General features: G+C 46.8%; 1 protein-coding gene across 4 annotated transcripts; it reads right to left on the bottom strand.

Annotated features, from left to right (window-relative positions):
• Positions 1-39,052: 39,052 nt before the first annotated feature.
• Positions 39,053-41,943, bottom strand: LOC125524547 (probable sucrose-phosphate synthase 4). Of its 4 annotated transcripts, none has more exons than XR_007290827.1 (4): positions 41,273-41,943; positions 41,045-41,134; positions 40,092-40,180; positions 39,053-39,285 (listed from the first exon to the last, which is right to left on the bottom strand). XR_007290827.1 is itself a non-coding variant. In XM_048689583.1 (3 exons), exons 1-2 carry the CDS (start codon positions 41,522-41,524, stop codon positions 41,078-41,080), a joined length of 309 nt encoding a protein of 102 aa, XP_048545540.1. In that variant the 5' UTR covers positions 41,525-41,943; the 3' UTR covers positions 39,053-40,180; positions 41,045-41,077. The 4 variants fall into 4 exon arrangements, 1 of the variants encoding a protein (XP_048545540.1); XR_007290825.1 differs by having other exon boundaries at positions 39,053-39,271; XR_007290826.1 differs by having other exon boundaries at positions 39,053-39,268.
• Positions 41,944-72,089: the final 30,146 nt, after the last annotated feature.

The following is a 72,089-nucleotide window of genomic DNA, read 5'->3' as shown; positions in this document are numbered from 1 at the left end:
TGGCAGGCTCAGGATAGATGGCTTCAGCAGAGGTATCCACATCAGGCAAGAAGATACGATGGTTGCGGGCTGAGGGCTGATACGAGATAGCAGAGTGAAGCTTGATCAGTCGCATGACCCAAGGGGCGTAGAACTTCAAACCAAACAGATCAGTGCCTGATGCAGCAAGTTGGCGTATGAAGAAGTCCTGTGCATTGAAGCATTTGCCATGAAGGATATAGAATATCAAAGTCTTCATTGCACCCTCAATCTTGGCATTTGGAGAGTGTCCTTTAATGGTCCAGAGAGTCCGCCTGATGATGTAATAGATGGTTCTTGGCAGATACTCAAGGTCTTCAACGAAGAACACTGTGGGATAAGCAGCATCTTGGGGCAATGGCTTCATCATGCTGAGCATCTGACTCATATCAGGTTCAGGCCTCTGAAAGATGCTCTCAATAGCTTCAGTATGCAGCTGACAGCCTTGCTCGAAGAGATCGCCAGGAGTGGGCAAGCCAGTGAGCTCAATGATGTCAAATGCATTGGCTTCATGATGAACATTGCCGATCATCCACTCCAGGACCCAAGTCTTCGGATCTCTGTTGTACCCACGGATGTGGAGTGTGGCATAGAATTGGAGCAGCAGCTCTTCATTCCAATGCTCTTGGTCAGTTATGAATGGCAGCAGTCCAACTTGCTTGAAGCAATCCAAAGCTTCTTCTAGGCAGGGCAGACCAGCTATAGCTTCAACATCAAGGCGCTTGTGTGGGAAGATGCGACCTTGGTTGTACAGTATGCATGAGTAATAGCTTCGCTGAGGATAGCTCCAGAACCGATCTGATGAAATCCTTTCCCTTGAGTAGGGGTTCTTGGAGCTATTGAAGAATGTATTGTCTGCCCTGAAGCCATTGATGTTGAAGGAGCCAGGTGCTGATGCAGGACCTGGGAACCTTGGCAATCTTGGGATTGGCTTCTGTACCTGAGGCCTGTGCTCAACATGATAGTCGAACTGGGGACCGGCAGTAGACTCAGGAACAGAAGTGTCAGGATCAGTGGCTTCGCTGTCTTCTGATGCTTTTGGTGGGGAGGGCTCCACATTAGCTTCATTGTTAGTTGTGGCAGCCTCATGATTTTCATCCTCCACTTGACGAGCTGGAGGGTCGGACACAAGCACGTTCTCCGTAAGAACTGCTTCTTGGTGAGACGGGGGGACTGGTGGTATTTCTTCGTCTTCGGCTGATGCAGCCGGAATGTCTTCAGCAGAGACTTGAGGCCTTGGACCTTTGCGAAGCCTGCGCAACGCGGGCGACGCATGTGGAGTTTGAGTGGGCTGGGCCTCATTGTCTTCTTCCTCTTGTGGGCGATCCGCCCATGAAGCATCCTGTGCAATTGGCGTCAGTGGACGACCAATGCTGATGAGTTCGCTGTGTTCAAACTGAGGAAGGACTGCATCATCTTCTACATTGTCATGTTGACCAATGTCTTCAGCAGTGATGGGATCAGCTGCTGGAGTGTCTTCAGCTTCATGAGCCTCTGTGGAAGCAGGCTCATGGACAGTCAGTTGGCGTTCAGCTTCAGGAGAGACCATAGAAATGGGTTCAACCATCAAGAGCTCTGTGGGAGCAGCCCGATCTTTCTTGGTCTTCCTCTTCTTCTTAGAGGGGGCAGATGCAGATGCTTCAGGATATTTTCTCTTCCTTGCTTCACCCTCAGCAGTCCTGGTCTTCTTGAGCTCTGAAGCGGTTGAGCGGCTCTTTGGCTTCGAGCCAGTCATTGCAGTTGGGAAGACAATCGGAACTTCGTCTTGCCTTGGGGCGTCGGGTTCAGCCGTAGTAGGCTTCTTCTTCTTCTTCGCGGCCATCCTGGGGTCGATGCCAGGACGCCCAAGTGCCTTGCGTTTTTCAGCCTCATTATAGGCTTGCACACATCTGTCAGCCAGAGTCTTCATGCGCTCACGCGAACCCTGAGCTTCTGCGCGTTTCTTCAGAAAGTTTTCCTTGAGCTCGTGCATCATGATCTTGAAGTTCTTCACTTCTTGCACGCCGAGCTTGGCCATATGCTTCTTGAACTGAGCTTTTTCATAGTCAATCTTCTGCTTCAGTTCAACAATGCGCTGGGCGATGGCTAGTTCTGAAGCAATGGCTCCTTGGAAGGCGACACTGAGGCCAATGGGTAGCTGCAGATCATCAAAGCTGATGTTTGGCGTGTCAAACCACTCGTCAATGAAGTTGTGGATGATGGTGACATCAAAGAGCGGCAGATCATTGAAGATTTCTGCTTCTTCTTTGCTCTTGATGAGTTGCTCAAGAGCGTCATCTGCAAGATCTTCGTCACTTGACAGATCAATGTCATCATTGCGCAGAATGGTAGCAACAGTGAGCTCTTGGCCAGTGTGAGGTAGAGGCATCTTGGCCTTCTGGGGCTTTGAGATGCGTGATAAGTCTTCAGACTGCACACTGTCTTCAGGAGGTGCAGTTGCCAGTGGCTTCGCCCTTGAAATTTTGGGTGAAGGGGCAGGCTTTGAAGCTTTAGGCTTCTTCATCTTCTTTGGCTTCAACACTGCAGGAGCTTCTTCTGATTCAGTGTCAGCTGGAGGCTCATTCACTGCAGTCCCTTGAACTAAGATGCGGGTGATGAGGCCTTCAAGGTTGGCGTAAGGACCGATGACATTGGGTTCTGCTTCTCATGTGCCATCTGCCCTTGGTGTTGAGGGACCAGGGTTGAAGTCTAACCCAAAATTCTTCTTGTTCTGCTTCGCTGAGTTTTGGGCAAACTGGAAGTTGTGCTTGAACAGATTGGCATCACGACACCAGAGTAGTGACGACGGATGTGCATCATCAGGCTGTGGCCCACGGACCATGCATGGATAGAAGTCTTGGGCAATGGCTTCATCTCTGGACCTGGGTAGAAGATTCTTGTATAGGATGTCTCCCCACGGTCTTTTGATGGCACTTTTCTCAGCGTACTCTTGGGTTATGAAGCAGTATTTGAACCATTGTTCTGCCCAATATCGTCGAATCCATTGGATTCAGGTCTTGTGCTGACTGCAATCCTCTTCAGGATCTGTCTTGTATATTTCTGCGAGTTCATCTGGCAGATCTCTGGATGTTCCGCCACGATGCTGTCTGCCCCCCTTCCTTGCTGCTTTCTTTGAAGCCATAAACTTTAACTTGAAAGGCTTCAAGACGTTCAAAGGCTTCAAAGGCTTTCTCTTGCTGGACCAACAGGAACTGGCTTCAGGAGAATTTATGTGATGCTGTAAGAATTCTGTAAATGAATGCAGACTATGAGAACCAAAGGATTCTCCCACGGACATGTACCTGTGACAGCATTAAGGTGCGACGGAAGGGGAAGAGGTCATATGCATTCTCAGAAGATTTTGAAGATAAATCAGTTTAGAAGACATTGACCTCATCGTGCGAAGACATTCACTCATAGATAAGAAGTTGGTTCCAGATTTGTACGAATCCACAGATCAGTACAAGTGAGGAATCTAACTACTTTGTGAAGCACAAGTGAATATACTAGGCATGTTATGAGATGCAGTATGAGGGAGATCTAACTTCTGTGAACAGAAACTACTAGTGGTAGAAAGGGATAAATCCATAGGATCAACAGTGCTGTAAAAGGGAGTTTTATTTATCACACCAAGAACTGCTAGACGAAGTGGGAGATGAGGCCGAGCAGTTCAATCTTCCGTGCCCTAAGTTGGCGATGGAGGACACCTACGGCGACGGCGGAGAGGACGATGTCCGCGATCAGCGTGAAGACGGCGTCGGAGAGGTTGCGGCAACGAAGCGCTTCGTCGCCGGCGTCGTCAAGGGCTAGCGGTGGCGCTAGGGTTTGTGCGAGGGTGGAAGAAGAGATAATGACCGTTGTGAGTGTGTATTTATAGGTACATGGGCGGCACTGCGCTATTACACAGGTGCCCCTGGCAATTCGCATCTGAGTAACACGTGGCCATCATGCGGAATTTTGGGGTTTGTTCCACGTCCCACGCACGCCTGGATTGTCGGGTGGTCGTTCCTACTTCTCCGGATTTCATGTGGATGAATGGGCATTGAAAACGGACTTAATGGCTGTCTCTGTGTCTTCTGCTGACAAGGGCGCAAAGAAGACATTCGACAGTTTCAATAGAATGCATATGACTTGGAGAGATAGAATTTGAGATAGAAAGCATAGAGAGGTTAGGGTCCGATCACATTCACTTAGTTCAAAAGATTCAACATGAAGACATAACTATAAGTGAATGCTTTAGAGGACAGAACAGTAGTATATATATATAATCAACACAGTGAAGATAATCATGAAGATATGTTGAGATCGAAGCCAAACCAAATGTGAAGACATTGCAAGGTAACGCCATGAGTGAAACACTTCAAAATAGAACATTTGGTGGTGGCGTTACCCACCGTATAGGAAGTATTAGACCCAGACACGGCGCACAATTATCGTGGCGCTCCGAAGTCAAATTCCACATCAATATATTCACACTTAGAATGTATGTCTTCATTGATTGAAGATATACGTTACTTCGTGTGTTGCACATCTAAGTCATCAATATGCATAAGTGTTAGGATGTGTGCCTGATCACAGGACATTTGAGGATTCCAAGATATTTAGCTCACACCGTAACTTGCAAAATCTCTTCTCATCCAAGGGCTTGGTGAAGATATCTGCCAATTGCTCTTCAGTGTTGACGTGTATGATATCAATATCTTCCTTCACAACATGATCTCTGAGAAAGTGATGACGAATTTCTATGTGCTTTGTCTTCGAGTGTTGAACTGGGTTGTTGGCAATCTTGATGGCGCTTTCGTTGTCGCAGTAAAGTGGCACTTGCTTCAGATGAATGCCATAGTCCTTGAGAGTTTGCTTCATCCACAGAAGCTGAGCGCAGCAAGATCCAGCAGCAATGTATTCAGATTCAGCAGTGGAGAGGGATACACAGTTCTGCTTCTTTGAAGACCAACATACAAGTGATCGTCCCAGAAAGTGTCATGTGCCTGATGTAGACTTCTGATCAACCTTGTCACCAGCATAATCAGCATCCGAGAATCCAACCAGATCAAACTCTGAGCCCTTTGGATAGCATAGTCCTAGAGTTGGGGTGTGAGCCAAATATCGAAGAATTCGCTTCACAGCTAAGTGATGCGACTCCTTTGGCGCCGCTTGAAATCAAGCACACATGCAAACACTAAGCATAATATCTGGCCTAGATGCACATAAATAAAGCAAAGAACCAATCATGGAGCGGTATACCTTTTGATCGAACTCTTTACCATTGTTGTCGGGAACCAGATGATGTTTGGCTGGCATTGGTGTTGTGAAGCCTTTGCAGTCTTGCATACCAAACTTCTTCAAGCACTCTTTGAGATACTTCTCTTGAGATATGAAGATGCCGTTGCGTTGTTGTCGTATTTGAAGACCGAGGAAGAACTTCAGCTCCCCCATCATAGACATCTGATATTGCTCTTGCATCATATATCCAAACTCTTCACTGTACTTCTGATTGGTGCAGCCGAAGATAATGTCATCCACATATATTTGGCGCACAAACAGTTCACCATCATATGTCTTTGTGAAGAGAGTGGGGTCTAAGGAACCATGTATGAAGCCTTTGCTCTTCAGGAAATATTTGAGTGTGTCATACCAGACCCGAGGGGCTTGTTTGAGGCCATACAGTGCCTTGTTGAGCTTATATACCATGTCAGGATGTTTTGGATCTTCAAACCCAGGCGGTTGTGCAACATACACTTCTTCTTCAATCTTGCCATTGAGAAAAGCACTCTTCACATCCATTTGATACAGAAGTATGTTATGATGATTTGCATAGGCCAGCAGTATGCGAATGGCTTCAAGTCTAGCCACAGGAGCAAATGTTTCATTGAAGTCAATGCCTTCCACTTGAGTATATCCTTGAGCAACGAGACGAGCTTTGTTTCTAACAACTTGACCATGCTCATCTTGCTTGTTGCGGTATATCCATTTGGTGCCTATTACATTGTGCTTCCGTGGATCAGGACGCTTAACCAGTTCCCATACATTATTCAGCTCAAACTGTTGAAGCTCTTCTTGCATAGCTTGAATCCATTCAGGTTCCATGAAGGCTTCTTCAACTTTCTTGGGTTCTGTAATTGAGACGAATGCGAAGTGCCCACAGAAATTTGCCAGCTGAGTTGCCCTTGAACGAGTGAGTGGACCGGGTGCATTGATGCTGTCAATTATTATTTCAATCTGCACTTCATTGGCAATGCGTGGATGTACAGGGCGAAGACTTTGCTCTTGTTGACAAGTGTTGTTGTCAGAAGGAATGTCTTCAGGCTGAGCATTGTCTTCATGTGGATCAGGTGCTGAGATGATAAGTTCTTCTTCAGGATGAGCTTTAGAAGGTATAATCTCTCTAGTTCCCATTAGCTTGATTGATTCACTAGATGGAACTTCATCTAGCACATTTGGCAGTTGCTCTCTTTGTGAACCATTGGTCTCATCGAACCGCACATCCACTATTTCAACCACTTTGTAATGAAAGAGATTGAAGACTCTGTAGGAGTGGGAATCCTTTCCATATCCAAGCATAAAACCCTCATGTGCTTTTGGTGCAAACTTTGAGGTGCGATGTGGGTCCTTGATCCAACACCTTGCGCCAAATACTCTGAAGTAACTGACATTTGGCTTCTTGCCAGTTAGGAGTTCATAAGATGTCTTGTTCATAAGCTTGTGAAGATAAACATGATTGATTGTATGGCATGCAGTGTCAATGGCTTCAAGCCAGAATTTTCTTGGAGTCTTGTATTCATCTAGCATCGTTCTGGCCATCTCAATAAGTGTTCTGTTCTTGCGTTCGACGACGCCATTCTGCTGTGGCGTGTACGGGGCTAATAATTCATGTGTGATGCCCAAGATATCAAGATATGTATCAAGTCCAGTGTTCTTGAATTCAGTGCTATTGTCACTTCTGATGTGCTTTATCTTGGCGCCGTAATTGTTCATAGCTCGATTGGCGAAGCGTCTGAAGACACCCTGCACTTCAGTCTTGTAAAGGATTATGTGCACCCAAGTATATCTGGAGTAATCATCAACAATGACAAAGCCATAGAGGCAAGCAGTAGTGGTAAAAGTTGAGTAGTGAGTGGGACCAAAAAGGTCCATGTGAAGCAGTTCGAAGGGTCGAGTAGTGGTCATGATTGTATTCGAGGGATGTTTGGCCCTCGTCATCTTCCCTGCTTCACAGGCACCGCATAAGTGATCTTTCTTGAACTTGACGCCCTTGATGCCTATGACATGCTTCTTCTTCGCAAGGGTGTGGAGGTTCCTCATGCCAGCATGCCCAAGCCTCCGATGCCAAAGCCAGCATTCTGAAGCTTTTGCTGAAGACATACTGCAAGTTGTGGCCCTGCTGAGAAATCTACCATGTACAAATCATCTTTTTCGGATACCCTTCAAACACTAGAGATTTGTCAGATTCCATTAGTACCAGGCAACGATATTTTCCAAATATTACGATCATGTTCAAATCGCAAAGCATTGAGACAGACATTAAGTTGAAGCCAAGGGATTCAACAAGCATGACTTTATCCATGTGTTGATCCCTTGAGATTGCAACTCTACCTAGACCCAATACCTTACTTTTACCAGTGTCAGCAAATGTGATGTGGCTCTTGTCGGATGGACGTAAGGTTGGGTCCATAAGAAGGCTTCTTTTGCCAGTCATGTGATTTGTACACCCACTGTCAATAATCCATTCTGAAGACGCTGGTGTCGTATCCTACAGTGCAGTTAGGGGGATAGGCTTCACGAAGAGAATTGTGAAGCAAAAACATTTGACGAGCCAGTGGGTTATGAAAGCTTAGATCCAGGTTAGGACTAATAGGGATAGTAGCATGCGATTCAGGAACGAAGTACATAGTAATGCCATTCGGGCATTTGATCTTGCGCCCTACAAGATGTTTAAGGTCCCCAGCAATAGCGTCAGAAGATTTTGGTTTTCTGCTGGAGACATTTCCCTGCAAAAGAGAGTTAAGCTTTCTTAGCCACCCACATCTTCAAGGGTGGCTTAGAAGCAATAAGTCTAAGTGCAGCATCTGAGAAATTTAGCTTTGGAGCCCTAGCAAACAGTCTAGCAGGCGGACAATAGTACTCATAAGAATAGGCAGAATAGTTCTTGGTCATATGAACATGGCGGTTTGATGAACCGCTCTCATATTCATATGCCTGAGTATGGTTTCCCTGCAAAACATTTGCGTTAGTGCGACTCGAGTGAGTCCTCTGTCTGTAAGAAGCCTTTGGACCGTATGAAGCCTTTGGTTTGAGGTTTGTCTTCTTCATGTGAGGTGTCATGAAGACATTCACAGGAAGATTTTCCAGACACCTTTTCAGAACCCAGATCTTCTTCATAGGCGGTCCATTCCTGCAGTTAGTACCAATGTACCTGGCAAACACTTCACCATTCTGATTCTTAAACAGTACATAGTTTGCATCAAAGGATTCATCAATGATAATGGGGTTAGCACAATTGAAGCTAGATAGATTGGATGGATCTGCTGAAGGTTCCTTTGCAGCAACCCACATGGTTTTGGGGTACTGCTCAGGTTTCCAGTAAGAGCCATCTGCATTCATTTTCCTTACGAACCCAACACCCTCTTTCCTAGGGTTTCAGTTCAGAATCTGCTTCTTGAGGACATCACATAATGTCTGATGCCCTTTAAGACTTTTGTACATCCCTGTTTCAAGCAATGTCTTCAACCTAGCATTCTCATCAGCAATAGCGGTGGTATCCTCAGCAGAGGGGTTAGTTACCACATCAACAGTTGAAGATATTGCAACAGCAGTAGCAGTGGAACATTCAGCAACAGAAGTAGCATTATCACGCTCAATGCATTTAAGACATGGTGGTTCAAATCCTTCCTGAGCGGAACTGATCTGTTTGGCGCGAAGTGACTCGTTTTCCTTTTGAAGATCTTCATGAGCTGCTCTCAATTTCTCAAGATCTTGCTTCCTTTGAAGATAATCATAGGAAAACTTTTCATGAGTTGTTGAGAGAGTATCATGACGACTTTCAAGTTCCTGATACTTAACGTGAAGATTTTTTATGTCTTCAATTAAGGATTCAGATCGAGTCATTTTAGCACCCAACAGATCATCGCTTCTGTCTAACAGTTTTTGAATATGTTCCATAGCTTTCTGTTGTTCAGTTGCAATTTTTGCAAGTGTTTTGTAGCTGGGTTTTGAACCACAATCAGAGTCATCGTCACTAGATGTTTGATAGTGAGTAGTGCGTGTGTTTACCTTGGCACCGCGTGCCATGAAGCAGTAGGTAGGAGCGGAGTAGTCCTTGTCATTTGCATCGGTGTCGGTGATGAAGTGATTGTCTTCAGTGTTGAAGATGGACTTGGCAACGTATGCTGTAGCCAGACTTGCAATGCCAGAATCAGACTCCTCCTCAGACTCCACATCTGCCTCCTCAGAAGCGGACTCCTCCTCTGAATCCATTTCCTTGCCAACAAATGCACGTGCCTTGCCAGATGAGCTCTTCTTGTGTGATGAAGACTTTGAGGAAGACTTGGAAGAAGACTTTGAGTATTTCTTCTTCTTCTTGTCGTCAGAGTCATATTCCTTGCTCTTCTTCTTCTTTCTGTTCTCATTGTCCCACTGTGGACACTCAGAGATGAAGTGTCCAGTTTTCTTGCACTTGTGGCATGTTTTCTTCTTGTAGTCATGAGCAGAAGCTTCATCATTCCTTGAGCTTGATCGTGAAGACTTTCTGAGGCCTTTCTTCTTGGTGAATTTTTGGAACTTCTTCACAAGCATTGCAAGTTCCCTTCCAATGTCTTCAGGATCATCAAAACTGCTGTCAGATTCTTCTTCAGATGAGGAAACAACTTTTGCCTTCAAGGCACGAGTTCGCCCATAGTTTGGACCGTAGATATCTCTTTTCTCAGAAAGCTGAAACTCATGTGTGTTGAGCCTCTCAAGTATGTCAGACGGATCGAGTGTCTTGAAATCAGGACGTTCTTGAATCATCAGGGCTAGGATGTCAAACGAACTATCAAGTGATCTCAGCAGCGTCTTGACGACTTCATGTTTGGTGATCTCAGTAGCGCCGAGGGCTTGAAGCTCATTTGTGATGTCAGTGAGTCGGTCAAATGTGTGTTGGACATTCTCATTGTCATTTCGCTTGAAACGGTTGAAGAGGTTGCGAAGGACACTGATTCTCTGATCTCTCTGGGTTGAGATGCCTTCATTGACCTTGGAGAGCCAGTCCCAGACCAGCTTGGATGTCTTCAAAGCACTCACACGGCCATACCGTCCTTTGGTCAGATGACCACAGATGATATTCTTGGCAGTAGAGTCCAGTTGAACGAATTTCTTGATATCAGCAGCAGTGACACCTTCTCCAGCCTTGGGAACGCCGTTCTCGACGACATACCATAGGTCGACATCAATGGCTTCAAGATGCATGCGCATCTTATTCTTCCAGTAGGGATATTCAGTTCCATCGAAGACGGGGCACGCAGCAGAGACTTTAATTATCCCTGCAGTCAACATAGCTAAAACTCCAGGTGGTTAAACTGAATCACACAGAACAAGGGAGCACCTAGCTCTGATACCAATTGAAAGTGCGTTATATCGACTAGAGGGGGGGGTGAATAGGCGATTTTTATGGAAGTCTTCAAAACGTGGAAGTTATGAAGACAAACAGTAGAGATATGCCTATTACTATGCAGCGGAAGGTAGACTATACTAGGCAAGCCATGGTCAAGTATTCAATAGAGTGAAAGCACAATGACAAATAGCTGCAGTGTAGTAAGGATCAGGTAGGAAGATATTATGAAGCCAAACAGAACATACATTCACATTGTGAAGACAAAAGATAGAGCAAACATGCAATGACTTCACAACGAGTGACAGTAAGTAAAGGGAAGTGAAGATGAAACCAGTGACTCGTTGAAGACAATGATTTGTTGGACTAGTTCCAGTTGCTGTGACAACTGTACGTCTGGTTGGAGCGGCTAGGTATTTAAACCTTAGGACACACAGTCCCGGACACCCAGTCCTGAACACACAGCTCAGGACACCCAGTCCTCATCGTATTCTCCTTGAGCTAAGGTCACACAGACCTCGCCCAATCACTCTGGTAAGTCTTCAAGGTAGACTCCCAAACCTTCATAGACTTCGTTCACCGGCAATCCACAATGTCTCTTGGATGCTCAGAACACGACGCCTAACCGGCTGGAGGATGCACAGTCCTCAAGTGTAATAAGTCTTCAGATCACTCAGACAAGAAGACTTAAGTGATGCCCAATTCTCTCTGGCTCTGGGTGGTTAGGGCTTTATCCTCGCAAGGAATTCTCTCTCAAAGGCTTCGAGGTGGGTTGCTCTCAAACGACAAAAGCCGTGCACTGAATCTGAGTAGCCAGCCGTTTATGGTTGTAGGGGGTGGGCTATTTATAGCCACTTGGCAACCCGACCTAATTTGTCCGAAATGACCCTGGGTCACTAAGGAACTGACACGTGTTCCAACGGGCAGATTTCAAACTCACACGACAACTTTACTTGGACTACAAGCAAAGCTGACTTATCCGACTCTGGACAAGATTAGCTCTCATAATCTTCACTCGAAGACATAGGTTTTTAATTAGGCATCACTTCAGTCATTCTGACTGGTTCTCTTGGACCCCACTTAACAGTACGATGGTTCCTATGACTCAACACAAATGAAAAAGAACTACGAAGGATCTTAGTCTTTGAGCTCCATAGGCTTCATGTGGTGTCTTCTCTTTTCATAGTCTTCAATGCGAATATCTTCATATACCACCTTTGTCTTCAATGTCTTCAAACATTTTTAGGGGTCATCTCTGGTAGGAAAACCGAATCAATGAGGGACTTCTACCTATGTTATCCTGCAATTCTCACAAACACATTAGTCCCTCAACTAGGTTTGTCGTCAATACTCCAAAACCAACAAGGGGTGGCACTAGATGCACTTACAAGTAGGGTCTACTGCTATAACTTCTCCTGATATAACATATCCAAGGAATCCAACTTCCTTCAACCAAAACTCACATTTACTGAACTTAGCGTATAACCGATGTTCCCTGAGCTTCTCGAGAACTAAACGCAAATGCTCCTTATGCTCTTCTTCATTCTTCGAGTATACCAAAATGTCGTCAATGAACACCACAACAAACTTATCCAAGAACTCCATAAACACCTTGTTCATCATACTCATGAAATAGGCAGGGGCGTTAGTCAATCCGAATGACATAACTGTGTACTCATACAGCCCGTACCTTGTGGTGAAAGCTGTCTTAGGTATATCCTGTTCTCGAATCTTCAGCTAGTGGAACCCTGATTGTCAGGGATATACCCCGCGGTATGACCTAGCCAGATATATGACCCGTCCGGACTTGGCGTTTCATTGGTAACCCGCCAGAGGATTGGCAACTCACGTGTCTGGCGGTTCACTGGTGTGACGACTCACGAGCTTGAAGACTCATTGGTGACCCGGCGGGTGTTTCACATGGACGACAAGGCCCAAGGCCGAGTAGGCCGGTTCGTATGATGATGGGCCGGTTTATGAGGAAGGCATAAGGAATATTATCCTACAAAGGAAGTAAGACTAGGACTCCACTTGTAGTAGAGTAATTCTAATCCTACTAGGACTAGTCATATAACCCGCCCCTTCAACATATATAAGGAGGGGCAGGGCTCCCCCAGGGGGACAAGCAAACAAGAAACAATCTTTAGGGCTAGACACAACTAAAGGAGAGCCGGCTTATGCGGCGACTCTCTCATGAGCATAATGAGATCTAGGCACAAACAACATGTAGGGCTATTACCGGATGATGTTTCCTAGGGTCCGAAGCTGTCTAAATCCTTGTCTTATGTTGCGTCTCTCGATTCCGCTCAACCCCTCTCAAGCTACTACAAAGATGCGTTGGCCTCACGACTAAGTCCTCACACTAGGACATCTGCCGTGACAATTCCACGACAGTTGGCGCCCACCGTGGGGCTTGCGCACGGTGGTGTTGAGTTCTTGGAGGGATCTTTCACAGGGATCGAGAAGTTTGCAATTTCCAGATGAAAAAGAGCCAGCCAGTTCATCAGAAGAAGATCAGAATTGTCATCAACTTTGGATCGGATAGTACGATATTTGAGTCCAAAGAGAAGTCAACCGCTATTGATATGGGCAAGCGGTCCAATCACAAGTCACTGAGAACGTCATTTCTCCGCTGGTGTTTTGGTTTCTCGTACACGTGAACTCGCTGAAAGACATAGGAGTACTTCTTAATCATGAGGCAATTTTTTTGGAACGTAGGCTCAAGAAGAGCCCGGCTTTGAATTAACAAAGCCATCAACCGGCCAGGAAAACAACTCCGGAATACAACCACACTCCAACTAAAAGGAAAGAAAACAAACGGCAAAGATACAAGGGCGCCTAGGAGCAACTCACAGAGGCATACAACAAGCTAGCTAACTAGAAGATGGACAAAGAATACAAAGCTAGAGATGCCAGGAACCCCAAACACGCCGAGAACCAAGGCAAAAAACGCTAAACAGCTTAGGAAAGAGCACCGACGATGGAGCATAAGCACGCCATTGCCAAACATCTGGGCTTGAAGTAGACACATCCATCCAGATCCATCGTCACAGAAGGCCCCTGCCTCCTCGCCTGGCTCGAGGCGCCGCACCAGTGAGCGATGGACATGCTCACCCTAGAACCTGCATGAATGGCATCGCAGGAAACCACAGGGGCGGAACCAGGCGTTCCCAGCCTGCCGACGACGACTTACCTGAAACAGAGCAACGCCAAATGCAAGAGTCCAGGTATGAAACAGGGGCGAGCTGTCGGAATGCACAAATGGGCAGCAGCAAGGGCCAAAACCAAATCTTCAGCTCGCTCGACGAGCAGAATAGCAGCCACCGGAGGAGGGGAACCCTATCCCCTCCCGTCCTGGAGAATCCACGGGCACCGGAGGAGCCCTGCAGCCCAACGAAGAGCACCAAACCAGCTTGACCACACACCAAGGGGGACACCGCCGCCACTGGAGACACGCCGCCGCCGCCGACACACTCCACCTATACCACAACGAAGCCCCTAACCCATCTTTGTTCCCAAAACAGCGCCTTCAAGAAGGTTACAGCGCCCTGGGCGTCGCCGCTGCCCAACAATGTTGAGGATTTCACCCGGGAGACAAAGGGGAAGGGGGTAGGGGGCAGGACTTGACCGGCGCCTCCAGGAAGGTGAGCGGCGCCCGCGAGCGTCGCCGCCGTCGCAGTCGACACGGCTGGCTAGGGGTTTTCCCCGGTCCTGCATCCCTGTCGCCCACTCCCACCCGCTGAAGACCGCAGTCCCATGACGGAACAGGGTGGATCTGAGGGGGAGGCGCTCGTTGGGGAAGAAGAGGAATGGAGGCGGTCAGATCTAACGCGGCAGGGGACGAATCCGCCGCCGCCGCGCGCCGGCCCGCATCCGCCGGGGCTCTCGCCGCCCACACGGCCGAGAAAACACCGACCCACGCCCACGCCACCGGGAGCCGAAGCCGGCGACGCCACACCTGCCGGGGCCGCCGCCCCGGACCCAAAGGCCCCCCGCGGGCGGCGAGGCGGCGAGGGCCCCGCCGCCGCCTTCATCAGCAGCGCGCCGAGCTTGCCCGGCAGTAGCTGCCTCAGGCGGCGGCGAGGGAAGGGCGAGGAGGGGAGGGGGACGGCGGGGCTAGGGTTTGCGCCCCTCGGGTCGCCCAAGCGGGGCGACGCGAGGGAGGGGGGGAGCCACTGGCCAGTCTCAATCGTGAGGCAATTGGAGGCCTAATCCGTTCTTTGCGTAAAGAAAAAAAAAGTGCTACTCCAGCCATCAGATCAAGACAAGAGAAAGACGACGGTAGTCTGGCAACGAACCAACGTCTTGGTGGCAGCTTTCGTCAAAGACTAGTACAGATTACAAGTCGGATCAGATTGAAAAAAAGGGAAAGTCATGACCCGGAGAAGGAAGAGATCGTGGGTGCGGACTCGGATGCCTCGCTCCGCCTGCGTTGCCCGCCTCGTCAGCTGGTGGATTCCTCTGTCGTGGCCTTATCACGCCGCCCTCCCTCGCCGGCGTCCACTCCGAGCCACCAGTGCGCGGTCCGAGCCGCGCTTCAAGCCTATCCTCCTTGCCTCACTGGAGTGCGTGCCGCCCCGCGGACTCTCGCTCCGTCTCAAGTGCCCGTTCTTGCTCAGCTGCCTCCACCACCAGGTCGAGCCAGCCCTGCTGCCACAAGCGGCCGTCGTTGTTTTCAGGCTGCGTCCCGATCAGCTTCGCGCCGAATTGCTGGCCGCGTCGTCGCATCCGCATCTGCTGTGGTGTCGCCTTAAACTGCCGGCCCGCCGTCTTCCTCGCTGGCGTCGCCGGAGCCGCCGCTGTGGGCCGTTTCCGTAGCCGCGCCCCTGCCGCAAGTCGCCGCGTCGAGCTACTGCAACTCCGACTCCGACTCTGCAGCCTCACCCTCCGTGGAGCCGTCGTGCCATTCCGAGCCGCCCACCTTCCGAGTCGCTATGCAGTGACTTCGCTGTTGAGCCGCCTGCTACCGCCACACCACGAGCCGGTTGTCCCGCCTCACTTCGCCGCAGCAACCTGCCGCTGCCGCGCCTCCCTGCGTCGCGGCCCCGAGACGGCGCTCCCGCCTGCAAGCCGGCTTGTTGCCTCTGCTAGCGTCCCGCGGTCTGCATCGCGCTGAGCGGCCTCGTTGAAGACGCCTTGAGTAGCCAGCAGCCGCCACCGCCCGCCGGCCACAGCCTTCGTTTGATTTTGGTTCGACTGCGGTTTCATCCCCCGCCCGCTAACGACGTAGCAGTCTGTTTTGCTGCAATCTGACAAAGTGGAGGGCTCTGCTGAACTTTATTGTATGTCTGAACAAGCATTGGTGTATTTGGGATCAATTGGATTGCTGGGAAAGTACTCTCGTGCAACAAAGAAAAGGCATAAGCTTGTGCTCCCCTGCGTGCATCAAGGGCTCATTAGTATCTGCCCTGGAAAGATTCTCTCAAGATGGTGCTTGTTTTGGACAAGGATGATTGTCTCTACAGGAATAAGATGCCTAGACCGTTATCCAAAATTGCAGGCCGTGGTAGTGGCATCAAGACCGGTATTGAGCCGCCTCCGCTGCTATTGAGCCGCTGCGGCCGCCCGGTGGCCTTTGCCGCTGCCATGGTAGGCCCGGAGCCGCTGAGTCACCGGCCTTGCCTCAAACCGACAGGACCGACAACAAGTTGGATTGAATGCCCTCAAAATCGCCTGCAAAAAAACCGGCCTCGTTGCCGAAGATGAGTTTGCTGGTCTTACACGGCTGCAACTGTAGAATACAAGTTTTGGAGAATCAGACGTACTCAAAGGCATTGGCAGAACAAGTTGCAAGCACAATCCAAGATCAGGTTTTTCAGTGTGGTGACTAGTACTGGTACTCCGTATTGGATTAATTTTCTTCGAAGAGCAGTCTGTGTAAATTGGATGAAGCACACATACGTGGAGACCAATTGCGCACTAAATGGCCGCACCCGCATGCGTCCAAAATAAATAAATCAGGTGCTATTGCTCCTATATATTTTCTTAGTACCCTTTAAATTACTCCAAGCATAGTTGCTCTGCTCTACGATTTCTATATGCAGGGTAACTATTTACTACAAAGGTGGCATTAAACCGTGGATACGGGCCACACCGGCTTACAAATGCCATGCCATCCCTCGCGACCGCGCCGGCTTAAAGCACCGTGGCCGTCTCTTATGACCGCGTCGGTTTACAACGAGGAGGACAACTTGCCTGTCCGCACTGGTTTACAATGCCGTGACCGACTCATCTCTCCGAGCCGTCTCTGATGCTGCGGTCGTTTTACTATCCGCCCTACGGTCCGGCCTATCCAAAGTGCCGGGTTGACTAACAGACTTTACGCACAGATCATCTGTCGTTCACAAACATCAGGTGATATCCATCTAAGTTTATCTATTAAACACTTATTGTTTTTTGTCAAAGAACAATTACTCTGCCCTATAATATTTTTACATAGGACAAGTTTTTATGCCATTATACCTCGGATACGGAGTGCATGCACTAGCATTCGTCCATGCCACGCTGCTTGACAAACATGCATACAAGCCGCCGTTCCCACGGTCTAGTCTGCATCAACTCGTCAGGACCGCACGAATTACCCAATAAAGCGCGCACAGGACACCGTCCCCCGCAGTCTGGTCTACATCAACATATGGCCGACTCGCCCGTCCGTGCCGGCTTACAACGCCGCGGCCGATTCATCTGTCTGCTTGCATGCCCGACTCGGCTTCACCATGGTGATCATCAACTCCGCGGTGGATATTTTCTATCCTAACATATCAGGTAAAATACATCCATAATATTTTTATATTATATATAGCTTTCTTTAAAATAGCAATTACCCTGGCTTCCAAGTTTTCCAATGCAGGACAAATTGTCTACTTCAAAAATGGATTATTATATCTCTGAGTTATTGGATAACTCATACCGGTTTATATCACGGTTAAATATGGTGAATCTCAAGCCAACTCCTCGAGTCGTCTTGAGACTCGGGGGCTACAATGACATGACTCGGCGAAATCGGCCAGTTTTAGTGAATTCAAGAACTCTGGGTCAATGGAGGGAAGATAACCCGGTCCCGGAGACTACCGACATATTGGTAAAAATTTAAAGGCCGTTAGAAAATTTCCGACTCACAATGATGCTTCGGTTTACAATCCGGCTCAAGGTAAACATGTCTCCCATAAAGCTTTGAAGCTCTAAATATCCGGTTTGAAATTCCGGTTTAAAAATAATTCATCTCTCGCAAGTTCGAGTTTTCAGAAAAAATTACAGGGACCAAAGAGAGTTTGTTGCACAACACAACTCAAACATAGGCACCCAGCGAGCACAGCTCAGAAATATATCACTTGGGGGCTTCCGGCTTATTGAGCTTAGCTATGATTACCCTTTGATCCGGCTCATAGCCACATTTACAGGTCATTTGGGGGTTTCCTGTTCAAACATAGGTCGTATTCGAACCAAAGATAACATAGCTGCCAGTACCCTCTTGATCGGCGCAATGCCAAACTCACTAGGGGGCTTCTTGATCGTATTTGAATCATAGCTTAACCCCTTTTGGGTCTGACTTGGATCGTATTCGAATCAGGGTCGTTAAAAACCTATCAAGGTCATTTGGGGGCTTCCTGTTCAAACATAGGTCGTATTCGAATCAAAGAGAACATAGCTGTCGGTACCCTCTTGATCGGCGCAACGCCAAAGCCACTGGGGGCTTCGTATTCGAATCCTAGCTTAACCCCTTTGATCTGGTTTACTGATCGTATTCGAATCATAAGCCTCAAATTCTTCTTTCTATTTTGCTTAAATTTTTTGAAAACAGTCTTTTTGGGTTTGTCTTCAGACTTTTTTTTTCATATCTGAAGCATATATGTGGTTTCGATTAACCCGGCTTGACTTTGGATGATAAGTCGCCATATATGACAATCATAAACATTTGGAAGTTTTTGGCTTCTAAAGATTGGGTTATCACCCTTACTGCACAGGTATCCTAAACCTGCAGTACGATTCAATATCACCGGAACCACTTTTCCAAAACCGGGTTATATTATTCAAATCTTTAATAGCCAACATGGCTGGATTTTTATTATGGTTATCAATAACCAATATTACGATTGAGGTTTTCAATGTCGCTTCAGCGCAATGGATATTATTTTATCAATGGATATAATTTATTTTACAATGGAAGGACTAGTCTCGAGTCGCTGCAGGCTTACGACCCGACACTTGGGGGCTACATTATTCAAATTGAGATTACATCAAATATGCAAGTCCCATGTCACCGCCAGCATGCACCATGGCACTTGGGGGCTAATGTAAAGTCATTTTTTGATCAACTTATTGAAGACCCGACTCATCCCATTGTAATGAGCTGGCCCTTGGGGGCAACCAATTGCTCCTGTCAAAAAATCAAGGTACACAAATCTTAAATCCATTATATTGAAAGGTCCACTACTGAGTTGGAAGAGTACAAAGCTCTTAACCTTGTGGACGTGGGTTCAAGCCCCGTGATGGGGGTTACATTATATGATGTTCTTTTCAAAGAAGTATATATAAATTCCCAGCTCAATATTATCTTACTAAGCCGGCCCTTGGGGGCTACACGTTGTTGTTCAAGTTTACATGATCATATCTATAGAGTCCCTGCTCATTACTGCATAATGACCCGACCCTTGGGGGCTACACTGGTTGAAGTTTTTATGAGCATAAGACAATTACAAGTCCCAGGTTGCTGCAAGCATGACAACCCGACACTTGGGGGCTACATATATGGAATATTCAGTTTTTACTAGTGATTGAGATGAACAACAAGGATTTCTTCAAAAGTGGTAATATTTATATTGAAGCAAGTCTTAAATCATCACTTTGCTCTGCTCAAGACTTGGGGCTACAAGTGATATGCATATAAAGGAGGAACATCTTCAAAATTCTCAGTTTTGAGCAAACTAGGAAGATCAATTGTGTGACCCGGCGTTGGCAACAATCATGACCCGGCGTCTATAACATTCATGACCTAGAATCATCGGTTTTTATAACCCGGCAATTTTGGAAATCATAGCTCGGCAACTTCTAGATTTTCAAGCCGGCTGAAAATCAGATGATTATTTCAAGACCAATATTTTTTAAGCGGCGCTTTGGAAGCCGACTCAAGTGGAGTATTCCTTACATTCACAAAGTTGAAACATATCTGCTAAGGGAGATTTGCTATGAGATCATGGACATGTATATATCAACAAGGAAGTGACAAGGACTTAATGATGATCAGGTGCCAGCTTACAAAATATTTAACCCGGAGCATAACATGTCAAATTGTTCTTGTGTTTTGTTTACATGATCAGTTTAACATGGATAAGTCCAAATTAAACTGGGGGCTAATGTCGGGGTTATACCCCGCGGTATGACCCGGCCGGATATATGACCCGGCCAGACTTGGCGTTTCATTGGTAACTCGCTAGAGGATTGGCGACTCACGTGTCTGGCGGTTCACTGGTGTGACTACTCACGAGCTTGAAGACTCATTGGTGACCCGGCAGGTGTTTCACACGGACGACAAGGCCCAAGGCCCAGTAGGCCGGTTCGTATGATGATGGGCCAGTTTATGAGGAAGGCATAAGGAATATTCTCCTACAAAGGAAGTAAGACTAGGACTCCACTTGTAATAGAGTAATCCTAATCCTACTAGGACTAGTCATATACCTCGCCCCTTCAACATATATAAGGAGGGGCAGGGCTCCCCAAGGGGGACAAGCAAACAAGAAACAATCTCTAGTGCTAGACACAACTAAAGGAGAGCCGGCTTATGCGGCGACTCTCTCATGAGCATAATGAGATCTAGCCACAAACAGCATGTAGGGCTATTACCAGATGATGTTTCCCGGGGTCCGAAGCTGTCTAAATCCTTGTCTTATGTTGCGTCTCTCGATTCCGCTCAACCCCTCTCAAGCTACTACAAAGATGCGTTGGCCTCACAACTAAGTCCTCACACTAGGACATCTGCCGTGACAATTCCACGACACTGATCGCAAATCGTTCTTGGAAAATACTTTAGCTCCTTGTAGCTAGTCAAACAAATCATTGATCATCGGCAACAGGTACTTGTTCTTGATCTTCACTTCATTCAATGCACGATAATCAACAACCATTCTCAGGGATTTATCCTTCTTCTCAACCAAGAGCACTGGGGCTCCCCATGGTGACGAACTTCGTCGAATGTAACCTTTCTCCAATAACTCGTTAATCTGTTTCTTAATCTCCTCCAGGTCATTTGCGGGCATCCGGTATGGTCTCCTAGATATTGGTCCGGTTCCTGGCAATAACTCTATCAAAAACTCAGTGTCTCGATCCGGGGGCATGCCTGGTAGTTCCTCTGGAAATACATCTGGGTAATACTTTACTACGGGCACTTCTTCTTGAACAACTCCCGTGAGGGAATTTACGTGAGTACTCTTAGGAGTATGCTTGTATACATACTTAATCCTTTTTCCCTCTGGTATGGTGAGTAGAATTGACCTATTTGCGCAATCAATGTTTCCTCCATACTTTGATAGCCAATCCATATCGAGTATCACATCCAATCCTTGTGATTCCAAAATTATTAGGTCTGAGGGGAAAACATGCCTACCTATGGTCAATGGCATCTGAAAACATCCACTGCTTGCCATATACTCCGCTCCGGGTGAGTTTACTAACATAGGTGTCCTAAGAACTTTGGTGGGCAACTTATACTTATCCACGAATCCCCTTGATATGTATGAATGCGATGCACTAGTATCAAAAGAACTATTGCAGTAAATGACTTAACCAAAAGCTTACCAATAACTGCATCTAGCTGCTCCTCAACCACCTCCACGTTCACGTGGTTCACTTGTCCCTTGTTGAAAGGGTTGGGCTTTTTTCCAGAGCTTCCATTGCCATTTCCATTCTTGAGTTCAGGGCACTTTGGCATAGTGTCCAATCTTCCCGCACTTGAAACAAGTAACGTGGCTTTGGTCCTTCTTGGCGGATGTGCTTGGGTTAGAGCGGTTCTGACTGCTTGCTCCACTCCCATTTCCATTCCTAGGGCCATTGTGGTTATGCGAACTTCCTCCATTGTGAGTGTGGCCTCCATGGTTATGGGTAAATCCTCCCGAGTGTTGGGGAACGTAGTAATTTCAAAAAAATTCCTATGCACACGCAAGATCATGGTGATGCACAACAACGAGAGGGGAGAGTGTTGTCCACGTACCCTCGTAGACCGAAAGCGGAAGCGTTAGCACAACGCGGTTGATGTAGTCGTACATCTTCCCGGTCCAACCGATCAAGTACCGAACGCACGTCACCTGCGAGTTCAACACATGTTCATCCCGATGACATCCCTCAAACTCTGATCCAGCCGAGTGTTGAGGGAGATTTTCGTCAGCACGATGGCGTGGTGACGATGATGATGTTGTACCGACGGAGGGCTTCGCCTAAGCACCGCTACAGTATTATCGAGGTGGACTATGGTGGAGGGGGGCACCGCACACGGCTAAAAGATCAAACGACCAATTGTTGTGTCTCTGGGGTGCCCCTGCCCCCATATATAAAGGAGCAAGGGGGGGTGCGGCCGGCCTAGAGAGAGGCGTGCTAGGAGGAGTCCTACTCCTACCGGGAGTAGGACTCCCCCCTTTCCGTGTTGGACTAGGAGAGAGAGGGGAAAGAGGTGGAGGAGAAGAAGGAAGGGGGCACCGACCCCTCTCCTTGTCCTATTCGGACTAGGGGGGAGGGGGCGCGGCCCTTGCCCTGGCCGCCTGTCCTCTCTTCCACCAAGGCCCACTAAGGCCCATTAAGTCCCTGGGGGTTTCCGGTAACCTCCCGGTACTCCGGTAAAATCCCGATTTCACCCGAAACACTTCCGATATCCAAACATAGGCTTCCAATATATCAATCTTCATGTCTCGACCATTTCGAGACTCCTCGTCATGTCCGTGATCACATCCGGGACTCCGAACAACCTTCGGTACATCAAAACATATAAACTCATAATATAACTGTCATTGAAACGTTAAGCGTGCGGACCCTATGGGTTCGAGAACTATGTAGACATGACCGAGACATGTCTCCGGTCAATAACCAATAGCGGAACGTGGATGCTCATATTGGCTCCCACATATTCTACGAAGATCTTTATCGGTCAGACCGCATAACAACATACGTTGTTCCCTTTGTCATCGGTATGTTACTTGCCCGAGATTCGATCGTCGGTATCTCAATACCTAGTTCAATCTCGTTACCGGCAAGTCTCTTTACTCGTTCCGTAATACATCATCCCACAACTAACTCATTAGTTGCAATGCTTGCACGGCTTAAGTGATGTGCATTACCGAGAGGGCCCAGAGATACCTCTCCGACAATCGGAGTGACAAATCCTAATCTCGAAATACGCCAACCCAACAAGTAACTTTGGAGACACCTGTAGAGCACCTTTATAATCACCCAGTTGCGTTGTGATGTTTGGTAGCACACAAAGTGTTCCTCCGGTAAACAGGAGTTGCATAATCTCATAGTCATAGGAACATGTATAAGTCATGAAGAAAGCAATAGCAACATACTAAACGATCGTGTGCTAAGCTAACGGAATGGGTCATGTCAATCACATCATTCTCCTAATGATGCGATCCCGTTAATCAAATGACAACCCGTGTCAATGGCTAGGAAACTTAACCATCTTTGATTAACAAGCTAGTCAAGTAGAGGCATACTAGTGACACTATGTTTGTCTATGTATAACACATGTATTATGTTTCCGGTTAATACAATTCTAGCATGAATAATAAACATTTATCATGATATAAGGAAATAAATAATAACTTTATTATTGACTCTAGGGCATATTTCCTTAAGTCTCCCACTTGCACTAGAGTCAATAATCCAGATTACACAGTAATGATTCTAACACCCGTGGAGCCTTGGTGCTGATCATGTTTTGCTCCTGGAATAGGCTTAGTCAACGGGTCTGCAACATTCAGATCCGTATGTATCTTGCAAGTTTCTATGTCTCCCACCTGGACTAGATCCCGGATGGAATTGAAGCGTCTCTTGATGTGCTTGGTTCTCTTGTGAAATCTGGATTCCTTCGCCAAGGCAATTGCACCAGTATTGTCACAAAAGATTTTCATTGGACCCGATGCACTAGGTATGACACCTAGATCGGATATGAACTCCTTCATCCAGACTCCTTCATTCGCTGCTTCTGAAGCAGCTATGTACTCCGCTTCACACATAGATCCCGCCACGATGCTTTGTTTAGAACTGCACCAACTGACAGCTCCACCGTTCAATGTAAACACGTATCCGGTTTGCGATTTAGAATCGTCCGGATCAGTGTCAAAGCTTGCATCAATGTAACCATTTACGATGAGCTCTTTGTCACCTCCATAAAAGAGAAACATATACTTAGTCCTTTTCAAGTATTTCAGGATGTTCTTGACCGCTGTCCAGTGATCCACTCCTGGATTACTTTGGTACCTCCCTGCTAGACTTATAGCAAGGCACACATCAGGTCTGGTACACAGCATTGCATACATGATAGAGCCTATGGCTGAAGCATAGGGAACATCTTTCATTTTCTCTCTATCTTCTGAAGTGGTCGGGCATTGAATCTTACTCAACTTCACACCTTGTAACACAGGCAAGAACCCTTTCTTTGCTTGATCCATTTTGAACTTCTTCAAAACTTTGTCAAGGTATGTTGTTTGTGAAAGTCCAATTAAGCGTCTTGATCTATCTTTATAGATGTTGATCCCAATATATAAGCAGCTTCACCGAGGTCTTTCATTGAAAAACTCTTATTCAAGTATCCCTTTATGCTATCCAGAAATTCTATATCATTTCCAATCAATAATATGTCGTCCACATATAATATTAGAAATGCTACAGAGCTCCCACTCACTTTCTTGTAAATACAGGTGAGGGAGTCCTGGATTAGGGGGTCTCCGAACAGCCGGACTATATCCTTTGGCCGGACTGTTGGACTATGAAGATACAAGATTGAAGACTTCGTCTCGTGTCTAGATGGGACTCTACTTGGCGTGGAAGGCAAGCTAGGCAATACGAATATGGATATCTCCTCCTTTGTAACTGACCTTGTGTAACCCTAACCCTCTCCGGTGTCTATATAAACCAAAGGGTTTTAGTCTGTAGGACAACAACCACAACATACAATCATACCATAGGCTAGCTTCTAGGGTTTAGCCTCTCCGATCTCGTGGTAGATCTACTCTTGTACTACCCATATCATCAATATTAATCAAGCAGGACGTAGGGTTTTACCTCCATCAAGAGGGCCCGAACCTGGGTAAAACATTGTGTCCCCTGCCTCCTGTTACCATCCGGCCTAGACGCACAGTTCGGGACCCCCTACCCGAGATCCGCTGGTTTTGACACCGACATTGGTGCTTTCATTGAGAGTTCCTCTGTGTCGTCGCCGTTAGGCTTGATGGCTCCTACTATCATCGATAGCGATGCGGTCCAAGGTGAGACTTTTCTCCCCGGACAGATCTTCGTATTCAGCGGCTTTGCACTGCGGGCTAATTCGGTTGGCCATCTGGAGCAGATTGAAAGCTACGCCCCTGGCCATCAGGTCAGATTTGGAAGTTTGAACTACACGGCCGACATCCGCGAAGACTTGATCTTCGACGGATTTGAGCCACAGCCGGGCGCGCCGCACTGTCATGATGGGTATGACCTAGCTCTGCCACCGAACAGTACCCCAGAGGCCGCGCCCGCATCAGCTCCGACCCTTAGCTTGGAGCCAACTGCGCCAATCGAGGACGGGTGGTTAGACACCGCCTCAGGGGCTGCAGTCTCAACGGCGATCGAGCCGAACACCAGCCTAATCCTCTGCGCAGCCCGTGACTCCAAGGTGTCAGACTCTTTTTCAGACTCCGAACCGCCCGCGCCCCTGCCAATCGAATCCGATTGGGCGCCGGTCATGGAATTCACCGCCGCAGATATCTTTCAGCACTCGCCCTTAGGCGACATTCTGAATTCACTAAGGTCTCTCTCTTTGTCAGGAGAGCCCTGGCCGGACTATGGCCAACAGGATTGGGATGCGGATGACGAAGAAATTCGACGCCCACCCACCACCCACTTCGTAGCCATTGTCGATGATTTAACCGACATGCTCGACTTCGACTCCTAAGACATCGACGGTATGGACGACGATGTAGGAGACGAACATGAATCAGCGCCTATAGGGCACTGGAAAGCCACCTCGTCATATGACATATACATGGTGGATACACCCAACGAAGGCAATAGCGACGAGATAGCGGAGGATGACCCCTCCAAGAAGCAACCCAAGCGCCGACGTCAGCGGCGCCGCTCTAAGTCCCGCCAAAGAAAAAGTGGTGATACCGGCACAGGAGATAATAACACTCCGGATAGTGCCGAAGACAACAACAATCCCCTCCAGCAAGATTTAGAGCAGGAGGATGAAGGAGCCAGCTCTCCTAAGAGAGCGGCAGACGGAGAGGAGGAGGATGATAATTACATGCCCCCCTCCGAAGACGAGGCAAGCCTCGGCGACGGTGAATTCACCGTACCAGAGGATCCCGTCGAACAAGAGCGCTTCAAGCACCGGCTTATGGCCACGGCAAATAGCCTGAAGAAAAAGCAGCAACAACTTCAAGCTGATCAAGATCTGCTAGCTGACAGATGGACTGAAGTCCTCGCGGCCGAGGAATATAAACTCGAGCGCCCCTCCAAGAATTACCCAAAGTGCAGGTTACTACCCCGACTGGAGGAAGAAGCGTATGATATGGCTGATCGGCCACCTCGTGGCCGCAATAGAGAGGCATTCCAGCCAAAAGCTCAGCCTCCACCCCGACACCATTCAAATAAAAAGGCATGGGGAGATATGCCAGACCTGCGAGACATATTGGAGGACAAAGCAAAGCATGCAAGATCGATATACGGATCACGGTGGCGCACCACTCTGCGAGACGATAAACGTCACGCCGGATACAGTAAAAGCAAATCCGGCCGGGCCGAACATAGCGGGCAAGACCCATTCGAGCTGCGTCGCGATATAGCCCAATACAGAGGCGCCGCACACCCCTTATGCTTCACAGACGAAGTAATGGAACATCAATTCCCAGAAGGTTTCAAACTTGTAAATATTGAATCATACAACGGCACAACAGATCCCGCAGTATGGATTGAGGATTTCCTCCTCCACATCCACATGGCCCGCGGTGATGACTTACACGCCATCAAATACCTCCCACTAAAGCTCAAAGGACCAGCGCGGCATTGGCTTAACAGCTTGCCAGCGGACTCCATTAGCTGTTGGGAAGATCTGGAAGCCGCATTCCTTGACAACTTGCAGGGCACTTATGTGCGACCACCAGACGCCGATGACTTGAGCCACATAATTCAGCAACCAGAAGAGTCGGCCAGGCAATTTTGGACTCGTTTCCTTACAAAGAAAAATTAAATCGCTGACTGTCCGGATGCGGAGGCCTTAGCGGCTTTAAAACACAACATCCGAGACGAGTGGCTAGCCCGGCACCTTGGTCAGGAAAAGCCGAAATCTATGGCAGCTCTCACGACACTCATGACCCGCTTTTGTGCGGGAGAAGACAGCTGGCTGGCTCGCAGTAATAACATATCAAAGAACCATGGTACCTCAGATACCAAGGACGGCAATAGCAGGTCACGTCGCAACAAACATAAGCGCCGCATTGACAGCGAAAATACTGAGGATACGGCAGTCAATGCCGGATTCAAAGGCTCTAAACTCGGTCAGCGGAAAAGACCATTCAAACAAAGTACGCCGGGCCCGTCCAGCTTGGACCGTATACTCGATCGCTCGTGTCAAATACACGACACCCCAGACAAGCCAACCAATCACACCAACAAGGATTGTTGGGTGTTCAAGCAGGCCGACAAGTTAATTGCCGAAAACAAGGACAAGGGCCGCATAGCGATGACGAGGAGGAGCCCCGGCAGCCGCACACTGGAGAACAGAAGAGGTTTCCCCCGCAAGTGCGGACGGTGAACATGATATACGCAACCCACATCCCCAAGAGGGAGCGGAAGCGTGCGCTCAGGGACGTATATGCGTTGGAGCCAGTCACCCCAAAGTTCAACCCTTGGTCCTCCTGTCCGATCACCTTCGATCGCAGGGACCACCCCACTAGTACCCATCATGGCGGATTCGCCGCACTGGTCCTAGATCCAATCATTGACGGATTCCACCTCACTCGAGTCCTTATGGATGGTGGCAGCAGCCTGAACCTGCTTTATTAGGACACAGTGCGCAAGATGGGTATAGACCCCTCAAGGATCAAACCCACAAAAATGACCTTTAAAGGCGTCATTCCAGGTGTGGAGGCCCATTGCACAGGCTCAATTACACTAGAAGTGGTCTTCGGATCCTCGGATAACTTCCAAAGCGAAGAGTTAATCTTCGATATAGTCCCGTTCCGCAGTGGTTATCACGCGCTGCTCGGGCGAACCGCATTTGCTAGATTCAATGCGGTACCGCATTATGCATACCTCAAGCTCAAGATGCCAGGACCTCGCGGAGTTATTACGGTAAATGGAAACACAAAGCGCTCCCTCCGAACAGAGGAGCACACCGCGGCCCTCGCAGCAGAAGCACAAAGCAGCCTCTCAAGGCAATCAACCAGTTCGGCGCTTCGAAGCCCGGACACCTTCAAGCGTGCTCGGAGCAATCGGCAAATAGACCACCTGGCGCGATCTGAGCTCGCGTAGCAATACGGCGGCCACCCCAATCCCAGCCCAACGGCGAAACTCGTGCCGCGGGTACATAATTACGCATTGAAAATACCATGGGCACAGATGGGGAGGGGGGCACAACTGCGGTACACCCCAGGACGCGGCTTAAACCACACTAGGGGCTTCCCGTTTGGTTATTTTCCTTTTTTTCAGGACCTTAATCTCTGGAAACACTGTCCTGCAACACTATTGCCGAACACATGATGCAGCAACCAAGGAGGCAGACAGCTACGTCATACCACGGAATTCCCAGGTGGATTACAGTAATGAGCGAAATATTCGATTTAATATCATTCCTCGGCTTGCCCTTGGAAGGGACATAGTCCTACTCTTTGCTTATCGCACTATCTGTATCACTCTGCTTTAACGCAATTTTTTCGAATAAACAATGCATGACATTACGACTATTATTGCATTCTTGTTATATATATATATATATATGTGTGCGTGTGTGTGTGTTCATTAACGACGCCTTGCAACCGTACCCTTTGGTACGGCCAATACACCAAGGGCTTACGTACCCCACAATGCGGTGTGAAAAGTCCGAACACTTTCACAAGTGCGGCACCCCGAACTTATAGCATTATATGCATCAGCTCCGAATCATGTCTTTGGTCAAATGTTGGGTTTGCCCGGCTCCTATGTTTTTGGTACCTTACGTTCCGCTCTATCGGCTAAGGTAGCGCTAGGAGAACTACTGCGATTGTGCCCCGGTTCTGCTGGGTTCAGCACCTCAGTAGAGAAAGCTAAAACTGACTGTCATGATAAGGCGAGAGACTGGTCGCTGTTCGGCGAGGTTTTCAAGTCCCTAAAGACTTATGCCGCTTAGAGCGAGGGGCCGGCCCTGTCCGGCTTAAAGGCGTGTATCACGCCCCGAATTCGGCCTTCCGAATACCAGGGGCTTCGCCGAAATTTAAAATTATAGAATTCTATGGCTAAGTGAGAGTGATAAAGCATTATTAGTCTGGTTGCCTTGTTCGCTGTGCTGAGCACCTCCCTCGAAGGACCCAAACATGGGAACAAGAGTGCTCAGGTTTATCCCGAACACCCCAGCACTCGTGGCATGGGGGCAGAAGCCGAGGACTAGCCATCTCTCAGATTGGATAAACAGCCAAACAGAAGGTAATATTTTAAATTCAAACAGGCGTTGCATAGCGCATATGAAACAAGTTTTCATAAATACAGGATAAAACGAGCAAGTCTCATTCAAATATTACATCTTTTGAACACTCATCCGCGATGAGACGGGCACCCGGAAGAACACCCTCGTAGTACATCTCGGGGTGGCGGTGCTCCTTGACCTCCGGCGGCCCCTCCTTGATCAGCTTCACGGCGTCTAGCTTGACCCACTGCAATTTCACATGGGCGAAAGCCCGGCATGCACCTTCAATGCAGACAGATCGCTTGACAACCTCCAGCCGCGGGGAGACATCCACAAGCCGCCTCACCAGGCCGAAGAAGCTGTTCGAAAGGGCGCCACCAGGCCACAGCCGGACTATAAAGCTCTTCATGGCCCGATCGGCCGCCTTATGTAGCTCGACCATCTGCTTCAGCTGGTCTCTCATTGGCACCGGGTGTTTGGCCTCAGCATACTGAGACCAGAACAGCTTCTCCATTGAGCTTCCATCCTTAGCCTGGTAAAATTGTGCGGCATCGGACATGCTGCGGGGAAAATCTGTGAATGCTCCTGGAGAGCTCCGGATTTGGGTAAGTAATTGGTAATTTACTTTTACATGCTTGCTTTGCATATAGAAAGCCTTACCCGCCGCTATCTTCTTCATCGCGTCGATCTCTTGGAGAGCCTTTTGGGCTTCGGCCTTGGCACTTTTTGTGCTCTCGAGGGCCGCGGCAAGCTCAGATTCCCGTGTCTTTGAGTCAAGCTCCAATGCCTCGTGCTTCGCCACGAGAGCCTGGAGCTCTTGCTGCACCTCGCCCACCCGAGCCTCGTGCTTCTCTCGCTCGGCGCGCTCCTTGGCCTCTTTATCTCCGGCCTTGGTTAGCGCTTGCTTCAGGGTCGCCACCTCGGTCGTGGCCCCTGGCGAATATACGGTGATCCTGTCATTTTGCAATCGCATCTTCTTTTATATATACATATCTATAGACAGGGTATTACTTACCCTTGTTCTCCTCGAGCTGCCTCTTGGCAAGGCCAAGCTCTTTCCTGGACCCCACGATGTCCTGCTTCAGTACAGCGACCTCCGCAGTCAGTGCGGCGGACGCCAGCAGCGAAGCCTGCATATGCATATTGACACACTTATATTAGACTCCTGCGATATTATTTGATCCTCTGTTCGGCTTTTCTTTGTGAACACCGAACAAAGCATCAGGGGCTACTGTCTATAAGGTAATATTTCTACTACATTTTAAAACACTTACCTCAAAGCCTGTTAGAAGGCTGGCACAGGCTTCAGTCAACCCGCTCTTGGCGGACTGAACCTTCTGGACCACCGCACTCATAACAGTACGGTGCTCCTCGTCGATGGAAGACAGAGGTCACCGGCACAGGCATCTTGCCCCTCTTAGAAGGAGGCCGCCTGCCCGAGCCTGGAACCGCTGGAGGTTCCGGCGTGGTGTTCGGTTGAGGGCTGAACTCGGAGCTCTCAGGGGCCCCATCACCTCGGCTCCCGGAGTCCGGAAGGTCGCCTTGAGGCGCCTCCAAGACTGTCTCCCCTCGACCCGGTGCCTCTTGAGAAAGCACCTCGGCGTCGTCAGCAGGATGAGGGGAGGTGGCGGTCGGGACTGGATTGCTATCCATGTCCGACGAGCCCAGGGAGCCGTCCGATGATACATCGGTACTGGCTCGTGCCGGCCTGCATAATTATATTCGGCATTAGGGAAGACAGTGCGACAAAGGAATTCTATGAGTTACTCTAGTATCCGAATACTTACGATCTCCCCGGGGGCTTGGCCCTGGGCAACCACTCGTCTTCGCCTTCGTCGTTGGCGGTGGAACTGTCCGGAAGGAGAGTCCTTCCCTTCTTGGATCCGTCAGCCTCCCCAGTTGGGGCGGCCTTCCTTTTTCTTATCTCCCCCAGCCGGTGGGGGAGCATCTTCTTCTTCTTCCTTGTCTTCGGGGGAAGAGTGCATCGCAGAGTCATCGGACGGTGAGTTCGACGACGCCTGGCGTCGGGAACTCTTTCTGGTTCCCTTGGCCTTCTTGGTCTTCTCCAGCACCGTATAAGGGGCCGGAATCAACATCTTCGCTAGAAGAGCATCTGCGGGGTCTTCTGGTAAAGGAGCCGGACAGTCGATCTGTCCGGCCGTCTTCTGCCAGTCCTGTCAAAGGTACGGGAGTTTAGATCCCGCATGGAGTCAATCTATAAAAAATAAGTATCCCGTGAAAGGTAAAGCGGCTTACTGCACTAGCTTGGCGCTTCGCGCCGAATCCGCGATCCTCAGTAATAGGAGGGGGGACCTCGGCACTTTTGAACAGCACCCTCCAGGCATCTTCGTGAGTTGTGTCGAAGAGCCTGTTCAGAGTTCGGTGTTGCACCGGGTCGAACTCCCACAAGTTGAACTCCCGTTCTTGGCACGGGAGGATCCGGCGGTGGAGCATGACCTGGACCACATTGACAAGTTTGAGCTTCTTGTTCACCATGTTTTGAATACATGTTTGGAGTCCGATCAGCTCTCCCAAACTACCCCAAGATAGGCCCTTCTCTTTCTAGGAAGTGAGCCGCGTAGGGATGCCAGATCGGAACTCGGGGCCACTGCCCATGCAAGGTCGCATGGCTCGGTGATGTAGAACCACCCCGATTGCCACCCCTTTATGGTTTCCACAAAGGAGCCCTCGAGCCATGTTACGTTGGGCATCTTGCCCACCATGGCGCCTCCGCACTCCGCCTGGCGCCCGCCCACAACCTTCGGCTTGACATTGAAGGTCTTCAACCATAAGCCGAAGTGGGGCTTGATGCGGAGGAAGGCCTCACACACGACGATAAACCCCGAGATGTTGAGGATGAAGTTCGGGGCCAGATCGTGGAAATCTAGGCTATAATAGAACATGAGCCCCCGGACGAATGAATGGAGAGGGAATCCCAGTCCGCGGAGGAAATTGGTGAGGAACACTACCTTCTCATGGGGCCTGGGGGTGGGGATGAGCTGCCCCTCATCTGGGAGCCGGTGCGCGATGTCGTCGGGCAGGTATCCGGCTCTCCCCAGTTTCTTGATGTCTCCCTCCGTGACGGAGGAGACCATCCACCTGCCTCCCGCTCCAGACATGGTTGGAGAAGGTTGAGGTGGGAAGTGCGGACTTGGGTGCTAGAGCTTGAGTGTGCGAAAACGGATGAGCAAATGAGGAAGAAGGCGTGGATAGAAAGGTGAATCCTTATCCCTTTATATGGGCGGACGAAGCTAAGAGTCCCCACTTGCCTGGTAAAACTCGCTTATCCCCCAAGCGCCGTAATTGATGGCGCAGTTGGGTTACCCACGCCCGTATTGATGAGAATCCCGTAATAAGGGGACACGATCTCTGCTTTGACAAGACGTGTCGAAAAGCTGCCTCGCGTTATGTGTGGGGCTGGTTAAAGGAAACGGCTCGAATAATCACCGGGCCATGACATAACGTCATGCTGCCAAAACAAGCCAGCAAATTAGATCTACGAAAATATTATTCTCTCTACGGTGGAATGTGGAACTTATTTTGCAGGGTCGGACACTATCCTCGTATTCAAATTCGTCTGTGATGTATTCGGAGAAGGAACCTGCCTTGCAATGCCGAAGACAATATTGCGCGCCGGACTCATCGTCATTGAAGCCTGGTTCAGGGGCTACTGAGGGAGTCCTGGATTAGGGGGTCTCCGGACAGCCGGACTATATCCTTTGGCCGGACTGTTGGACTATGAAGATACAAGATTGAAGACTTCGTCTCGTGTCCGGATGGGACTCTACTTGGCATGGAAGGCAAGCTAGGCAATACGGATATGGATATCTCCTCCTTTGTAACCGACCTTGTGTAACTGTAACCCTCTCCGGTGTCTATATAAACCGAAGGGTTTTAGTCCGTAGGACAACAACCACAACATACAATCATACCATAGGCTAGCTTCTAGGGTTTGGCCTCTCCGATCTCGTGGTAGATCTACTCTTGTACTACCCATATCATCAATATTAATCAACCAGGATGTAGGGTTTTACCTCCATCAAGAGGGCCCGAACCTGGGTAAAACATTGTGTCCCCTGCCTCCTGTTACCATCCGGCCTAGACGCATAGTTCGGGGCCCCCTACCCGAGATCCGCCGGTTTTGACACCGACAACAGGCTTCTCCAAAAGTCTATACAAAACCAAATGCTTTGATCACACTATCAAAGCATTTATTCCAACTCCGAGAGGCTTGCACCAGCCCATAAATGATCGCTGGAGCTTGCACACTTTGTTAGCTCCCTTTGGATCGAGAAAACCTTCCAGTTGCATCATATACAACTCTTCTTCCAGAAATCCATTCAGGAATGCAGTTTTGACATCCATTTTCCAAATTTCATAATCATAAAATGCGGCAATTGCTAACATGATTCGGACAGACTTAAGCATTGCTACGGGCGAGAAGGTCTCATCGTAGTCAATCCCTTGAACTTGTCGAAAACCTTTCGCAACAAGTCGAGCTTTATAGACAGTAACATTACCATCAACGTAAGTCTTCTTCTTGAAGATCATTCTCAATTGCTTGCTGAGGGAGTCCTGGATTAGGGGGTCTCCGGACAGCCGGACTATATTCTTTGGCCGGACTGTTGGACTATGAAGATACAAGATTGAAGACTTCGTCCCGTGTCCGGATGGGACTCTCCTTGGCGTGGAAGGCAAGCTAGGCAATACGGATATGTATATCTCCTCCTTTGTAACCAACCTTGTGTAACCCTAGCCCCCTCCGGTGTCTATATAAACCAGAGGGCTTTAGTCCGTAGGACAACAGACAATCATACCATAGGCTAGCTTCTAGGGTTTAGCCTCTCTGATCTCGTGGTGGATCAACTCTTGTACTACTCATATTATCAAGAATAATCAAGCACGACGTAGGGTTTTACCTCCATCAAGAGGGCCCGAACCTGGGTAAAACATCGTGTCCCCTGCCTCCTGTTACCATCCGCCTTAGACGCACAGTTCGGGACCCCCTACCCGAGATCCGCCAGTTTTGACACCGACATTGGTGCTTTCATCGAGAGTTCCATTGTGTCCTCGCCGTAAGGAAGGATGCGTCGTCTCGTTGTTAAAAACAACATTACCACCGGGGGAGCCCTGGCTATCGGCCAAACTCTCCGGCTAGGCAGTTTCATCATGACCGCCCGTTCGGCTGCTGCACCGACGATCACTTCTCGGGTCATCGAAAACAGCCTCCACGTTGGCTCGGAATACGCCGAGCAGATGGATCCAATGGAGCTCTCCTCCCTAAACCAGCTCTTAGATCGCATCGCCGCCTTGGGAGTCACTACGGAATATGATCAGATTGGGATTAAACCCGATCAAAGGGAGATTAATTGTCCACCGTGACCCATCATATCGCGGTGGTGGAGGAACAATGCGGCGATTCTTCCTCTATCTTGAGGACTAACTATGTCCGGATTCCTGAGCTCTCCGAGCCGGATACCCGTTTATGGGAGGACATCACCCAAGCCCTGAACCTAGAGTCAGGCAGCGGGCCAGACATATCGGGCAACACTACGGAATCCGAACTTCCAAGATCGGAAACGCCTCGGCCCCTGGGTCTCAGATCGGGTAAGGGTTTGGACTCAAATCCACCCACCCACCCAGACATAAACGATCTTTCCTACATCAGGCAAGAGCCTCATGAAACACTACATCATTATTGGGCCAGATTCCTCCTTGTGATGAACAAGGTTAAGGACTGTCGCGAGGAAGACGCAGTCTCATTTTTCTGCAATAATTGCATGGACAAGGGAATCCTTAACGGCTTAAGTCGCCATGACATATCACGCTTCACTGACTTGGCGTCCATAGTACGAAAGTACTATGTGATGGAAAGCGCCTGGAAAACCAAAACGAAATTTTGGGACAATCCGGCTCAGAATATACACCCAGTCCAAAGTAAAAGGGTGCACTATCATAAGACACCCGAGTTAGTTACAAAGAAACAAAAACCCTCTATAGGGCATGGAACCGTATTGGAGGGATGGCTTAACGGACCCTGCAAAATTCATAGTACATCAGATACCATACCAACACACAGCCTTAGAGCATGTTGGATACTCCGGCAGGTGGCCAAAAGTGGTGAGGACCTTCTCATCCCAAATGCCACAGAGCACCATCCCGTGGATAACAATACAATATTAACAGTCTTTGAAACCTTCGCATCAAATAATAGGCGCAAGTGAACACTCCGCAGCCTCGCCGAAATCTGCCACGTGGCAGCAATGAATCCATGGAGTGACACGGCTATTACCTTCAATGCCAGTGACGAACCTAAATTTCGAATAGCCTGAGAACCAGCTGCACTGGTCCTCAGTCCAATTGTGGACGGCTTTCGACTCACCAAAGTACTCATGGACGGCGGCAGTGGATTGAACCTCATCTATGAGGAAACTCTTCAAAAAATGGAAATAGACTGGAACCGCATTGAGCAAAGCAGCACAACCTTCAGAGGAATCATCCCCAGTCGGGAAGCACGCTGTGCTGGGAAAATCACACTAGATGTGGTATTCGGCACGCCGAAGAACTATAGGTCCGAAGAAATTACATTCCAAGTGGCCCCGTTCAGTAGTGGATACCACACCCTTTTAGGATGGGAGGCGTTCATGATATTCCAAGCCGTACCCCATTATGGGTACATGAAGCTCAAAATGCCTGGGGCCAACGGAATCATCACTCTTGCTAGTGATCCGGACACAGCACTCTGCGCCGAAAACAAAACAGCCGCATTGCCCCTCGAGGCATTATCCGAAGCCCTTTTGGCCGAGGAATTAACTGCGCTACACTCCACAGTGGACAGGGACGACGTGATACTTGACAAGAGATCCAAGTCCACCTCTTTTAAACCAGCGGATGAAATAGTCAAATTCCAAGTCCACCCCACGGACCCTACAAAAATAGCCTCCATCGGGGCACAGTTAAACCCCACCGTGGACGCCGCACTACGAGAGTTCCTGCGCGAGAATTGGGACATATTCGCCTGGCATCCCTCAGACATGCCAGGAATCCCACGCAGGCTGGCTGAGCACAGCCTCAATATTCTAAAGGGATTCAAGCCGGTCAAGCAGACTCTTCGGCGTTTCTCTGAACCTAAGAGACAAGCTATGGGAGAAGAACTATCCAAGTTATTAGAGGCCGGATTCATTAGAGAAATAAAACACCCGGACTGGCTAGCAAACCTGGTGATGGTACCAAAGAAGGACAAATCTTGGCGCCTATGTGTCGATTTCAAGGACCTCAACAAGGCTTGCCCAAAGGACCCCTTTCCCCTCCCCCGCATTGATCAAATTATCGATGCTACCGCAGGACACGAGTCATTGTGTTTCCTCGACGCATACTCCGGCTACCACCAAATCAAGATGGCGGAGTCCGACCAAGCCGCAACAGCATTTATCACACCATACGGCCCCTTCTATTTCAACACAATGCCTTTTGGGCTCAAAAACGCCGGCGCAACATATCAACGCATGATTCAGACATGTCTGGAGAAACAAATCAGCAAAATAGTAGAGGCATACGTAGATGATGTGGTCGTCAAAACCAAACACGTCAACTCTCTAATAGACGACTTGAGGCTCACATTTGACAACCTCCGATCATACCACATCAAGCTCAATCCAGAAAAATGCATTTTCGGCGTACCAGCCGGAAAGCTCCTGGGCTTCATTGTCTCCAGTAGAGGAATTGAAGCTAATCCGGCCACAATCCAAGCTCTATCACAGTTGGCTTTCCTAACGGATCTCAAACAAATCCAGAAATTAACTGGATGTGTGGCGGCTCTAAGCCACTTTATCTCCCGCTTAGGAGAAAAGGCATTACCCCTTTATCGCCTCCTTCGGCGCACCGAACACTTCGAGTGGACGGACGCTGCCATAGCCGGATTGGAAGAAATAAAAGCCATATTGGAAACCAACCCAATCATGGCCGCGCCAAACATCGGTGAACTAATGCTGTTGTACATTGCGGCAACTCAGTAGGTTGTAAGCACAGTGCTTGTCGTCGAACGAGAAGCGGACGGACATAAATTCCATCTTCAAAAGCCGGTATATTATGTATCCACTGTCCTCACTCCATGCAAATCACGGTACCCACATTATCAAAAGATAGCCTATGCGGTATTCATGGCACCCCGGAAGCTGCGACACTACTTTCAAGAGTGTTCGATTACAGTAGCCTCAGAAGTGCCACTTAATGATATTATAAACAACCGTGACGCCACGGGCCGGATTGCTAAATGGGCCATTGAGCTCCTCCCGTTCGACATAACATACAAACCGCAGTGAGCCATTAAATCCCAAGTATTGGCCGACTTTGTCGCCGAATGGACGGAAGCCGAACTCCCTAAAGAGTACAGCGCATACTCCAATTGGATCATGCACTTCGACGGCTCCAAAATGCTGGTTGGTCTGGGGGCTGGCGTCGTCCTGACGTCCCCAACCGGAGATACAGTTCAATACGTACTGCAGATAATGTATACAGACTCCAACAACGCAGCCGAATACGAAGCCCTGTTACATGGTCTTTGGATGGCAGTTTCCATGGGCATTCAACGCCTGGAGGTGCGTGGGGATTCGAACATCGCAATATCCCAAATAAATGGAGACTTCGATGCCAAGGATCCGAAGATGGCGGCCTATCGAAACGCCGTCCTAAAGAGGTCAGCTCAGTTCGAGGGGCTCGAATTTCACCATGTGGCTCGGGAAAACAATCAGGCGGCAGATATCCTCGCCCGCATCAGCGCAAAACGCGATGCGGTCCCCCCAACATCTTTTTGGAGAGGCTGTTTAAGCCATCCGTGGTATGGGAAGGGGACACCGGTAACAATAGTCCGGACCCGGCCAAACTGCCCGATACTGAACACTCTGACACAATCGGAGGCTCTACCACCGAAATAACACCTTCAGCCCACGTAATAATGGCCATCATCGCCCCGTGGACAGAACCATTCACTACAAGAAATATGTCAACTTATGACCACCACTATTGGTCACTGAATGGTCACAAATTTTCATTTGTGACCTTTTTGTGACCAAAAACATAAGGTCAAAAGCTGGCCGTCATAAACTGACTATAGCGACCTTCTCTGTGAGAAGGTCGTGGACGTTTACGACCAAAATATTCCTACTGTGGCGTTTTGGTCACTAGCAACCTCCCCAGGCCACGTAGGCATCCAGCGTGGCAAGCTGATGTGGCACAAGATTCAGCCCGGTCCAATTCAGTTTTCTACATGGGCCTAGCCCAACAATTCAGCCTATTTGTGTTTTTTCTGTCTGTCAATTTTTGGTTGGGTTCATGAGCCAAGCCCAATATTACAGCCTTTTTATTGTTGGGTTGTGGCCTTTTTGTCTAAACGAATTTAGTTTTTCTTTTTTTCCCAAAAGAAGGGTCCACTAGTCAGATGGGTCCCAGTTGTCAGGTTCTAGTAACAGGTTCCCATTTGTCCCAATTGGTCCCAATAGTTTCAGTTTTTCTTTTTCTCAAAAGATTGGTCCCAATTGTCAGTTTCTAGTAATGGGACCCGGTTGTCAGGGTCAAGTTCTTTAGATTTCGTTTCACAGTAAATAAGTAACCAATATCTAAATCAGCACTAGCAAAATACACTGATTGAAATAGTAGCCAGAATGGCAATCAAAGTATTACAACGTGAATACATTTTTGTGGGTAAACGTGGATACATCATACAACACAAATACAGTGGCAATGACAGCTCTACTGCTTCTGTCGATCTTCTTCAACATGGACCTCCTTCAGTCCTTCTATAGCAGTCACAAACTCTCCTCCTTTCAACCTTCTTTTGCATGGAGCTACTGTGAGAGGAAATCTACAGTTAAGAACAAAATACGTATACAAGCAATTGGGTACAAATCACTTTGGAAAGAACAAGATATCATTTGGCTGGACATGAATATCACTTGTGCATGGGACAATATCTATACAATTGTACAATGCGAAAGGAATTACAACTAAACAACAATTATCATTATAATAAAAGGCAGAAACTATGTTGTGCTCTATACAATTTTATCAGTAAAAAGTGAATTTATCAAACAAAATTTAACACTATAAACAGGCAGAGACTGTGCAAGTTTATCAGTACAAACTGGATTTCTAAACAACATTTGACTAAAACAACAATCTATTTAAAGTACTTCAGGTTTGAGCCATTTTCAATGTTGTCATTTACTTTACAGATAGTATAACAGTATAGCATAATAGTACCAGTGCCAGGCAAGGTAGCTGTTACATGAATCGGAAAAGAATCAAAAAAATCTAGAGCCAATAAATTATGAACAAAACAATAAAAAATGAACAAGTTGTTTAGAATGATAACACAAATTCAGCTTGTACAATGCTTTCATTCTCCAGCTAGTTAAAATGAGATACTCATGCATACAAGAAAGGTGACGAAAGAAAATAGAGCATTTTACTCATAGCATGCAAAGTATCAATATTCTGTTCTTATCAGCTTATTCTTATGCCTAAAGCAAGTAAGGAAATCTGACCAAATAATCTACAATTTTTTGACCAAGTAAAGACACGCGACTTTTTGCGCAAACAGGAGGAAAAGGAGGCAGAAAAGTATCACTTAAATGTAATTGAAACGAAAGTGTGGATACACCATTACACCTGAGCTTGTATTACTCATTCTCCTTGATTAGGATTTGCAACTGGGAAATGCAGGAATCATACACAGTTAAGCAGATTGATACATTTGTCTGCAACAATCAGCAAACCATAAATCAGATCAAATGTTTCAATCTCATGAGAAGACTAAAAAAGACTACATCAGTACCTAACTAATGGTGCAAACTATATTGCCAATGCATACTTTGTGATGAGAAAAATGGCTAGATCATCATCTAACACCCTCGATTGCTTGTTCAAGCAATCAATACCACAGCTATAATCTTTGTGGACTATTTGTGTTACATACTTGCATCTTTTCAGCAAAGGTGCAGGGAAATTTTATAGTACACATTGATGACAGTAAACCTATGGACATTCTGTTCATCCAGAGAAAAGTAGCAAATACCATATGATTACTCCAGTTTATACTCCTCTTTTAGAGGTATAGATTATAGTTAATGCACCATGATGGGAGCTGATGTCCATGAGTATTTGCAAATGATACACCATCATGGAGTAGGATAACATGTTTTAGCAATACAGGTTGTAGAGTAAACAAGCAAGCAATACAGGAAGAATGCCCCAATTCATAGTCGTTCCGCATTTTATGACAGGAGAGAGTTCATCCAAAACAACACTTTAAAGAATTGGGGCATTCTAGCTAACAGGAAGGAAGGAAATAGAGCAGGCACATGCTACAATGGGGACCCATCATTACTGTCAGCACCACCCGGGGAGGCAATTCATATGCGGAACGACTACGATTCAGTATTCCCTGGTGCAACAGAAACAGATATGATGCCCAGCCACATACATAATCACTAACCAGCAACTACACTAGTTTAATGTGTTCGGCTGGCACCAGCAGTGAACTGCCCCCCAACAGTTTGGCACCCGCAGTGCTGCTACTTAGAGAGTAGATAAAGTTGGCAAGCAAATCGGGGCATTCGTACCTGCTTCTTCTTCCTGGCGAGGTTCCAGATCCGCTAGGGCATGTTCTCCAGCCGCGTGTTCCGCTCCTGCGGGCTCCTCATCGCCGACGTCTGACGTACATAACAAAAAAAATCCAGAATAAATCGCCGGAAACTACATCCACCTAAGCTAATCTAATCTGGAGCAAGCAGTTAATTAAGACACGAGGAGGAGGAGCGAGGAAGGGGGCGGGGGCGAGGAAGGCTTACGCGGACCCAGGTCTTGTAGAGGTCGGTCTCGTCGAAGCCGGAGATGACCTCCTCCATGAAGTAGCACCCCGGGTTGAAGCGGCCGCGCTCCCGCAGCATGAGCGACGACTTGTCCCGCCTCTTCTCCGCCCCAGAGCCGCCGCCCCCGGGCGCCGCGGAGGAGGAGGCGGAGGCGGCCGAGATGTCCCCCGCGGTGCCCCCCGCGTCCAGGATGGCCTCCAGGTAGCTGGTGATCCAGTCGTTCCCCACCATCGCGCCGCCCGCGCCCGCGCTCTCTCCGGCGCTGTCGGGTGACGAGATGAGATGAGATGCGGTGGGGGGCCATCCTGGATGGGAGCGCGGCGGTGCTTTTCGATCTGCATCGTTGTAAAGGACCAGGAGCCACGCCACGAAAGCTATGGGTGAAGGCGAGGGGAGGGCGGTGGGTGGGGGCGGCGGCGGCAGGAATCACGGGTGGGAGACGAGACGAGGGAGACGGAGGCGACAAAGCGGGACTTGGGTGAGTGGATCTGGCCGCGGTGAGGGGAGAGGAGGGGGAGAGGGCGGCGGTGGTTGGGTTGGCCCCGGTGGTGGAGTAGAGTGGAGCCCGACCGGGGTCGGGGAGAGGATGGAGGCGAGCGGTGGCGGCTGGGGGATGGAGGGGATCGAGAGAGAGCGAGGAGGAGGTTGGATCTGGGGGATCGAGGGGAGGGTGGGTGGGTGAGTTAGGGTTTTGTTTCTCGGGAGAAGCTCCACCGTAGGATGGGTGCGCGATGGATGGCTCAGATTGAGTCCAATTCGGTGATCCGTGTGAACATGGTTCCTCACATCTCATTGGTCCATCCAATCCACTCTCTTCCCAAACAAAAAAAATCCAATCCACTCTGTTTTTCTAAACATAACAATGGCATAGTTTGTCAAAATGATCTCGTATTTTGCATAAGTGTGCATCTTGGAATGACAAACAATGTTGCCAAATAAAGCTTTCATTTTCTTTGCACAAAAAATTCATTTTCCAATTTCCAAGTGCCAAAATGAGTTTTTTTTTGTGAAGGACCTACCAAATAATTGTTGCAAATTTGGACCAATTCATTTTTCTAAAATACTAGGCCATATTTAATGCACAAGTGACGAAATGGTTGGGTGTAAAAAGTTTTGATTCACCTCTCGTGAAAAAGACAAATTTCTGCCGTTTCAGCTGGAAGCGGGTCAAATTTAAACTGCAGCTGCCTCATAGTTTACTATTTTTTTACAAAAATCATTTCTAGGTACATAAGTATCTATTTAATCAGAGAAACACCAAAAAAATTCCAAGATTCAACCACTAGCTAGGAATGGTCATTCCCGCCATTTTGACCGCATTTTGAAACGGGCATAAAAAATTCAAAAAAAACAAAAAATTTGGAAACCTTCGCATTGTGTCATCATATGTGGCCAAGTTCTCAGGAAAAATAACAAACTTGTAATACGGCAATTATTTTAAAAAAGTGTTCTCAGAAACAAGCTATCACGTGTGGAGATCGATGGCTTTCAAGCCAAATGATCAATCTTATGGCCACATTCATGGCATAGTTTGTTCAAATGATCTCATATTGTGCACAAGGGTGCATCTTGGAATTCCAAACAATGTTGCCAAAGGGAGTTTTCATTTTGTTTGCACGGAAAATTCATTTTCCATTTTTTTGAGTGCCCGAAATGAGGTTTTTTTGTGAAGGACCTACCATATATTTGTTGCAAAATTGTACCAAATAATTTTTATAAAATACTAGGCCATATTTAATGCACAATTGACCAAATGTTTGGGTGTAAAAAGTTTTTATCCACCTCTGGTGAAAAAGACAAATTCTCGCCGATTCAGCTGGAAGCGGGTCAAATTTGAACTGCAGCTGCCTCGTAGTTTGCTCTTTATTTTTTCCAAAAATAATTTATAGGTACATAAGTATCTATTTAATCAGAGAAACACCAAAAAAATTCCAAGATTCAACCACTAGCTAGGAACGATCATTCCCGCCGTTTTGAACGCATTTTGAAACGGGCATAAAAAATTCAAAAAAAATCAAAAAATTGGGAAACCTTCGCATTGTGTCATTATATGTGGCCAAGTTCCCAGGAAAAATAATAAACTTGTAATACGGCAATTATTTTAAAAAAGTGTTCTCAAAAATGAGCTATCATGCGTGAAGATTCATGGCTTTCAAGCCAAATAATCAATCTTATGGCCATATTCATGGCATAGTTTGTTCAAATGATCTCATATTGTGCACAAGGGTGCATCTTGGAATTCCAAGAAATCTTGCCAAAGGGAGTTTTCATTTTCTTTGCACGGAAAATTCATTTTCCATTTTTCGAGTGCCCGAAATGAGGTTTTTTTTGTGAAGGACCTACCATATATTTGTTGCAAAATTGTACCAAATCATTTTTATAAAACACTAGGACATATTTAATGCACAATTGACAAAATGGTTAGGTGTCAAAAGTTTTGATCCACCTCTGGTGAAAAAGACAAATTCCCGCCGATTCAGCTGGAAGCGGGTCAAATTTGAACTGCAGCTGCCTCATAGTTTGCTATTTATTTTTTCCAAAAATCATTTCTAGGTACATAAGTATCTATTTAATTAGAGAAACACCAAAAAAATTCCAATATTCAACCACTAGCTAGGAACGGTCAAGCCCGCCGTTTTGACCGCATTTTGAAACGGGCATAAAAAATTCAAAAAAATCAAAAAATTGGGAAACCTTCGCATTGTGTCATTATATGTGGCCAAGTTCCCAGGAAAAATAACAAACTTGTAATACGGCAATTATTTTAAAAAAGTGTTCTCAGAAACGAGCTATCATGTATGGAGATCAATGGCTTTCAAGCCAAATGATCAATCTTATGGCCACATTCATGGCATAGTTTGTTCAAATGATCTCATATTGTGCACAAGGGTGCATATTGGTATGGCAAACAATGTTGCCTAAGGAAGTTTTCATTTTCTTTGTACGAAAAAAACCATTTTTCATTTTTCGAGTGCCCAAAAGGAGGTTCTTTTGTGAAGGACCTCCCAAATAATTGTTGCAAAATTGGACCAAATCATTTTTATAAAATACCAGGCCATATTTAATGCAAAATTGACCAAATGGTTGGGTGCAAAAAGTTTTGACCCACCTCTCGTGAAAAAGACAAATTTCCGCCGATTTAGCTGGAAGCGGGTCAAATTTGAACTGCAGCTGCCTCATAGTTTGCTATTTATTTTTTCTAAAAATCATTTCTAGGTACATAAGTATCTTTTTAATCAGAGAAACACCAACAAAATTCCAAGATTCAACCACTAGCTAGGAACGGTCATTCCCGCCGTTTTGACCGCATTTTGAAACTGATGAGATGGCGCCTAGTCATCACAACCCACCACAATCTACAAGGCTATGACCATCTATATTGGTCATTAACAACTAGAAATAAGGCAACGGACTAGCACTGTTTGCTTTGTGACCATTTCGTGTAAGGAAATTACGACCTTTCTGACCAAAATGGTTGCAATGGTTTAGGGTTTGGAGCCCCCTGAACAGCTTTTGACCAATTGGTCTAAAACGGTCATAAATTTATGACCAATTCTTCGAGGGTCACTGACAGAAGGTCATAAGTTGACATATTTCTTGTAGTGATTCCTGGCCTACCTAACTAGGCAGGAACTTCCCGAGGACTAAAATAAGGCACGCTGCATAGTGCGGCGATCCAAAGCCTACAGGGTCCACGAGGGAGAGCTGTATAAAAAAAGCACTACCGGAGTCCTTCAAAGGTGCATCTCCGAAGAGGAATGGCACAAACTTTTGGCAGAAATTCACGCCGGACTCGGCGGCCACCATGCCGCAGCCCGGGCCCTTGTAAGCAAGGCCTTCCGTGCATGTTTTTATTGGCCGACGGCCCGGGTAGATGCACCAGACTTGGTCCAACACTGCGTCGGTTGCCAGCTTTTTGCAAACCAAAGCCACATGCCACCCACCGCCCTCCAAACAATCCCCATTACCTGGCCCTTCACTGCCTAGGGGCTTGACATGGTTGGACCCCTTAAAGGGGGAACCCATAAGAAAAAATAGTTACTGGTCATGGTGGATAAATTCACCAAATGGATAGAAGCCAAACCTGTTAAAACGGCCGAATCCGCACCGGTGATAGACTTCATATCCAGGGTTCTACACCGTTATGGTGTCCCCCACAGTATCATCACTGACAACGGCACAGACTTTACGGCCGACGAGGTAAAACTCTGGTGCAGCAACATGGGCATCAAGCTCGATTATGCTTCTGTCTATCACCCACAAACCAACAGCCAAGTTGAGCGAGCAAATGGTCTTATCATGAGCGGCATTGAACCCAGATTAGTGTGGTCCTTAAAGGAGTCTAACACGCACTGGTTAGAGGAGCTCGACTCCGTACTCTGGGGGCTGCGGACCACGCCGAATCGTACTACCGGATACACACCCTTCTTTATGGTGTACGGCGCAAAGGCGGTTCTGCCCTGTGACATAATTCATGACTCACCTCGAGTGCGCATGTACGAAGAAAGAGAAGACAAGCTTGATTGGCAGGACAGTCTGGACACCCTGGAGGAAGAGCACGACGTGGCAAAAGCCCATTCCGCATTCTATCAGCAATAGGCTCGAAGATACCAAAGCAGAGAAGTACGGGCCAAAACTTATAACATTGGCGAGCTAGTTCTACGCCTGCCGGAGAAGAAAAAGACCAAGCTCGAGCCCAAATGGGAAGGTCCCTTCATTATTGACCAAGTTCTGACCGGTGGAGCGTACCGTCTGCGGGATGCATCAAATAATCGACTTGAGCCGAACCCATGGAACGCAGCCAGGCTCCGAAGATTCTACGCCTAGTGCCGGACTCTATGTTCGTCTCCTTCCTCTGTCCATTTTTTCGCATTTACATTATCTGTCTTATTTCTCTTTCTTTCTTTTATTCTTTCTCAAGGCCTTCAAGGCCAACTTGTGCCTTGCTTGCACACTATTGACGCGCTAACCGCGCTCGTTATACCTGGGGGCTTCTTACACAGAAGCTTAGTTATTTATCTGGGCTTCATGCCTCGCACATGTGTTATTCTTCCGCATGTACCTTTTCTTCGCCATTATATGCATCGATATGACTTAAGTTTTGGCCAAGCTGGGTTGCCTGGCTCTTCTATTTATGCCCTACGTCCCCGTTAATTCGGCTAGGGCATAAGGGGAGCACCTCTGCGATTGTTACTGCCGGGTCAGTCGGATGTGTACCTCAGACTGGGTGAAGCCGAAAGCTAGCGTTCTTAAGGGAATATTTGGTCGGTGAACAAAAGATGACCTTTATTTATTTTCCATATGTGCCCCTAGATGTTTTTTCGTGCGTTTCCTCTCGCAGTCCAGACATGCACTTTAGGGCATGCATACCCAGGGAAAGGAACCCTTAACGGAACTATTCTCCCTGGAAGATGTTTCTTACTACCCATGTAATATAACATAACTAGTTGGGTACTTGTCTGATCAAGCACTAATGAACCCTACGCCTGGTTTCCACGCATACCCCGGTTCTTATATAACCGAGCGGGTATTCGGATACACTCCGGACTATCGGGTCCCGAGGTTGAAGCGAAAAGGTCCGCCATGACAAATGATTTACAATCCGGCTAGAAGGCATTATACATGTCACTTTAATTACATAGTCATGTAGACTGACTAAATTCATCTTCTATACCTTCCAACAGGCTGTCTTGCCTACAATCCTGTTGGGAATACTTTGCGGTTAATTCTACTTGCCCATACACTAAGCTAACGGGGATCTCTTTCCCATCGGGCCCCACAGGTCCGACCTCGGCCATGTGGTTTGGGTCAGCCTTGGTATACCGTGTCTCACCATAGCCTAGGCTTCCCTGGCACCTTGACGGTAGGCCAATATCTTCCATAATCGGAAGTGCCGCCGTGCTCCCTTGAGCTTCTCCGCAAGCTCTCCAATGCCTTCTGGCAGGGAGACGGATGACCATAAGGCCTGGGAAATACCTTGCATCACCTGCCGAACTTGTTCGTACAGTTGTGAAAGCTCGGGTAGAAGATCACCCGCAGACCCGGGCATCTCCTCCGCGGGACGACCCGTCAGCATACCTGCAGACATAACTCTGTTAGCCGGCTTCTCCGCCGCCCCCTTTTAAGGGTTCGTTCAAGCACTTACTGAAAATGCCGCGTCGAAGCCGCTTATTATCCTTCTCGGAGTCCGCAAGCTGGGCTCGAACATCTTCCAGTTCCACGCTCAGCTTGGTATCGGCGTCTTGGAGATTGTTTTTCTCCCGCCTGACCTCAGTCAGCACGCGTTCGCCAGCCTTTAGCTGTCGTGCGACATGCTGGTCCTCCGGATTCTCTCCAGATTCATCTGCAACATCTATTGTTAGATCTGCAGCCACGCCGCATGCTATATGGTATCCATCATTCTTTGAAACAAATGTTACCAGCTGGGTACTTTTTAGGTTCCTTCAATGCGGCAACGGCGGCCCGAAGTTGGGTCTTGCATTCCTCCAGCTCCTGTGATAGTCGGGTATTCTTCTCTGTAAGAACCTGCACAATAGATGATCCTTAAATAAGTTCTGCTAACTGTTTCAAGTCTCAGGGGCTACTGATACACATAATCGTCAGATTCTCTTACCCGTACATCCCTTACATACTGGTCCGTGGCTCTGGCTAGACCATTTTGAGGAGCACGGAGGTACGTGTCTCCAGAATAGAAGGCATCGAATGCCTCTGGTGAGAAGCAAGCGTCACGGAGTACGGCCTGGCAACGCCTATGATTCATGGCGCTCTCCACTTCTGAATTTGTAGCGGATAATCTATCCGCATCCTCTGTAGGGGGAGTATCCGGTGTCCGCCCCATGTCGGCTTCTGCCTCTATGTCCGGTCCTGAAGCCCGACTGGTGGAAGCATGATCGGCATCCTCATCGGATATATTCCGGCGAGCGTTTTTTTTGTTAAAGAAATATGGACGTCATTACATTTTGAGAAAGACGACAACCACGGAGCGGGGTTTTTGTCATACCTCTGTGCCGGCGTCTCCGTCCTGACCGCCTTCCTTTTTGGCTTGCCCGGCCTCGGTGCCTCTTGTTGGCAAGTTGCTGCGGGTTCGGCATGGCGTCCCGAATGCCTTCCCTATAAAACACCATATGTATATGGTAGGTGAAGTGTCTAAAAGGGGATCCTAGTCTTTGGAGTTGGGATTTTTTGGTTTTTCTTACGTGCGGCGCAGGAAGCAGTCCGGGATAGTCGGCTGTAATGGCCACCATGGCGTCATCACAGCTTAATTGATAGAATTGCCGGTCTATCAGCTCCACGAATATGTCCGGATCTTCTTCAAGTCTGGGACCGAGGGCCCGGTCAGGGTCCTCTGGTTGTGGAGATGGGCTGTTGACCTCCCTTATGGATTTTCGCAGTTCCTGCCGCAAAATGGCAAGGTGAGTGCCTACGACAAAGAATGCGGGAAGAATGGGAGTAAGGAGATATAACTCACCCAGCTTGGAGGGTTGTACATGGAGAATCCATCCCGTGGCTTGATGCGGACGAACTCCTCTTCCTCTCCGTTGAACAACCCGAACAGAATTTTTGCTAAAGCAGCAGCATTGTCCGGACCCTTGCGCCCGTAACGGGTGGCATCATCTTCCCCATTAAAACACCACAGGGGGTGCCCTCGATATTGAAGTGGCTGCACTCCCCGCATTATGCATATTGACATAACCTCGATTACTGTCAATCCTGATCAGGCCAGCACTTTAATCCGGTTCATCAGGTAAAGGACTTCTCCGTTATCTTCCTCCTGGGGGCTCCGTGGGCACCAGCTTCGGCGTTTCTTCAGAGGAACATTGTTGAACTCGGGAAGACCCCACCGAACATGGTCCGGAAGGGGGACGTCCTCCATATAAAACCATTCCGAAGGCCAGTCCTCGGACATCTTATTCGGAGTACCGGACAGGTATCCGGTTTCGGTGATGTGCCATATTTCGGCTCCTCCCACTTGATTAAGTGACCCCTCCTGTGTACGGGGGACGAGGCAAAATAACCTTTTTCACAGCTCGAAATGAGCCTCACAGCCCAGGAATAACTCGCAGAGGGCAACATAGCCGGCGATGTGTAATATGGAAGCAGGGGTGAAATTATGCAGTTGGAGGCCGTAAAACTCCAAGAGCCCGCAGAGGAACGGATGAATTGGAAATCCGAGTCCCCTTAATAAGTGAGGAACAAGGCATACCCGCTCCCCCGTAGAGGGGCTGGGGAAGCTCTCCGCTTTCTCCCCGCCGTTGTAGGTGGCGAGCCCGGCTCGGACGGGAACCATATACGCTGGAGGGAGAAATCCCTTAGTCTGCAGTTCGACTAATCGACTATGTGGGACGGAACACCTCTCCCAATCACCGGGCTTAGGGCTACGGGGGCGGGAGGAGGAGCTGCGGTTGTCGGCCATGATGGAGTGGATTTTTCCGAAGCACGCTCCGGTGGATTCTCGCTGGGGAGGGTGATATGGATTGGATATAAGAATCCCCATCCCTTTAATAGACAATTTATTTATCTGGCTAGGTGGGCGAATGTAAAAATGACATGGCTCCTCGTATTCATTCGTTGCATGGAAGATAGCCCTTATTGGGCGCAGAAGCCAAGAGGTCCTACATTTATGGGGCCGGACACTGCTTAACAAACATTCAGAATTTGGAGAAGAACCGCCTTGTAATGCCGAAGACAATACTGCGTGTCAGACTTGACGTCATTGAAGCCTGGTTCGGGGGCTACTGAGGGAGTCCTAGATTAGGGGGTCTCCGGACAGCCGGACTATATTCTTTGGCCGGACTGTTGGACTATGAAGATACAAGATTGAAGAATTCGTCCCGTGTCCAGATGGGACTCTCCTTGGCGTGAAAGGCAAGCTCGGCAATATGGATATGTATATCTCCTCCTTTGTAACCGACCTTGTGTAACCCTAGCCCCCTTCGGTGTCTATATAAACCAGAGGGCTTTAGTCCGTAGGACAACAGACAATCATACGATAGGCTAGCTTCTAGGGTTTAGCCTCTGTGATCTCGTGGTAGATCAACTCTTGTACTACTCATATTATCAAAAATAATCAAGCGGGACGTAGGGTTTTACCTCCATCAAGAAGGCCCGAACCTGGGTAAAACATCGTGTCCCCTGCCTCCTGTTACCATCCGCCTTAGATGCACAGTTCGGGACCCCCTACCCAAGATCCGTCGGTTTTGACACCGACACTTGCCGATCACCGGGCAAGTCAACCAAAGTCCACACTTTGTTCTCATACATGGATCCCATCTTAGATTTCATGGCGTCAAGCCATTTTGCGGAATCTGGGCTCACCATCGCTTCTTCATAGTTCGTAGGTTCGTCATGGTCTAGTAACATAACTTCCAGAACAAGATTACCGTACCACTCTGGAGCGGATCTTACTCTGGTTGACCTACGAGGTTCAATAACAACTTGATCTGAAGTTTCATGATCATCATCATTAACTTCCTCACTAATTGGTGTAGGTGTCGCAGAAACCGGTTTCTGCGATGAACTACTTTCCAACAAGGGAGCAGGTACAATTACCTCATCAATTTCTACTTTCCTCCCACTCACTTCTTTCGAGAGAAACTCCTTCTCTAGAAAAACTCCGAATTTAGCAACAAAAGTCTTGCCTTCGGATCTGTGATAGAAGGTGTAACCAAGAGTCTCCTTTGGGTATCCTATGAAGACACATTTCTCCGATTTGGGTTCGAGCTTATCAGGTTGAAGCTTTTTCACATAAGCATCGCAACCCCAAACTTTCAGAAATGACAACTTTGGTTGCTTGCCAAACCACAGTTCATAAGGCGTCGTCTCAACGGATTTCGATGGTGCCCTATTTAACGTGAATGCAGCCGTCTCTAAAGCATAACCCCAAAATGATAGTGGTAAATCAGTAAGAGACATCATAGATCGTACCATATCTAGTAAAGTACGATTACGATGTTCAGACACACCATTACGCTGTGGTGTTCCGGGTGGCGTGAGTTGCGAAACTATTCCACATTGTTTCAAATGAAGACCAAACTCATAACTCAAATATTCTCCTCCACGATCAGTGAAGGAAATATGCCCTAGAGGCAATAATAAAGTTATTATTTATTTCCTTATATCATGATAAATGTTTATTATTCATGCTAGAATTGTATTATCTGAAAACATAATACTTGTGTGAATACATAGACAAACTAAACGTCACTAGTATGCCTCTACTTGACTAGCTCATTAATCGAAGATGGTTATGTTTCCTAACCATAGACATGTGTTGTCATTTGACTAACGGGATCACATCATTGGGAGAATGATGTGATTGACATGACCCATTCCATTAGCTTAGCACCCGATCGTTTAGTATGTTGCTATTGCTTTCTTCATGACTTATACATGTTCCTATGACTATGAGATTATGCAACTCCCGTTTGCCAGAGGAACACTTTGTGTGCTACCAAACGTCACAACGTAACTGGGTGATTATAAAGGAGCTCTACAGGTGTCTCCAAAGGTACATGTTGGGTTGGCGTATTTCGAGATTAGGATTTGTCACTCCGATTGTCGGAGAGGTATCTCTGGGCCCTCTCGGTAATGCACATCACATAAGCCTTGCAAGCATTGCAACTAATGAGTTAGTTGCGAGATGATGTATTACGAAACGAGTAAAGAGACTTGCCGGTAACGAGATTGAACTAGGTATTGAGATACCGACGATCGAATCTCGGGCAAGTAACATACTAATGACAAAGGTAACAAAGTATGTTGTTATGCGGTCTGACCGATAAAAGATCTTCGTAGAATATGTGGGAGCCAATATGAGCATCCAGGTTCCTCTATTGGTTATTGACCGGAGACATGTCTCGGTCATGTCTACATTGTTCTCGAACCCGTAGGGTCCGCATGCTTAACATTACGATGACAGTTTCATTATGAGTTTATATATTTTGATGTACCGAAGTTTGTTCGGAGTCCCGAATGTGATCACGGACATGACGAGGAGTCTCGAAATGGTCGAGACATAAAGATTGATATATTGGAAGCCTATGTTTGGACATCGGAAGTGTTCCGAGTGAAATTGGCATTTTACTGGAGTACCGGGAGGTTACCGCAACCTCCCCGGTAACCTAATGGGCCTTAATGTGCCTAGTGGAGGAAGAGGAGAGGAGGCCTAGGGGCTGCCACGCGCCCCTCCCTCCCAAGTCCGAATTGGACAAGGAGGGGGGGCGGCGCCCCCCCTTTCCTTTCTTCCCTCTCCTCCTTCCCCCCAAGTCCTAATCCAACTAGGGAAAGGGGGGAGTCCTACTCCCGGTAGGAGTAGGACTCCTCCGGCGCACCTCCTCCTAGGGCCGGCCGCACCCCCTTTGCTCCTTTATATACAGAGGCAGGGGGCACCTCTAGACACACAAGTTGATCTGCGTGATCGTTTTCTTAGCCGTGTGCGGTGCCCCCTTCCACCATACTCCTCGATAATATTGTAGCGGTGCTTAGGCGAAGCCCTGCGACGGTAGAACATCAAGATTGTCACCACGCCGTCGTGCTGATGGAACTCTTCCCCGACACTTTGCTGGATCGGAGTCCGGGGATCGTCATTGAGATGAACGTGTGCTAAAACTCGAAGGTGCCGTAGTTTCAGTGCTTGATCGGTCGGGCCGTGAAGACATACGACTACATCAACCGCGTTGTCATAACGCTTCCGCTGTCGGTCTACGAGGGTACATAGATTACACTCCCCCCTCTCGTTGCTATGCATCACCATGATCTTGCATGTGCATAGGAATTTTTTTGAAATTACTACGTTCCCCAACAGTGGCTTCCGAGCCTAGGTTTTATGTGTTGATGTTATATGCACGAGTAGAACACAAGTGAGTTGTGGGCGATATAAGTCATACTGCTTACCAGCATGTCATACTTTGGTTCGGAGGTATTGTTGGATGAAGCGGCCCGGACCGACATTACGCGTACGCTTACACGAGACTGGTTCTACCGACATGCTTTGCACACAGGTGGCTGGCGGGTGTCAGTTTCTCCAACTTTAGTTGAACCGAGTGTGGCTACGCCCGGTCCTTGCGAAGGTTAAAACAGCACCAACTTGACAAACTATCGTTGTGGTTTTGATGCGTAGGTAAGATTGGTTCTTGCTTAAGCCCGTAGCAGCCACGTAAAACTTGCAACAAACAAAGTAGAGGACGTCTAACTTCTTTTTGCAGGGCATGTTGTGATGTGATATGGTCAAGACATGATGCTAAATTTTATTGTACGAGATGATCATGTTTTGTAACCAAATTATCGGCAACTGGCAGGAGCCATATGGTTGTCGCTTTATTGTATGCAATGCAATTGCGCTGTAATGCTTTACTTTATCACTAAGCGGTAGCGATAGTCGTGAAAGCATAAGATTGGCGAGACGACAACGATGCTACGATGATGATCAAAGTGTCACGCCGGTGACGATGGTGATCACGACGGTGCTTCGAAGATGGATATCACAAGCACAAGATGATGATGGCCATATCATATCACTTATAATGATTGCATGTGATGTTTATCTTTTATGCATCTTATCTTGCTTTGATTGACGGTAGCATTTTAAGATGATCTCTCGCTAATTATCAAGAAGTGTTCTCCCTGAGTATGCACCATTGCAAAAGTCCTTCGTGCTGAGACGCCACGTGATGATCGGGTGTGCTAGGCTCTATGTTCAAATACAACGGGTGCAAAACAGTTGCACACACGGAATACTCGGGTTATAGTTGACGAGCCAAGCATATACAGATATGGCCTCGGAACACGGAGACCGAAAGGTCGAGCGTGAATCATATAGTAGATATGATCAACATAGTGATGTTCACCAATGAAACTACTCCATCTCACGTGATGATCGGACATGGTTTAGTTGATTTGGATCACGTGATCACTTAGAGGATTAGAGGGATGTCTATCTAAGTGGGAGTTCTTTAGTAATATGATTAATTGAACTTAAATTTATCATGAACTTAGTACCTGATAGTATCTTGCTTGTTTATGTTTGATTGTAGATAGATGGCCCGTGCTGTTGTTCCATTGAATTTTAATGTGTTCCTTAAGAAAGAAAGTTGAAAGATGATGGTAGCAATTACACGGACTGGGTCCATAACTTGAGGATTATCCTCATTGCTGCACAGAAGAATTACATCCTGGAAGCACCGTTGGGTGCCAAGCCTGCTGCTGGAGCAACACCAGGTGTTATGAACGTCTGGTAGAGCAAAGCTGATGACTACTTGATAGTTCAGTGTGCCATGCTTTACGGCTTAGAATCGGGACTTCAAGGACGTTTTGAACGTCATGGAGCATATGAGATGTTCCAGGAGTTGAAGTTAATATTTCAAGCGAATGCCCGGATTGAGAGATATGAAGTCTCCAATAAGTTCTATAGCTGCAAGATGGAGGAGAACAGTTCTGTCAGTGAGCATATACTCAAAATGTCTGGGTATAATAATCACTTGATTCAATTGGCAGTTAATCTTCCATATGATTGCGTCATTGACAGAATTCTCCAATCACTTCCACCTAGCTACAAGAGCTTCGTGATAAACTATAATATGCAAGGGATGAATAAGACAATTCTCGAGCTCTTCGCAATGGTGAAAGCTGCGGAGGTAGAAATCAAGAAGGAGCATCAAGTGTTGATGGTCAACAAGACCACTAGTTTCAAGAAAAAGGGCAAAGGGAAGAAGTAGGGGAACTTCAAAAAGAACAGCAAGCAAGTTGCTGCCCAGGAGAAGAAACCCAAATCTGGACCTAAGCCTGAAACTGAGTGCTTCTACTGCAAGCAGACTGGTCACTAGAAGCGGAACTGCCCCAAGTATTTAGCGGATAAGAAGGATGGCAAGGTGAACAAAGGTATATATGATATACATGTTATTAATGTGTACCTTTCTAATGCTCGCTGTAGCACCTGGGTATTTGATACTGGTTCTGTTGCTAATATTTGCAACTTGAAATAGGGACTACGGATTAAGATTGGCTAAGGACGAGGTGACGATGCGCGTGGGAAATGGTTCCAAAGTCGATGTGATCGCGGTCGGCACGCTACCTCTACATCTACCTTCGGGATTAGTATTAGACCTAAATAATTGTTATTTGGTGCCAGCATTGAGCATGAACATTATATCTGGATCTTATTTGATGCGAGACGGTTATTCATTTAAATCAGAGAATAATGGTTATTCTATTTATATGAGTAATATCTTTTATGGTCATGCACCCTTAAAGAGTGGTCTATTCTTATTAAATCTTGATAGTAGTGACACACATATTCATAATGTTGAAGCCAAAAGATGCAGAGTTGATAATGATAGTGCAACTTATTTGTGGCACTACCGTTTAGGTCATATCGGTGTAAAGCGCATGAAGAAACTCCGTACTGATGGACTTTTGGAACCACTTGATTATGAATCACTTGGTACTTGCGAACCGTGCCTTATGGGCAAGATGACCAAAACACCGTTCTCCGGTACTATGGAGAGAGCAACAGATTTGTTGGAAATCATACATACAGATGTATGTGGTCCGATGAATGTTGAGGCTCGTGGCGGATATCGTTATTTTCTCACCTTCACAGATGACTTAAGCAGATATGGGTATATCTACTTAATGAAACATAAGTCTGAAACTTTTGAAAAGTTCAAAGAATTTCAGAGTGAAGTTGAAAATCATCATAACAAGAAAATAAAATTCCTACGATCTGATCGTGGAGGAGAATATTTGAGTTACGAGTTTGGTGTACATTTGAAACAATGCGGAATAGTTTCGCAACTCACACCACCCGAAACACCACAGCGTAATGGTGTGTCCGAACGTCGTAATCGTACTTTACTAGATATGGTGCAATCTATGATGTCTCTTACTAATTTACCGCTATCATTTTGGGGTTATGATTTAGAGACGGCCACATTCATGTTAAATAGGGCACCATCATAATCCGTTGAGACGACGCCTTATGAACTGTGGTTTGGCAAGAAACCAAAGTTGTTGTTTCTGAAAGTTTGGGGCTGGGATGCTTATGTGAAAAAGCTTCAACCTGATAAGCTCGAACCCAAATCGGAGAAATGTGTCTTCATAGGATATCCAAAGGAAACTATTGGATACACCTTCTATCACAGATCCGAAGGCAAGACTTTTGTTGCTAAATTCGGAAACTTTCTAGAGAAGGAGTTTCTCTCGAAAGAAGTGAGTTGGAGGAAAGTAGAACTTGATGAGGTAACTGTACTTGCTCCCTTATTGGAAAGTAGTACATCACAGAAACTGGTTTCTGTGACACCTACACCAATTAGTGAGGAAGCTAATGATGATGATCATGAAACTTCAGAACAAGATACTACTGAACCTCGTAGATCAACCAGAGTAAGATCCGCACCAGAGTGGTATGGAAATCCTGTTCTGGAAGTCATGCTACTAGATCATGATGAACCTACGAACTATGGAGAAGCGATGGTGATCCCAGATTCCGCAAAATGGCTTGAAGCCATGAAATCTGAGATGGGATCCATGTATGAGAACAAAGTGTGGACTTTGGTTGACTTGCCCAAAGATCGGCAAGCAATTGAGAATAAATGGATCTTCAAGAAGAAGACTGATGTTGACGGTAATGTTACTGTCTACAAAGCTCGACTTGTCGCAAAAGGTTTTCGACAAGTTCAAGGGATTGACTACGCTGAGACCTTCTCACCCGTAGCGATGCTTAAGTCTGTCCGAATCATGTTAGCAATTGCCGCATTTTATGATTATGAAATTTGGCAGATGGATGTAAAAATTGCATTCCTGAATGGATTTCTGGAAGAAGAGTTGTATATGATGCAGCCGGAAGGTTTTGTCGATCCAAAGGGAGCTAACAAAGTATGCAAGCTCCAGCGATCCATTTATGGACTGGTGCAAGCCTCTCGGAGTTGGAATAAACGCTTTGATAGTGTGATCAAAGCATTTGGTTTTGTACAGACTTTTGGAGAAGCCTATATTTACAAGAAAGTGAGTGGGAGCTCTGTAGCATTTCTGATATTATATGTAGATGACATATTACTAATCGGAAATGATATAGAATTTCTGGATAGCATAAAGGGATACTTGAATAAGAGTTTTTCAATGAAAGACCTCGGTGAAGCTGCTTACATATTGGGCATTAAGATCTATAGAGATAGATCAAGACGGTTAATTGGACTTTCACAAAGCACATACCTTGACAAAATTTTGAAGAAGTTCAAAATGGATCAAGCAAAGAAAGGATTATTTCCCGTGTTACAAGGTGTGAAATTGAGTAAGACTCACTGCCCGACCACTGCAGAAGATAGATAGAAAATGGAAGATGTTCCCTATGCTTCAGCCATAGGCTCTATCATGTATGCAATGCTGTGTACCAGACCTGATGTATGTCTTGCTATAAGTCTAGCAGGGAGGTACCAAAGTAATCCAGGAGTGGATCACTGGACAGCGATCAAGAACATCCTGAAATACCTGAAAAGGACTAAGGATATGTTTCTCGTATATGGAGGTGACAAAGAGCTCATCGTAAATGGTTACGTTGATGCAAGCTTTGACACTGATCTGGACGATTCTAAATCGCAAACCGGATACGTGTTTACATTAAATAGTGGAGCTGTCAGTTGGTGCAGTTCTAAACAAAGCGTTGTGGCAGGATCTACATGTGAAGCGGAGTACATAGCTGCTTCGGAAGCAGCAAACGAAGGAGTCTGGATGAAGGAGTTCATATCCGATCTAGGTGTCATACCTAGTGCATCGGGTCCAATGAAAATCTTTTGTGACAATACTGGTGCAATTGCCTTGGCAAAGGAATCCAGATTTCACAAGAGAACCAAGAACATCAAGAGACGCTTCAATTCCATCCTGGATCTAGTCCAGGTGGGAGACATAGAGATTTGCAAGATACATACGGATCTGAATATAGCAGACCCGTTGACTAAGCCTCTTCCACGAGCAAAACATGATCAGCACCAAAGCTCCATGGGTGTTAGAATCATTACAGTGTAATCTAGATTATTGACTCTAGTGCAAGTGGGAGACTGAAGGAAATATGCCCTAGAGGCAATAATAAAGTTATTATTTATTTTCTTATATCATGATAAATGTTTATTATTCATGCTAGAATTGTATTATCCGGAAACATAATACTTGTGTGAATACATAGACAAACTAAATGTCACTAGTATGCCTCTACTTGACTAGCTCATTAATCGAAGATGGTTATGTTTCCTAACCATAGACATGTGTTGTCATTTGATTAACGGGATCACATCATTAGGAGAATGATGTGATTGACATGACCCATTCCATTAGCTTAGCACCCGATCGTTTAGTATGTTGCTATTGCTTTCTTCATGACTTATACATGTTCCTATGACTATGAGATTATGCAACTCCCGTTTGCCGGAGGAACACTTTGTGTGCTACCAAACGTCACAACGTAACTGGGTGATTATAAAGGAGCTCTACAGGTGTCTCCAAAGGTACATGTTGGGCTGGCGTATTTTGAGATTAGGATTTGTCACTCCGATTGTCGGAGAGGTATCTCTGGGCCCTCTCGGTAATGCACATCACATAAGCATTGCAAGCATTTCAACTAATGAGTTAGTTGTGAGACGATGTATTACGAAACGAGTAAAGAGACTTGCCGGTAACGAGATTGAACTAGGTATTGAGATACCGATGATCGAATCTCGGGCAAGTAACATACCGATGACAAAGGGAACAAAGTATGTTGTTATGCGGTCTAACCGATAAAAGATCTTCGTAGAATATGTGGGAGCCAATATGAGCATCCAGGTTCCGCTATTGGTTATTGACCGGAGACATGTCTCGGTCATGTCTACATTGTTCTCGAACCCGTAGGGTCCGCACGCTTAACGTTACAATGACAGTTTCATTATGAGTTTATATATTTTGATGTACCGAAGTTTGTTCGGAGTCCTGGATGTGATCACGGACATGACGAGGAGTCTCGAAATGGTCAATACATAAAGATTGATATATTGGAAGCCTATGTTTGGACATCGGTAGTGTTCCGGGTGAAATCGGCATTTTACCGGAGTACCGGGAGGTTATCGGAACCTCCCCGGTAACCTAATGGGCCTTAATGGGCCTAGTGGAGGAAGAGGAGAGGAGGCCTAGGGGCTGCTGCGCGCCCCTCCCCCCCCCCCCCAAGTCCGAATTGGACAAGGAGGGGGGGCGGCGCCCCCCCTTTCCTTTCTTCCCTCTCCTCCTTCCCCCCAAGTCCTAATCCAACTAGGGAAAGGGGGGAGTCCTACTTCCGGTAGAAGTAGGACTCCTTCGGCGCGCCTCATCCTAGGGCCGGCCGCACCCCCCCTTTGCTCCTTTATATACGAAGGCAGGGGCACCTCTAGACACACAAGTTGATCCGCGTGATCGTTTTCTTAGCCGTGTGCGGTGCCCCCTTCCACCATACTCCTCGATAATATTGTAGCGGTGCTTAGGCGAGGCCCTGCGACGATAGAACATCAATATCGTCACCATGCCGTTGTGCTGACGGAACTCTTCCCCGACACTTTGCTGGATCGGAGTCCGGGGATCGTCATCGAGCTGAACGTGTGCTAAAACTCGGAGGTGCCGTAGTTTCGGTGCTTGATCGGTCGGGCCATGAAGACGTACGACTACATCAACCGCGTTGTCATAATGCTTCCGCTGTCGGTCTACGAGGGTACGTAGATTACACTCTCCCCTCTCGTTGCTATGCATCACCATGATCTTGCGTGTGCGTAGGAATTTTTTTGAAATTACTACGTTCCCCAACAATCAGATCGTAGAAACTTTATTTTCTTGTTATGATGATTTTCAACTTCACTCTAAAATTCTTTGAACTTTTCAAACGTTTCGGACTTATGTTTTATTAAGTAGATATACCCATATCTGCTTAAATCATCTGTGAAGGTGAGAAAATAACGATATCCGCCACGAGCCTCAACATTCATCGGACCACATACATCTGTATGTATGATCTCCAACAAATCTGTTGCTCTCTCCATAGTACCGGAGAACGGCGTTTTAGTCATCTTGCCCATGAGGCACGGTTCGCAAGTACCAAGTGATTCATAATCAAGTGGTTCCAAAAGTCCATCAGTATGGAGTTTTGTCATGCGCGTTATACCGATATGACCTAAATGGCAGTGCCACAAATAAGTTGCACTATCATTATCAACTTTGCATCTTTGGCCTCAATATTATGAATATGTGTATCACTACTATCGATATTCAACAGAAATAGACCACTCTTCAAGGGTGCATGACCATAAAAGATATTACTCATATAAATAGAACAACCATTATTCTCTGATTTAAATGAATAACCGTCTCGCATCAAAAAAGATCCAGATATAATGTTCATGCTCAACACTGGCACCAAATAACAATTATTTAGGTCTAATACTAATCCCGAAGGTAGATGTAGAGGTAGCGTGCCGACTGCGATCACATCGACTTTGGAACCATTTCCCATGCACATCGTCACCTCGTCCTTAGCGAATCTTCGCTTAATCCGTAGCCCCTGTTTCGAGTTGCAAATATTAGCAACAGAACCAGTATCAAATACCCAGGTTCTACTGCGAGCATTAGTAAGGTACACATCAATAACTTGTATATCACATATACCTTTGTTCACCTTGCCATCCTTCTTATCCACCAAATACTTGGGGCAGTTCCGCTTCCAGTGACCAGTCTGCTTGCAGTAGAAGCACTCAGTCTCAGGCATAGGTCCAGACTTGGGTTTCTTCTCCTGAGAAGCAACTTGCTTGCTGTTCTTCTTGAAGTTCCCCTTCTTCTTCCCTTTGCCCTTTTTCTTGAAACTGGTGGTCTTATTGACCATCAACACTTGATGCTCCTTCTTGATTTCTACCTCCGCAGCCTTTAGCATTGCGAAGAGCTCGGGAATTGTCTTATCCATCCCTTACATATTATAGTTCATCACGAAGCTCTTGTAGCTTGGTGGCAGTGATTGGAGAATTCTATCAATGATGCTATCATCCGGAAGATTAACTCCCAGTTGAATCAAGTGATTGCAGTACCCAGACATCTTGAGTATATGCTCACTGGCAGAACTATTCTCCCCCATCTTGCAGCTGTAGAACTTATTTGAGACTTCATATCTCTCAATCCGGGCATTCTTTTGAAATATCAACTTCAACTCCTGGAACATCTCATATGCTCCATGGCGTTCAAAACGTCTTTGAAGTCCCGGTTCTAAGCCGTAAACCATGGCACACTGAACTATCGAGTAGTCATCAACACGTGATTGCCAGGCATTCACAATGTCTGCAGTTGCTGGTGAAGGTGGTACACCTAGCAGTGCTTCCAGGACGTAACTTTTCTATGCAGCAATGAGTATAATCCCCAAGTTACGGACCCAGTCCGTGTAATTGCTACCATCATCTTTCAACTTTGCTTTCTCAAGGAACGCATTAAAATTCAACAGAACAATAGCACGGGCCATCTATCTACAACCAACATAGACAAGCAAAATACTACCGGGTACTAAGTTCATGGTAAATTTAAGTTCAATTAATCATATTACGTAAGAACTCCCACTTAGATAAACATCCCTCTAATCCTCTAAGTGATCACGTGATCCATATCAACTAAACCATGTCCGATCATCACGTGAGATGGAGTAGTTTCAACGGTGAACATCACTATGTTAATCATATCTACTATATGATTCACGCTCGACCTTTCGGTCTCCGTGTTCCGAGGCCATATCTGTTATATGCTAGGCTTGTCAAGTTTAACCTGAGTATTCCGCGTGTGCAACTGTTTTGCACCCGTTGTATTTGAACGTAGAGCCTATCACACCCAATCATCACGTGGTGTCTCAGCACGAAGAACTTTTGCAATGGTGCATACTCAGGGAGAACACTTATACTTTGATAATTTAGTGCGTGATCATCTTATAATGCTACCGTCAATCAAAGCAAGATAAGATGCATAAAAGATAAACATCACATGCAATCAATATAAGTGATATGATATGGCCATCATCATCTTGTGCTTGTGATCTCCATCTCCGAAGCACCGTCATGATCACCATCGTCACCGGCACGACACCTTGATCTCCATCATAGCATCGTTGTCCTCTCGCCAATCTTATGCTTCTACGACTATCGCTACCGCTTAGTGATAAAGTAAAACATTACAGGGCGATTGCATTGCATACAATAAAGCGACAACCATATGGCTCCTGCCAATTGCCGATAACTCGGTTACAAAACATGATCATCTCATACAATAAAATTTAGCATCATGTCTTGACCATATCACATCACAACATGCCCTGCAAAAACAAGTTAGACGTCCTCTACTTTGTTGTTGCAAATTTTACGTGGCTGCTACGGGCTTAGCAAGAACCGTTCTTACCTACGCATCAAAACCACAACGATAGTTTCTCAAGTTGGTGTTGTTTTAACCTTCGCAAGGACCGGGCGTAGCCACACTCGGTTCAACTAAAGTTGGAGAAACTGACACCCGCCAGCCACCTGTGTGCAAAGCACGTCGGTCGAACCAGTCTCGCGTAAGCGTACGCGTACTGTCGGTCCGGGCTGCTTCATCCAACAATACCGCCGAACCAAAGTATGACATGCTGGTAAGCAGTATGACTTATATCGCCCACAACTCACTTGTGTTCTACTCGTGCATATGACATCTACGCATAAAACCTGGCTCGGATGCCACTGTTGGGGAACGTAGTAATTTCAAAAAAATTCCTACGCACACGCAAGATCATGGTGATGCACAGCAACGAGAGGGGAGAGTGTTGTCCACGTACCCTCGTAGACCGAAAGCGGAAGCGTTAGCACAACGCGGTTGATGTAGTCGTACGTCTTCACGATCCGACCGATCAAGTACCGAACGCAGGCACCTCCGAGTTTAGCACACGTTCAGCCTGATGATGTCCCTCGAACTCCGATCCAACCGAGTACTGAGGGAGAGTTTCATCAGCACGACGGCGTGGTGACGATGATGATGTTCTACCGATGCAGGGCTTCGCCTAAGCACCGCTACTGTATTATCGAGGTGGACTATGGTGGAGGGGGGCACCACACACGGCTAAAAGATCAAACAATCAATTGTTGTGTCTCTGGGGTGCCCCCTGCCCCCGTATATAAAGGAGCAAGGGGGGTGCGACCGGCCTAGAAAGAGGCGCGCCAGGAGGAGTCCTACTCCTACCGAGAGTAGGACCCCCCCCCCTTTTCCTTGTAGGACTAGGAGAGAGAGGGGAAAGAGGTGGAGGGGAAGAAGGAAGGGGGGCGCCGCCCCCCTCTCCTTGTCCTATTCGGACTAGGGGGGAGGGGCGCGGCCCTTGCCCTGGCCGCCTCTCCTCTCTTCCACCAAGGCCCACTAAGGTCCATTAAGTCCCCGGGGGTTTCCGGTAACCTCCCAGTACTCCGGTAAAATCCCGATTTCACCCGGAAGACTTCCGATATCCAAACATAGGCTTCCAATATATCAATCCTGATGTCTCGACCATTTCGAGACTCCTCGTCATGTCCGTGATCACATCCGGGACTCCGAACAACCTTCGGTACATCAAAACATATAAACTCATAATATAACTGTCATCGAAACGTTAAGCGTGCGGACCCTACGGGTTCGAGAACTATGTAGACATGACCGAGACACATCTCCGGTCAATAACCAATAGCGGAACCTAGATGCTCATATTGGCTCCCACATATTCTACGAAGATCTTTATCGGTCAGACCGCATAACAACATACGTTGTTCCCTTTGTTGTCGGTATGTTACTTGCCCGAGATTCGATCGTGGTATCTCAATACCTAGTTCAATCTCGTTACAGGCAAGTCTCTTTACTCGTTCCGTAATACATCATCCCTCAACTAACTCATTAGTTGCAATGCTTGCAAGGCTTAAGTGATGTGCATTACCGAGAGGGCCCAGAGATACCTCTCCGACAATCAGAGTGACAAATCCTTATCTCGAAATACGCCAACCCAACAAGTACCTTTGGAGACACCTGTAGAGCACCTTTATAATCACCCAGTTATGTTGTGACGTTTGGTAGCACACAAAGTGTTCCTCCGATTAACGGGAGTTGCATAATCTCATAGTCATAGGAACATGTATAAGTCATGAAGAAAGCAATAGCAACATACTAAACGATCTTTTCCTAAGCTAACGGAATGGGTCATGTCAATCACATCATTCTCCTAATGATGTGATCCCTTTAATAAAATTACAACCCATGTCAATGGCTAGGAAACTTAACCATCTTTGATTAACGAGCTAGTCAAGTAGAGGCATACTAGTGACACTCTGTTTGTCTATGTATTCACACGTGTATTATGTTTCCCGTTAATACAATTCTAGCATGAATAATAAAAATTTATCATGATATAAGGAAATAAATAATAACTTTATTATTGCCTCTAGGGCATATTTCCTTCACCGAGTTCGGGGTGAAACGGGGTTTCTGCTGAGCTCCTGAATTGTACTTCCCTTGTCCATACTTCCTTTTGCGGCTCTCAATCTGCTGCTGCTTCCCTTCAATTATAAGAGCCTTATCTACCAACTCCTGGTAGTTGTTGAATGTTTCCACCATCAACTGCATACTCATCTCATCATTCAGCCCTTCCATAAACTTCTCTTGTTTCGCGGCATTAGTGGCCACGTCATTTGGGGCATAACGAGCTAGCTTGCTAAACTCCTCCACCACTACAAAAATAATACACTTCCGTGATGATACGTGTTTGTCATAGTAGGTCGCTTTTTTGTCATGCATGTACATCCATGACAAATTTATGACAGAATCAAGATAGTCATACATGTGCTGTCGTAGAAGTGTTCCATGACATTACCAAAATTATCATCACGGAAGTGTCCACTTCCATGACGATAAATCGCGCGTCACAGAAGTGCTTTCGTCAAGGGTGACCGACACATGGCATCCACCGTAACGGAACACCGTTAAGCTATCGGTTCGGGTTTTGGATCCGATAACCTGTTAATAGCCCCGACCAATGGGGATTTTCCACGTGAAAATCATCATTGGCTAGAGGAAACACGTGTCGGCTCATCGTCGGGACATATGTCATCCACTCACTGGACAGAAGGCGCCTATGATACGTCGACATGTGGCACGACCCAACAAGTTTAAATGGGCCGGCCCAACTAAAGGCCCACAAGATTTTGCGGACCATAATGGGCCGGCCCAGCTAAAGGCCCACGAGATTTTGCGGACCATAATGGGATGGCCTAGCTAAAGGCCCACAAGATTTCGCGGGCCATAATGGGTTGGCCCAGGTAAAGGCCCACAAGATTTTTGTGTGCCATAATAGGCCGGCCCAGGTAAAGGCCCACAAAATTCTTTCGGGTCATAATGGGCTGGCCCAGCTAAAGGCCCATGAGATTTCACCGACATTAATGGGCCGGCCCAGCTGTAGGCCCACAAGATTTCGAGGAACCTAGTAGGCCGGCCCGTTAACTAGCTGCCATGTTTTGGGCCAAATGCCGGCCCATATTTGATCCGGTCTATTAATGGTCTGCCACGCTCCGGGCCTAATAGTGGCCCATATGAGATCCGGCCCGTTAAAAGCCTACCACGTTTTGGGCCAAATTACGGCCCAGATCAGGTCCGGCCCTTTAAGAGGTTTTGGGCCTAATTATGGCCCATATCAGATTCGGCCCATCAACTGGACACTATGATTTTGGGCCCACATGCTAAAGGTCCACTTAGTAATTCGGCTTGATATTAGTTTTGGCCTGTTAAGGGCCCGTTTAACATTTCGGCCCTATATTAATTTCAGCCTGTTAAAAGCCCGTCATATAGTTGGGCCTAACTACGGCCCGGTTTGCATCCGGCCTGCTCGCAACCGATATCTGATTGGGCCGAACAAGGACCGAGACAATTTTCGGCCTGTTAAAAGCCCGTGATTTGATTCGCACAATCATGGGTCGGGGTTCATTTTGGGCTGTTGCCGGCCCGTGAGCTGATCGGCACGTTTCAGGCCCAACCTACATCGTGATTGCATGACGGCCCGATTATGTACCGTAATTTTACGGTTTGACCGGTTTACTGCGAAGACATGATATATATACAGTAAAATAACTGCAGCATCGTGAATAAGAAAAAACCTATACTATACAATAAAGAAATTACGGCATATTGCATCCACTGGGCATCAAAGTTTGCCACTATGATAATAAAGCACAAGCAGACAGCAGATTACATACACTGGGCATCAAAGATCGCCACCAGTGCAAATCAACACACCGACAAAATAATATACAAAACCAACATCACTTCAATAGAGTTCAAGAAAGGTTAGCCCTACTGGGGAGCTGCAGCACAAGCAGCTGAGCAAGATGATGAGACTGCGCTTGTTCAACACTTATATCTTCCTCACTCTGAAAGATAAACAAGCAGACAGATGACAGGTTTTGCACATAAAAGTATCAGTGCTGAGAATTCATCACATATCTTACTGACGAATAAAGCGACACAGTTTAAATTTGCATTAACACAATATGGTATTGTTCAGGTCAAGATATGGCAGGAAATGACATTGTGAAGGAGTTGGCAGCTTCACGACACCACTGGATTACAGATCAAGAACTCATAAGTATCAATGGTTAGTGTGCTGTAAATTTATACCATTTCAGATTGGCAAATAAAGACGGTTTAAATAATAGTAGAATGATATGGCATTTTTCATAGTTAAGACATTGCAGAATATGACATTGTGCTGTAGTGGGTAGGTTCACCACACCATTGGATTACAGATGAAGAACAGAAGCATACATGCAGTGCAAAAGAAGAGATCACTTGCTCTGTACAGTTTAATTTACATGGTATGAAGAAGGAACTTGGCTGTACAACTGAAAACTTAAATTGAGAAAGGACGAACTTTTGTTTATGAACTACATATAATAAACTTTAAACAAGCAATTTGATGCAAACACCAAAAATAAATAGTTGTTGCAGTCATGCCTAACCAAATATATACAACAAAGTTTGGAGGCTTGAGATGGAGAAACTTACATTATTGGTGAAGACAGGCTCTATAAAGGCCTTGTCCATACTGATGGGGGGGGCAATTCAAGAAGTTTACCACAGAATCTTCTTCAAAAGCATTGCCTTTATTCTACATTTTGTTAAGAGTAAATATAGATGTGATAATATACGAAAAAACGAAGAATATTTAAGATAAGATGAAGAGTCATGCTACATAACCAAGTAGCTATAAATGTAAGTGCAGCGATACAGGCAAAAGGTACAGCCAAGAGCAATGCACAGCTAAACTTCTTCAGTACCAACCTTATGGTAAGACTAAATATAGATCTGATGTGTAGAAAATGGAGGGCAAAGGAAAATAAGATGCAGAGTGATGGTACATGAACAATTACCTGTCATTATAAGTACACTGATAAAGGACAGCATGTACTTACAAGAACAATGCAGAGCTAAAAAAACATTGGCATTGGATATATTCTACACTAATGTAACCATTCATACAGATCAGATAATTTGGAGCGAACAATTGATAAGCAAGCTATCATGCATACAAATGTCACATAATGAACCAGGTATGTATGAAAGTACAGTGATACAGGACAACAGGTACTAACAAGAGCAAAGCAGCAGGCAGTATATTTGTGATATCCTGTCGTTCTTGTCAAACCGGAATTCTTCTTCGAGCAGATTTCCTGCAAAAAAGATCCGTAAGGCACATGCAGAAAAGTAGAAGTTCAAATTGTCATGTGATTTCATAGACAGTACCTCATCCTGGGAACGAGACCAGTGCATAAAAAGGTTTTTCCATTCAATGTCTTCTAAATTTAGCACATGAGACTTCACCGGAAATTCGTTTATAGACTTGCCATCAAAGTGTGATTTCCTCAGGTAACACCGATACTGCTGCAATGCTTCCTTGAAAAGCACAAGCAAGCTTTGCTCGTCATGACTATCCAGATTGACCCTCGCCTAGTTACAACAATGTAATGTAAATCATTGATGTGTTCAATCAGCAGAAAACAGGAAAATAATGACCATGAATAATAGCACTTACACGTAAGTTGGACAGGAAGATGTGAAAATGGTGTTTGTCTTCACAATAATCTTCCCATGATGGGAATATATGCACGTAGTCCCTAACAACATTGAAAGCATTGTCTTTTAAACTGGGAATAAATGAAATGGGGTTCCAATCTGCAGGAATTGGCCGTCTCTACAGTTGGGATAGGTCTTTGGCCGGTGGAGTTGCTGTACTTTTTGCTGGAGTGGGATTTTTTGTGGTACAGCTGGTGCTATGGCAAATGAAATTGGTATACCTTTTGCTGGAGTGCAAGTCCTGTGTGGTGGGGCTAGTGGTGTGGCCAGTGAAGTATGGGTACAGTCTGCTAGAGTCGGTCCTACGTTTTGTGTCACTGGTTGTACAACCAATATAAGTGGGGTGCTGTCTGATTTCTCTGGCACCATCACGTTTTTCAAGGACTTTGCTGGTGCTCCTTCAGGTTCGGCAATCACCCTCTTCCTTTTTGATGTCTGATGCACAAGAACAACATTTGAGTGGAAAAACATGGTATGATGACAGATGGAATATGTATTGATAATGGATGGGCATGGCATCTCGACATATATGATGAGTAAACTAAGCAGATGGCGGTGCAACAAAGTATAAGAAATGCAAGACAACATATGCAAGACACGCGCAATCAATAAAACCTTGCCAAATTAGAACAGGCACCTTGATGGGTGAACAGGAAAGGCCATCTGCCTTTGACTCCTCAAGGTTAGAATAGTCATTAGGATGATATTCTGAACAAGAATCAACAGGTGGGGAGCGTACGAGTTTCATTGCTTCCAGAATGGCACTCAATGCCTTGCTGCCAATTTTGTAAGTCATTGCAGTGTTCCACAATATTCTTCTGATGCGCGGATTCTAATATTCACTGTAATTGCGTATAATATATGACAACCATGAAAACATAAATAGTTGTGAGATTATCTTTGTAATGCAGATGATATTCTAATATAGGGGCGCCCCTGTAAACACTTGTGTGCTATCACTGGATTCTGATGAGAGAGCTCATGTGTGCTGTAATATGGTGCGTGCATTTATATAATCTAGTACAAGTACACAAAAATAGGCTCCAAAAGTAAGGATAGCTGGCAGATGATAGGTTGATAATATACAGTATAGAGAGTTTATTGCCTAACCATGATAACAAGAGCACACAACAACTAGGCATATCATAGTGTACATAATAGGGGTACACCATAACCAGGATATATAAATTGGGAAAGTGGAACTGGCTGGAAATTACGGTGTTGTATTGCCGCTAGTAATTGAAAGTCTATCGATCACATACAGGCCAGCTCTATCAGCTATTGACTGCAGATGTCCCTGCTCCCCTTCCCGACAAGAAACATACTGTGCTTCCCATACAGAACACCGCACGAGCCGCCGGCCGAACCATCGGCCCCACCGCTTGTGTTCCTCCGCCACCACCACCCCCGCCACCACCCGCGTCGAGTTTTCTTCGTTCGACGAGGCCCCACCACCGCCCCCACAACCACCGTCCCCACCCGAGCCCCTTCGATTGCACCGGCAAACTTCGGTCGCTCTGAAAAATCGACTGACCCAATTTTGAAATTTAGTCTACTGTGATTTAACTAGTGTGGAATATAAAAGGGGAAAACCATAAGCATTGCGAGTATGGTGTTGAGCGTGCCATGGCGGATCTGAAGGTGCAAACTGGACAAAGGCAACTTCGCAACCAAGACAAGAAATCAGAGTAAAGCAGTGGCGATCTATTTTCTTGCTGCGATAAATAAGTTGAGCAGATACGAAAGAGTATCGCCTCTGGTGCGGCGCCGTGTACGCATCTGCTGAGAATTTGACGGTGCTGCGGCAGCGATGGTTGTCGGCAGCGTAGAAGCAGATCTAGGAGGGTAGACGGTGGCGGCGGGGCGCGGTGGACGAGATGGTCGTAGGAGCAGCGCCGGCAAGGTGGACAACAGCAGGGATGAAGCGAGAGGACGGGATGCAAGGATCTCGGTCCGAAGCCGTGGATGAGAGAGGTCGATCTCTTGTAATAGACGGCGGCGTCAGGGTATCAGCTCCGGCATGGTGGAGGAGGATGGCGGTGGATGGGGTGGCGGACGGCGGCGGACGGAGGAGGGTGGGGTGGAGAGGGTGTTTTGGCGCCCATGGAGTATGAATGGGGAAAAGGGAGGTACAGAGGAAGGGGGGAACCATGTATTCAGGGCGCGCTTGTCTCAAATGCGAGGAAATTTACAAACTTAGCCCCCGTTTCAAATTTCTACTACATCACAGCAACACTAGTCGGTTGGGGATAGGACGGTAATCTCGCATACACCGAATATTTGCCAACGAGAGTTTGTTTTTGGAGCCCACCATGTATGAATATGAATCGGGGAGGGAGTCGATTTCGGCCGAGGACACACTTTGTTTTGGCGCCCACCGTGTATGAATCCGGGTGAGAGGCGGTTACGTCACGTTTGGGTGAAATTACAAACCTACCCCTATCGAAACTTATAGAAATCCAGCATATAGGCTTTGCGTGGCAGGGATATGCAGTAGTGATTTCCATCTCGCAGATTTTGGTTTGGGAAGTTACTGCGACTTTCCCCGCTTCGTTCAAATTTTGCAGAATGCACGTTTACCGTGCCAACTCAATTCGAATCCCGTTTGTATTCTATATTTTTTTCGGGCGAGATCCATTTTCAATTGGAATTACATTCTATATACATCATTTTTTATATATATATACTTTCAAAAGCACAACAAAGAATTCTGCTCCTTTATATGTATAATATGATTTACAAATACAACGATCTCGAAATCTTAAGGTTGAATTCGAAAAAATTTAACCAAATTATGTTCTACTAAAATGTATGGATCAGTAATATCTACATATTAAATAACATAGATGTGCGTGAATTCATATGAGTATGCATGTTTGATAGATCAATTTTGGTTCGAGTATGGATTACATGTACCATCATCTCGAATTCAAATATTTGAATCCCTTTTTTGTTCACTCCTTTCACGCCCATCTCTCTCGCATGCATGCTCCTTCAGGTAGCTATCACTCTCTTTTCTCCAGCTCACCCGCACGCTCACTTCATGTTGCTCCTATCCTCGCAAACATGGTCTCTCGATGTCTCCCTTGAGAAGTGTCACACTCTCCCTATCATTATAAATTACACGCTTTTCATTATCTCTCACGTCTCTACTGTTCTCTGGTATCACTCGGTACCTAAGCTTTCTTTTTCACCGCCAAACACACAGTCTCCACTCGTCTTTCACTTTGTCTTTCTCTCTATGGGATTCTCTCACACACCCTATATGTCTCTACATATGACTCATACCACTAAAATTAGTCTCTCTATCTCTCATGTACACACAACATTTGTTGCGGTCTCCTTTTCGTCTCCATCCCGGACTGACATTATTCATTTGTTTACCGATCAGACAACCCCGACTATCGTCTCCTCTCTCTCTCTCTCTCAGACACACACGCACAACTCCTGCTTCCACTCCCCTTCCCGACTACCGTCTCTCTCTCTCACACACAAAACTCTCGCTTACGCACCCCAACTCGTATTTCTCTCACAAACATTTATCGACTAGCTAGCCTCTAGATAGGTTTATACACCCGCACACTCGTGCTTCCACCATCGCATACATGTCTCTCTCCCGCTCCTTGTATCTATGTAGATTTTTCTTCCCTTCTTGAGACACGCCCTCTCGATTGTGCACACA

This window comes from Triticum urartu, chromosome 7, assembly GCF_003073215.2.
Source record: "Triticum urartu cultivar G1812 chromosome 7, Tu2.1, whole genome shotgun sequence".
NCBI classification, from domain to species: domain Eukaryota; kingdom Viridiplantae; phylum Streptophyta; class Magnoliopsida; order Poales; family Poaceae; genus Triticum; species Triticum urartu.
The sequence above is the reverse complement of the archived record's forward strand: the minus strand, read 5'-3'. Positions and strand labels throughout refer to the sequence as shown.

Excerpts from the sequence above, each read along its gene's own strand:
- LOC125524547 (XM_048689583.1), bottom strand. The coding sequence starts at position 41,524 with ATGGTGGGGAACGACTGGATCACCAGCTACCTGGAGGCCATCCTGGAC. Across the intron at positions 41,135-41,272 it reads TCTACAAGACCTGGGTCCGC|ACGTCGGCGATGAGGAGCCC; the intron begins GTAAGCCTTCCT and ends TATGTACGTCAG.